General features: G+C 37.8%; 1 pseudogene; it reads right to left on the minus strand.

Annotated features, from left to right (window-relative positions):
- Positions 1-15326: 15326 nt before the first annotated feature.
- On the minus strand, positions 15327-16243 carry LOC123939146 (annotated as a pseudogene).
- Between the last annotated feature and the right edge of the window lie 55846 nt (positions 16244-72089).

Below are 72089 nucleotides of genomic sequence, written 5' to 3' on the forward strand. Positions count from 1 at the left end.
ACTAGAAAAATATAGATATTTTTGTTTTATTATTTTCTGAAAAGGGGAGTCATCTTTTCTTAACATGACACATAAAAGAAACCCTACAAAATCTACTTAAAGTATTTTGAAATTTAAGAAATGAACTTTTAGTTCTGGGTGCAATTGTAAATGGGATTGACTCCTTAATTTCTCTTTCTTCTGTCTTTTTGTTGGTGTACAGAAATGCAACTGGTTTCTGTGCATTGATTTAATATCCTGACACTTTACTGAATTCCTGTACAAGTTCTAACAGCTATAAGATACCTAGGAATAAACCTAACCAAAGAGGCTAAGAATCTATATGCAGAAAACTATAAAGTACTCATGAAAGAAATTGAGGAAGACACAAAGAAATGGAAAAATGTTCCATGATCCTGGATTGGAAGAATAAATATTGTGAAAATGTCCATGCTACCTAAAGCAATCTGCACATTTAAGGCAATCCCTATCAAAATACCATCCATTTTTTCCAAAGAAATGGAACAAATAATCCTCAAATTTATATGGAACCAGAAAAGACCTCAAATAGCCAAAGGAATATTGAAAAAGAAAGCCAAAGTTGGTGGCATCACAATTCCGGACTTCAAGCTCTATTACAAAGCTGTCATCATCAAGACAGCATGGTACTGGCACAAAAACAGACATATAGATCAATGGAACAGAATAGAGAGCCCAGAAATCGACCCTCAACTCTAGGGTCAACTAATCTTCGACAAAGCAGGAAAGAATGTCCAATGGAAAAAAGACAGCCTCTTCAATAAATGGTGCTGGGAAAATTGGACAGCCACATGCAGAAAAATGAAATTGGACCATTTCCTTACACCACACACGAAAATAGACTCCAAATGGATGAAGGACCTCAATGTGAGAAAGGAATCCATCCAAATCCTTGAGGAGAATGCAGGCAGCAACCTCTTCGACCTCAGCCGCAGCAACATCTTCCTAGGAACAACGGCAAAGGCAAGGGAAGCAAGGGCAAAAATGAACTGTTGGGATTTCATCAAGATCAAAAGCTTTTGCACAGCAAAGGAAACAGTTAACAAAACCAAAGACAACTGACAGAATGGGAGAAGATATTTGCAAACGACATATCAGATAAAGGACTAGTATCCAAATTCTATAAGGAACTTAGTAAACTGAACACCCAAAGAACAAACAATCCAATCAAGAAATGGGCAGAGGACATGAACAGACATTTCTGCAAAGAAGACATCCAGATGGCCAATAGACACATGAAAAAGTGCTCCACATCACTCGGCATCAGGGAAATAGAAATCAAAACCACAATGAGATATCACCTCACACCAGTCAGAATGGCTAAAATGAACAAGTCAGGAAATGACAGATGCTGGCGAGGATGCGGAGAAAGGGGAACCCTCCTCCACTGTTGGTGGGAATGCAAGCTGGTGCAACCACTCTGGAAAACAGCATGGAGGTTCCTCAAAATATTGAAAATAGAACTACCCTATGACCCAGCAATTGCACTACTGGGTATTTACCCTAAAGATACAAACGTAGTGATCCGAAGGGGCACGTGCACCCGAATGTTTATAGCAGCAATGTCGATAATAGCTAAACTATGGAAAGAACCTAGATGTCCATCAACAGATGAATGGATAAAGAAGAGGTGGTATATATACACAATGGAATACTATGCAGTCATCAAAAGAAATGAAATTTTGCCATTTGCAATTACGTGGATGGAACTAGAGGGTATCATGCTTAGTGAAATAAGTCAATCAGAGAAAGACAACCATCATATGATCTCCCTGATATGAGGACATGGAGATGCAACATGGGGGGTTAGGGAGATAGGAGAAGAATAAATGGCACTCAATGGGATTGGGAGGGAGACAAATCATCAGTGACTCTTAATCTCACAAAACAAACTGAGGGTTTCTGGGGGGAGGGGGTGTTGGGATAGGGGGAGTGGGGTCATTGACATTGGGGAGGGTATGTTCTGTGGTGAGTGCTGTGAAGTGTGCAAACCTGGCGATCCACAGACCTGTACCCCTGGGGATAAAAATACATTATATGTTTATAAAAAATAAGAAATAAATAAAAAATTAAAAAAATTAATGACAATTGATATGTCTCATCATCTAGAAGAAAAGAATATTTTATGTGAATATCTTTTTCTTTAGTTTCATAGGCATGACTTGGTGAAAGAATTCTTCACAGTCTAAAACACACACTTCAAATGGTTGCTTAGTCTGCTGAGTCCTCTGAGGTCAAAAGAAATTATAGTGACTTCATGAGTTTAATTCAACTTACATTTAAAAAAGAAAACATGGGATTAGTCTCAAACATATTATTTAAGGAAATACATTTCATTTTGATGATTATGTAGATTGAATTCTCTTATGCTTCTGATTTGTGCATAACTCAGTTGGGACTATTTCAGAGATAGCTTTACAATTAATATATTTCTTTTTTTTTAAAGATTTTATTTATTTATTTGACAGATAGAGATCACAAGTAGGGAGAGAGGCAGGCAGAGAGAGAGAGAGAGGAGGAAGCAGGCTCCCTGCCAAGCAGAGAGCCCAATGCGGGGCTCAATCCCAGGACCCTGGGATCATGACCTGAGTGAAAGGCAGAGGCTTTAACCCACTGAGCCACCCAGGTGCCCCACAATTAACATATTTCTTAAATGATCTATAAAAAGAGCATGGGTGTAAGTATTTGAGATTTTTTTGGTCATATTAAATTTGAATCATCACAGGTTTACAAGGACAATGGGTGTGGAAGTCATCTTGCCATAGTGTTATAGGATCTGAGTTTGATAGCAATATATACCTCCTTCTTAAAAAAGCATAACCTTGGAATAACCTTGTGTTCTTAATTGGGCTAGTGAACATGTATATTATTTCTTATTTAAATCTTAATATTTTACATTATGGTTATCACTAATTTTTACCCCAAAATATTTTTGAAATGATAAATGTGTGTAATATAGGTAAAGGATTTCAGAAAATAAAAATACATGGTGAGAATTTTATGCAGTTCTATTACAATAAAGTATTAAGTAAGTTGTATGGTTTCAAACAAGTCCTGGTTTTTATTAATAATATCATTCTGATATTTACTTTATCACTGCCTAGTATTATGAAGTAGGGAGCAGAGTTTCTATATGCTTGGCTTTAATTCTTACTCATTTCTTTAGTTTCTATCTGCTGACATGATTTATCTGAGAATTTTAATTAAACAAATGGACATTAAATATTTTAATAAAGTAGAATTTAATATTCAGGGAACATTGGAGAACGGTATGGAAATACATGTCAGGAGAGATAAAGATCAGAAGTTATAATGATATTAACTACAAATATGCTTCTATGTTTGATAAAGATGTTTAGTTATGAACTTTTAATTTTCCGTTTATGGATCTCATATTTCGTTCTCAAATATTTTATGATGTATCTAATATTAATATTGAAACTTTACACTTTCTAAAGGTTCTGATTTGGATCAAACACACTTTGTTTATTTATTTATTATTCATTAATGTATTCATTCCCCAGTGCCTTTGTCCTGATAGCTCTGGGATGATTCAAAGTCAATGTAATGCCAAATAAATCTCAAATGTGTACATCTATATGATATTTCCAGAAATCCTTTACATAATATCTGCACGACTCAGGCAGGTCAGAACTATCTGAAGTAAAATACACGGGCATATAAGAAAAAATACATATAATTCAGTCTGCATAATCATTGATATAAAACACTTTCATTAAAATATAGTTTCTGAGACTACTGGAAGGTTTTACTTGTAAACATGAATACATGGATCAAGGCACTGCAATTATCTTCTAACTCATTTCAGTGGAATCAGTAGGCTAAACACTTATTTGATGGCTCAGAGTTTTTTACTGTGAATGATAGTTCTTTGCCATCACCATGCCATGTCTGAGAGTGGGAAGAAAAAAAAAAAAAACAGATCTAACCTTGAAAGCAATTTTCCCACTAGATCCACAGACACATAAATTGTATTTCACCAGGACCGGGGCAGCTCAGTAAGTTAAATGCCTGCTTTCGGGTCAGGCCATGATCCCAAGACCCTGGCATTGATCCCCAAGTCTGGCTCTCTGCTCAGTGGGGAGTCAGCTTCTCCCTCCCCCTCTGCTCTCCACACCCACCCCTCATGCTCGCTCTCACTCTCTCATAAATAAATGAATAAAATCTTAAATAAAATAGAACTGGGTTGCACTACGACAACTATTGAAGGGTTTGAGCAATGAAGGGCATGCCTCCGTTCCGAATCCACCTTCATTTATGCAGAAGGGTAATCAGGAAAAGAGAATAATAACAGTAAAAACAACACCAAAAGGAAGTATTTTTTAAATTTTTTTATTTGTTTATTTACAGCATAACAGTGTTCATTGTTTTGGCATAACACCCAGTGCTCCATGCAGTACGTGCCCTCGCTATTACCCACCACCTGGTTCCTCAACCTCCCACCCCTCCCCCCGCCCCTTCAAAACCCTCTGGTTGTTTTTCAGAGTCCATAGTCTCTCATGGTTCATCTCCCCTTCCAGTTTCCCTCAACTCCCTCTCCTCTCCATCTCCCCATGTCCTCCGTGTTATTTGTTATGCTCCACAAATAAGTGAAACCATATGATACTTGACTCTCTCTGCTTGACTTACTTCGCTCAGCATAATCTCCTCCAGTCCCGTCCATGTTGCTACAAAAGCTGGGTATTCATCCTTTCTGATGGAGGCATAATACTCCATCGTGTATATGTACCACATCTTCCTTATCCATTCATCCGTTGAAGGGCATCTTGGTTCTTTCCACAGTTTGGCGACCGTAGCCATTGCTGCAATAAACATCGGGGTACAGATGGCCCTTCTTTTCACTACATCTGTACCTTTGGGGTAAATACCCATCAGTGCAATTGCAGGGTCATAGGGAAGCTCTATTCTTAATTTCTTCAGGAGTCTCCACACTGTTCTCCAAAGTGGCTGCACTAACTTGCAGTCCCACAAACAGTGGAAGAGGGTTCCCCTTTCTCCACATCCTCTCCAACACACGTTGTTTCCTGTCTTGCTAATTTTGGCCATTCTAACTGGTGTCAGGTGGTATCTCAATGTGGTTTTAATTTGAATCTCCCTGATGGCTAGTGATGATGAACATTTTTTCACGTGTCTGATAGTCATTTGTATGTCTTCATTGGAGAAGTGTCTGTTCATATCTTCTGCCCATTTTTCGATATGATTATCTGTTTTGTGTGTGTTGAGTTTGAGAAGTTCTTTATAGATCCTGGATATCAACCTTTTGTCTGTACTGTCATTTGCAAATATCAAAAAGAAGTATTTTTTGGGTGTTCTGTGCCAGGCAATATTGTGAATTGCTTGCCTACACTTATTAATTTAATTATCCAAAATCATCCTCAGCTCTATGTACCATCACCATTCACAATAGAAAAGTGGGAGCAAACCTCAGAAAAAAAAGAAAACAAACAATTCTGATTATCCTATTTATGTTGGTAAGCCATTCTTCCTTAGTCCCATTCCATCAGCACATTCCACTTTGACTCTCTTGCTAAATGTTGGAAAACGGAGGACACACACCCATTTTTATAACACGGGAAGGTTTTGTTTTGTCTGTTTTGTTTTGTTTTCTTTTGAGCCAGACTCTGAGCTTTTCATAACAATCCTAAGTAGTTTACATTTGTTACTTATAATACATTTAAAATAGTTTTTGTGAACAATATCAAGTTCAAATAAAAAAAAAACAAATACCATCATTACTAAAAGTATTTGATCTAAATTTAGATGTTGAATTATCTTTTTTATTGTGTTATGTTAGTCACCATACAATACATCATTAGTCTTTATTTTTTTTAAGACTTTATTTATTTGTTTGACGGACAGAGAGAGAGAGAGAGAGATCACAAGTAGGCAGAGAGCAAGCAGAGGGGGAGGGGGAAGCAGCCTCCCTGCTTAGCAGAGAGCTCAATGCAGGGCTTAATCCCAGGACCCTGAGATCATCACTTGAGCCTAAGGCAGAGGTTTAACCCAGTGAGCACCAGGTGCCCCACATCATCAGTTTCCGATGTAGTGTTCATGAGTCATTGTTTGTGTATAGCACCTATTGCTCCGTGCAATATGTGCCCTCCTTTTTTTTTTTTTTTTTTTAGATTTATTTATTTGACAGACAGAGATTACAAGTAGGCAGAGAGGCAGGCAGAGAGAGAGAGAGGAGGAAGCAGGCTCCCAGCCAAGCAGAGAGCCCGATGCGGGGCTCGATCCCAGGACCCTGGGATCATGACCTGAGCTGAAGGCAGAGGCTTTAACCTGCTGAGCCACCCAGGCGCCCCCAATATGTGCCCTCCTTAATAGCCACCACTAGACTCACCCACCCTCCCACCCTCCTCCCTTCTAACACTCTGAGTTTGTCTTTTGGAGGGGGATAGGAACCATGAGAGACTGTGGACTCCAGGAATGATCTTAAAGGTAGTAAAGACATCAGCTTTAGGGACGTTGGCTTGTACAGACCCTTCCAAAGATCCTATCTTAACTGAACGTTGTATTTTTTTTTTCTTAAAGAAAGCACCAAAGACTGTCCATTTCAGGATTCTGAAATTATAGTTTTGTCCCATGATAGTCTTAAGTTATTTCCAGCAATGACTAACCTTGATGTAAGTGTTGATGACTTATGGGATTCAAACTTTATTTAAAAGCTGAGATCTGAATTACATAATTCCTTTTTGTCCCCTCTGAGGACAAGCAGGTGTGATTTATTGCTGACATTTTCTTTGGGGAGAAAGCCTTTTCACAACTAAGTCATTTTATAGGAAAGTAAGAGTCACTAAATTTTTTTTTTCCATTTTATTTATTTTTTCAGCGTAACAGTATTCATTCTTTTTGCACAACACCCATTGCTCCATGCAAAACGTGCCCTCCCCATTACCCACCACCTGTTCCCCCAACCTCCCACCCCTGACCCTTCAAAACCCTCAGGTTGTTTTTCAGAGTCCATAGTCTCTTATGGTTCGCCTCCCCTTCCAAATTTTTTTTTTAATAAACATATAATGTATTTTTATCCCAGGGGTACAGGTCTGTGAATACAATAAAGTGTTTTATAAGTTCTATGTTTTCAGATGAGTCCTGGTTATTATTAATACTTTCATTTTGATATTTACCTTCTCACTGCCTAATAATATTTAAGGAGATGACATAGTTTCTATACGTTAGGCTTTCATTCCTACTCATTTCTTTATTTTCTATCTGTGGATATGATTATCTGACACTTTTGAATTAAAAAATGGATATTAAATATTTTAATAAAGTAGAATTTAAAATTCAGGGGAAGTTGGGGGATGATAATGTGGGAATATGTGTCAGCTGTGATAAAAATTAGAAGAGGTTTTATTATGATGAAAATAACTACAAATATAATTGCTTATTAGTTAAATTTGTTTTGGTGTAAGTGTTCAACTTTCAGTTTATGGATCTCCTATTTAATTTGTTCTTAAATCTTCCATGATGATTCTAAATTTTAATATTGGTACTTCTTTCTTACCAAAATTTCTGGTTTTGGATTACACATACTTAATATAGTATTGTTCTTAGAAGTGTTTAAGATAGTGCTATCCGTAATTACTTTGCTCATATTGGATTTCCAAGCCATTGCTTAATACACCAGTGGTATATTGTAATTATATTTATTTAGGATTGAGAATTGTAAGTTTTAAATTAGTGAACATAATATCATACAAGCTGTCATTCCTCAATGTTTACTTTTTATTAAAGGGAATTGAGCCACTCATTAGGAATTTTAACTGTATGTAGAAATTTATCCTGGAAGTTGTAGTAGGATTCTGGGAGTAATGTTTTTTTTTTCTTTTGGGGAAAGAAGATGCATGATATATTTTACGTGCCTCTAATTGCAACTCCAACTTTGGCACACATTCCTCATCTATCAGGAGAAATATTTTCTTGATGTATAACACATTAAATGTTGCATAGCTTAAAATTAACTTCTTCATATTTATGGAAATGTTTTTACAGCATTCAATGTTTTTAGTATTTAGCATAGTATTATTTTTTGGAAACAGAACTGGCAAAAAACCTGATTAGAAAATATGTATATGTTTTACAAAGGCCTAAGTATTCTGTAATTATTGAAATGTTTTGTATTCATACTTTATTACTGCTGTTATAGACTAAAGTTGAGTGATTTAACATTGGGGAGAACTTCTTACAGCATTCAATGGTTCACGTGCATACCACAGTATTATCCTTGGATTCAGAGATGGAAGGAAGCTGGAATAAAGAACTCTTTTTATGCTTAACAAATGGCCTAAGCATTCTGTACTTTTCCAAAAGAAAGTAAGACGAGGAAACATGTATTTTTCAAACTGGACAGAAATTTAAATTACTTTTAGGATGCCCATAAAAACACTGGGAAATTGGGACAAATTGGACAATCTGGAAGAAATGGATGCATTCCTAGAGACATATAAACTACCACAACTGAACCAGGAAGAAATAGAAAACCTGAACAGGCCCATAACCAGTAAGGAGATTGAAACAGTCATCAAAAATCTCCAAACAAACAAAAGCCCAGGGCCAGACGGCTTCCCAGGGGAATTCTACCAAACATTTAAAGAAGAACTCATTCCTATTCTCCTGAAACTGTTCCAAAAAATAGAAATGGAAGGAAAACTTCCAAACTCATTTTATGAGGCCAGCATCACCTTGATCCCAAAACCAGACAAGGATCCCACCAAAAAAGAGAACTACAGACCAATATCCTTGATGAACACAGACGCAAAAATTCTCGCCAAAATACTAGCCAATAGGATTCAACAGTACATTAAAAGGATTATTCACCACGATCAAGTGGGATTTATTCCAGGGCTGCAGGGTTGGTTCAACATCCGCAAATCAATCAATGTGATAGAACACATTAATAAAAGAAAGAACAAGAACCATATGATACTCTCAATAGATGCTGAAAAAGCATTTGACAAAGTACAGCATCCCTTCCTGATCAAAACTCTTCAAAGTGTAGGGATAGAGGGCACATACCTCAATATTATCAAAGCCATCTATGAAAAACCCACCGCAAATATCATTCTCAATGGAGAAAAACTGAAAGCTTTTCCGTTAAGGTCAGGAACACGGCAGGGATGTCCATTATCACCACTGCTATTCAACATAGTACTAGAAGTCCTAGCCTCAGCAATCAGACAACAAAAAGAAATTAAAGGCATCCAAATTGGTAAAGAAGAAGTCAAACTATCACTCTTCACAGATGATATGATACTATATGTGGAAAACCCAAAAGACTCCACTCCAAAACTGCTAGAACTTGTTCAGGAATTCAGTAAAGTGTCAGGATATAAAATCAATGCACAGAAATCAGTTGCATTTCTGTACACCAACAACAAGACTGAAGAAAGAGAAATTAAGGAGTCAATCCCATTTACAATTGTACCCAAAACTATAAGATACCTAGGAATAAACCTAACCAAAGAGACTAAGAATCTATACACAGAAAATTATAAAGTACTCATGAAAGAAATTGAGGAAGACACAAAAAAATGGAAAAATGTTCCATGCTCCTGGATTGGAAGAATAAATATTGTGAAAATGTCTATGCTACCTAAAGCAATCTACACATTTAATGCAATCCCTATCAAAATACCATCCATTTTTTTCAAAGAAATGGAACAAATAATCCTAAAATTTATATGGAACCAGAAAAGACCTCGAATAGCCAAAGGAATATTGAAGAACAAAGCCAAAGTTGGTGGCATCACAATTCCGGACTTCAAGCTCTATTACAAAGCTGTCATCATCAAGACAGCATGGTACTGGCACAAAAACAGACACATAGATCAGTGGAACAGAATAGAGAGCCCAGAAATCGACCCTCAGCTCTATGGTCAACTAATCTTCGACAAAGCAGGAAAGAATGTCCAATGGAAAAAAGACAGCCTCTTCAATAAATGGTGCTGGGAAAATTGGACAGCCACATGCAGAAAAATGAAATTGGACCACTTCCTTACACCACACACAAAAATAGACTCCAAATGGATGAAGGACCTCAATGTGAGAAAGGAATCCATCAAAATCCTTGAGGAGAATGCAGGCAGCAACCTCTTCGACCTCAGCCGTAGCAACATCTTCCTAGAAACAACGGCAAAGGCAAGGGAAGCAAGGGCAAAAATGAACTGTTGGGATTTCATCAAGATCAAAAGCTTTTGCACAGCAAAGGAAACAGTTAACAAAACCAAAAGACAACTGACAGAATGGGAGAAGATATTTGCAAATGACATATCAGATAAAGGGCTAGTATCCAAAATCTATAAGGAACTTAGCAAACTCAACACCCAAAGAACAAACAATCCAATCAAGAAATGGGCAGAGGACATGAACAGACATTTCTGCAAAGAAGACATCCAGATGGCCAACAGACACATGAAAAAGTGCTCCACATCACTCGGCATCAGGGAAATACAAATCACAACCACAATGAGATATCACCTCACACCAGTCAGAATGGCTAAAATGAACAAGTCAGGAAATGACAGATCCTGGCGAGGATGTGGAGAAAGGGGAACCCTCCTCCACTGTTGGTGGGAATGCAAGCTGGTGCAACCACTCTGGAAAACAGCATGGAGGTTCCTCAAAATGTTGAAAATAGAACTACCCTATGACCCAGCAATTGCACTACTGGGTATTTACCCTAAAGATACAAACATAGTGATCCGAAGGGGCACGTGTACCCGAATGTTTATAGCAGCAATGTCTACAATAGCCAGACTATGGAAAGAACCTAGATGTCCATCAACAGATGAATGGATAAAGAAGAGGTGGTATATATACACAATGGAATACTATGCAGCCATCAAAAGAAATGAAATCTTGCCATTTGTGACGACGTGGATGGAACTAGAGCGTATCATGCTTAGTGAAATAAGTCAATCGGAGAAAGACAACTATCATATGATCTCCCTGATATGAGGACATGGAGAAGCAACATGGGGGGGTAGGAGATAGGAGAAGAATAAATGAAACAAGATGGGATTGGGAGGGAGACAAACCATAAATGACTCTTAATCTCACAAAACAAACTGGGGGTTGCTGCGGGGAGGTGGGATTGGGGGAGGGGGAGCGGGCTATGGACATTGGGGAGGGGAAGCGAACCATAAGAGACTATGGACTCTGAAAAACAACCTGAGGGTTTTGAAGGGTCAGGGGTGGGAGGTTGGGGCAACCTGAGGGTTTTGAAGGGTCAGGGGTGGGAGGTTGGGGGAACAGGTGGTGGGTAATGGAGAGGGCACGTTTTGCATGGAGCACTGGGTGTTGTGCAAAAAGAATGAATACTGTTACGCTGAAAAAATAAATAAAATGAAACTCAAAAAAAATAAAAAATAAAAAAAAATAAAAACAAAAACAAAAAAACAAAAAAAAAACCACTGGGAAATTGATTGGGATTAATTCATCTAGTGATCAAAAGAGAAAAAAAAAGTGAAGGCTAAGGGAAATTGAGCAACCTTACATTCTCTAAAATGTGCCCTGTGTGTAACGATTTTGACTAAACTCTGATTTTGACTAAACTCTGATCATACAGGACTTACTCTCTGAAAGTTACTGTAATAAGATAATTTGTTTTCCCCTCATCTAAGGAAGAAAATAGAAGTGGCGTACGGTCTTGAAATTTCATTTGGCTGAGAAAATGCTATGGAGGCAATAAAAGCATGTAGTAATAATCACTTTCTTTTTCCTTAAAGGATTTTCATGGAATCTCGGGATATGATCTGTTCTGATGTGTTTCAGTTTAAACTATGAAGACGGGAAACCAATGTGTAGAAACAGATTTTATACTTTCTGGTCTATATATTTATCTTACAAATGAAAATTGTTACAGCCACTTTGGAAAAAATGTTGCCCAATTCTAAACCCATGATCTTTTTCATATCCCACAAACCAGCAATTCCAGTAATATACATATGCCCTGTATAAGTTATTGTCTATGGGAAGCAGGGGTCATATACATAAATATCCATAAATACACCATACATAATAGCACAAAACTGAAAGTTATCCATCTTAAGTCAATCAAAATATAAACAGATATGTGATAAAATTATAAAACAGAATTTTATCTGAGTAGGAATATATATTTATATATATTACATATAATATAATTAATATATAATATATAATATATATTATAATATATTATATTTATATATATAAATATATATTTATATATAATATATATTATATATACAATAAAATAAAATATATAAAATATATATAGTAAAATAATGTCAAATGAAGAGAGGCTCTGAAAAATGTGATGTAACACATAAGATGGTTTTTATAGAGTTCAAAGCTCCCATGGATGATAAGCATTCCATAGTTGTCCATGAATATATATTTGGTAATACTATAAGATAACAAGACAATCGTAGTCTAGAAACTCAGAGCAATGGAGGAAACAAAAAGACAGAGTAGACATTCTGAAGAGATCTAACAATTTCTTTTTTTTTTGACATTTTAACTTTATTTTATTTTTTCAGTGTTCCAAGATTCATTGTTTATGCATCACACCCAGTGCTCCATGCAATGCATGCCCTCCTTAAAACCCACCACCAGGCTCACTCCCCTCACCTCCAAAACCCTCAGTTTGTTTCTCAGGGTCCACAGTCTCTCATGGTTCATCTCCCCCTCTGATTTCACCCAACTCCCTTCTCCTCTCCTTCTCCCAATGTCCTCCATGTTATTCATTATGCTCCACAATTTCTAAAACATTTAACAATGTTTTAATTATTGGATTGGTGGTTGACTTACAGATGCATAGTATATTCTAAACAAATAAGCTACATTAAGAAAAATATTTATGGGCCAAATACAGTAACTTATCTTGAACCAAGAATGAGTGGTCCTAACAAAATTTAAATTCTTATAGAATTTATTAATAGCAAACACACAGTTGATATCAATGTGTCTCTAAAGTATTTCACAAAAATATGTATTTAAATTTAGCATCAAACCATTACTTTCCCAACCCTTAAGCACCAAGAAGTTTCAATATTTTGATTAGAATATTTGATATTAATACAACTGTTTATTTTTTTATTAAACATATATCTTACCTATGACCAAACAGTTTTATGCCTAGGAATACAATAAAATAATTGAGTGAATGTTTCCCAAAGAATATTTTTGTGTAGAGAGGGATATAACATTTTTATTCATAATAGATGAAAATATCAAATGATCCTATGAAGGCAATCATAATATATTTGTACAATGGAGTTCAACTCAGCAATAAAAACAATAGCATTATTCCTTGTATTACCAAGGTATATATATATATAGCTTCTGTTAACATTGAAAAAAAAAAAAAGAACCTGGAAGCTCCAGAGAAGTTGTTGTTTGATTATATTAGTAAGGGTTTCCATTTAATGTTGATGGGAGTCAGAATAATGACCACTGCATAGTTGAGGTGCTAGTAGTGAAGGAGCACTAAGGAAGTGGGTGATGGAAATGTTGTTCCTGTGTTTTTCCTCAATGGTGATAATAATGATTTCTTACTTCCAGTTGTTTATTACAGTCTCTTAGCCCGATTATCTGCTATACTTTTTTTTTAACATTTTATTTTTAAGTAATCTCTAAACCCAACCCGGGGCTAAAATTCACAATCCCAAGATGAGAGGTTTCATGCTCTACTGACTGAGCCAGTCAGGTTCCCCTCAATTCTCTGCTTTTCTAATTACCTCACACTTCACATCATAATCTCACCATAAGTCTCAAATGTCTGCTTTCCACTATTTCCAGAGACTGGCCAGTTCTTGCTACTCTACCATTACCACTTTTATCCAAGGCAGTATCTTTTAACAACTGTGCTCCTGTAATGGAAACACAATTGTGATTTTCAGTTTTCTGTAGAACCACACCAATGCCTGCCAATTTTCTTGGATTAAAGCCCAAATGCTTACCATGGTCAACCTAACATTTTAAATCCTCCATTATCGTCATTCATTTCTACAATTTCTGTCTTTTTTCCATTAGCTTTGATGTTATACTTTGATTTTCATTTACTTGCCATGCTTGTTTACTCTTTAAGACATTTTCATTGGCTTCCTCCTATGCCTAGAGCATTCCTAATGAGAAATCTGTATGAATTATTAACTCATTTCCATTCAATTTTTGACCAACTATCATTCTCTTGGTTGTCCCTACATTGGACTATTATATATAAAACCAGAAAATTCTCTCACTTTCTCTAAGCCAATTTTTTTTTTTTTTTTTCCCCTTTTTATTTATTTATTTCTTTTTCAGCGTAACAGTATTCATTCTTTTTGCACAACACCCAGTGCTCCATGCAAAACGTGCCCTCCCCATCACCCACCACCTGTTCCCCCAACCTCCCACCCCTGACCCTTCAAAACCCTCAGGTTGTTTTTCAGAGTCCATAGTCTCTTATGGTTCGCCTCCCCTCCCCAATGTCCATAGCCCGCACCCCCTCTCCCAATCCCACCTCCTCCCAGCAACCCCCAGTTTGTTTTGTGAGATTAAGAGTCATTTATGGTTTGTCTCCCTCCCAATCCCATCTTGTTTCATTTATTCTTCTTTTAACTTTTTTTTTTTTTGCCCCTAATAGTTACTACTGGTTGGTGTACTCCAGATTTTTCAAGTCTGTTTTGTTTTATCTTATTTTATCCTATCTTACTTTATGTTGTTTTATTTTATTTTGTTTTATTTTATTTTATTTTATTTTATTATGTCCCCCTGCAATGGAATGAAATCTTAATGAGATCAGAGCATTCTGTCAGTTTTTATCATTGTTTACTGCCACATCACCAGTGTCTATACTAGCACAACAGACATAACCGTACATCACTTTTGAATGAATGTAGACATGAGTGAACTACTTACAGTGACATATATTACAGTTTCCTTATTATACTTTTAATATCACGTGCTTGAGTATAGTATATTTCCTACTCACTACATTCAGACATTAAGGAGGACATTACAAAATACATGATTCAAGATGCAAACATTGAGTTAACAGTTGAAATGTATTCCCAGAAGCCAAATACTGTTGACAATAACACCATTTTTTCGAGGTTTCAATTTGGAAAAGCATGTAGCTTCAATAACTATGATTAAGCCATCCTGAAATGAGCAAGAATCAATATATTTATCAATTTATTGCATAAATATCCTTTAGATTAACATATTCCAAACAGTATTCTAGGTAAAGTGATCTATATTGGTCAATCTCAATCAATAAGGGGTTCCTAAAGTGACATATCCTGTACAAATATCAATTATGCCAACAGTCTTTTCAGGGCACCAGTAACCTCTTTATTTCTCAGGCTGTAGATGAATGGATTCAGAAGAGGTGTGATGATGGTGTAAAACACTGCCACTGCCTTATCCTGTTCTGGAGAATGCAAGGAGTGTGGCCTTGCATAGGTGGAGAGGGTAGTCATATAAAATAGGCTTGCCACAATTAGGTGAGAGGAACAAGTGGAGATAGCTTTTGTCTGTCCTTTACCTGAGCTCACCTGGAACACCACAGTAAGTATACGGACATAGGAAGCTAGAATGGCCATGAATGGTAGCAGCAGAATGATAAACCCACTTAGGAGGATTGTATGCTCATACTGGGAAGTATCCTGACACACCAGTGGTACCAGAGATGGAACTTCACAGAAAAGGTGGTTAACAATTCGAGACCTACAAAATGGAAGTTGAAAAGCATACAACGTATGCACTAAAGCATTGATAGAGCTACTGCCCCATGTGCATGTGACCATGAACCAACAGATATTCTTGCTCATAAGTACAGGATAGTGTAAAGGGTGACAGATGGCTACATATCAATCATAGGACATGAAACCAAGGAGAAGGGCTTCAGTTCCACCAAGTGTCAAGAATACAAATGCTTGAATTTCACAACCTAAAAATGTAATGATCTTACTCTTTGTCAGGAAGTCAGTGGTCATCTTGGGCACGGTGGTGGAGATGTACATCATGTCAATAAAGGAGAGCTGACTGAGTAGGACATTGGAGTGTGGAGTATGATGTCCAACTGAATGAGAAGGACCAGTATGATATTCCCCACCAGAGCCACTGAAAAGAGGGTTACAATGGCAACAAAGAGGAAAGTGTCCATTTGACCATATTGGAAAAGACCAGAAAGTATAAAATCTGTTTCTACACATTGGTTTCCCGTCTTCATAGTTTAAACTGAAACACATCAGAACAGATCATATCCCGAGATTCCATGAAAATCCTTTAAGGAAAAAGAAAGTGATTATTACTACATGCTTTTATTGCCTCCATAGCATTTTCTCAGCCAAATGAAATTTCAAGACCGTACGCCACTTCTATTTTCTTCCTTAGATGAGGGGAAAACAAATTATCTTATTACAGTAACTTTCAGAGAGTAAGTCCTGTATGATCAGAGTTTAGTCAAAATCAGAGTTTAGTCAAAATCGTTACACACAGGGCACATTTTAGAGAATGTAAGGTTGCTCAATTTCCCTTAGCCTTCACTTTTTTTTTCTCTTTTGATCACTAGATGAATTAATCCCAATCAATTTCCCAGTGGTTTTTTTTTTGTTTTTTTGTTTTTGTTTTTATTTTTTTTTATTTTTTATTTTTTTTGAGTTTCATTTTATTTATTTTTTCAGCGTAACAGTATTCATTCTTTTTGCACAACACCCAGTGCTCCATGCAAAACGTGCCCTCTCCATTACCCACCACCTGTTCCCCCAACCTCCCACCCCTGACCCTTCAAAACCCTCAGGTTGCCCCAACCTCCCACCCCTGACCCTTCAAAACCCTCAGGTTGTTTTTCAGAGTCCATAGTCTCTTATGGTTCGCTTCCCCTCCCCAATGTCCATAGCCCGCTCCCCCTCCCCCAATCCCACCTCCCCGCAGCAACCCCCAGTTTGTTTTGTGAGATTAAGAGTCATTTATGGTTTGTCTCCCTCCCAATCCCATCTTGTTTCATTTATTCTTCTCCTATCTCCTACCCCCCCATGTTGCTTCTCCATGTCCTCATATCAGGGAGATCATATGATAGTTGTCTTTCTCCGATTGACTTATTTCACTAAGCATGATACGCTCTAGTTCCATCCACGTCGTCACAAATGGCAAGATTTCATTTCTTTTGATGGCTGCATAGTATTCCATTGTGTATATATACCACCTCTTCTTTATCCATTCATCTGTTGATGGACATCTAGGTTCTTTCCATAGTCTGGCTATTGTAGACATTGCTGCTATAAACATTCGGGTACACGTGCCCCTTCGGATCACTATGTTTGTATCTTTAGGGTAAATACCCAGTAGTGCAATTGCTGGGTCATAGGGTAGTTCTATTTTCAACATTTTGAGGAACCTCCATGCTGTTTTCCAGAGTGGTTGCACCAGCTTGCATTCCCACCAACAGTGGAGGAGGGTTCCCCTTTCTCCACATCCTCGCCAGGATCTGTCATTTCCTGACTTGTTCATTTTAGCCATTCTGACTGGTGTGAGGTGATATCTCATTGTGGTTGTGATTTGTATTTCCCTGATGCCGAGTGATGTGGAGCACTTTTTCATGTGTCTGTTGGCCATCTGGATGTCTTCTTTGCAGAAATGTCTGTTCATGTCCTCTGCCCATTTCTTGATTGGATTGTTTGTTCTTTGGGTGTTGAGTTTGCTAAGTTCCTTATAGATTTTGGATACTAGCCCTTTATCTGATATGTCATTTGCAAATATCTTCTCCCATTCTGTCAGTTGTCTTTTGGTTTTGTTAACTGTTTCCTTTGCTGTGCAAAAGCTTTTGATCTTGATGAAATCCCAACAGTTCATTTTTGCCCTTGCTTCCCTTGCCTTTGCCGTTGTTTCTAGGAAGATGTTGCTACGGCTGAGGTCGAAGAGGTTGCTGCCTGCATTCTCCTCAAGGATTTTGATGGATTCCTTTCTCACATTGAGGTCCTTCATCCATTTGGAGTCTATTTTTGTGTGTGGTGTAAGGAAGTGGTCCAATTTCATTTTTCTGCATGTGGCTGTCCAATTTTCCCAGCACCATTTATTGAAGAGGCTGTCTTTTTTCCATTGGACATTCTTTCCTGCTTTGTCGAAGATTAGTTGACCATAGAGCTGAGGGTCGATTTCTGGGCTCTCTATTCTGTTCCACTGATCTATGTGTCTGTTTTTGTGCCAGTACCATGCTGTCTTGATGATGACAGCTTTGTAATAGAGCTTGAAGTCCGGAATTGTGATGCCACCAACTTTGGCTTTGTTCTTCAATATTCCTTTGGCTATTCGAGGTCTTTTCTGGTTCCATATAAATTTTAGGATTATTTGTTCCATTTCTTTGAAAAAAATGGATGGTATTTTGATAGGGATTGCATTAAATGTGTAGATTGCTTTAGGTAGCATAGACATTTTCACAATATTTATTCTTCCAATCCAGGAGCATGGAACATTTTTCCATTTTTTTGTGTCTTCCTCAATTTCTTTCATGAGTACTTTATAATTTTCTGTGTATAGATTCTTAGTCTCTTTGGTTAGGTTTATTCCTAGGTATCTTATAGTTTTGGGTACAATTGTAAATGGGATTGACTCCTTAATTTCTCTTTCTTCAGTCTTGTTGTTGGTGTACAGAAATGCAACTGATTTCTGTGCATTGATTTTATATCCTGACACTTTACTGAATTCCTGAACAAGTTCTAGCAGTTTTGGAGTGGAGTCTTTTGGGTTTTCCACATATAGTATCATATCATCTGTGAAGAGTGATAGTTTGACTTCTTCTTTACCAATTTGGATGCCTTTAATTTCTTTTTGTTGTCTGATTGCTGAGGCTAGGACTTCTAGTACTATGTTGAATAGCAGTGGTGATAATGGACATCCCTGCCGTGTTCCTGACCTTAACGGAAAAGCTTTCAGTTTTTCTCCATTGAGAATGATATTTGCGGTGGGTTTTTCATAGATGGCTTTGATAATATTGAGGTATGTGCCCTCTATCCCTACACTTTGAAGAGTTTTGATCAGGAAGGGATGCTGTACTTTGTCAAATGCTTTTTCAGCATCTATTGAGAGTATCATATGGTTCTTGTTCTTTCTTTTATTAATGTGTTCTATCACATTGATTGATTTGCGGATGTTGAACCAACCCTGCAGCCCTGGAATAAATCCCACTTGATCGTGGTGAATAATCCTTTTAATGTACTGTTGAATCCTATTGGCTAGTATTTTGGCGAGAATTTTTGCGTCTGTGTTCATCAAGGATATTGGTCTGTAGTTCTCTTTTTTGGTGGGATCCTTGTCTGGTTTTGGGATCAAGGTGATGCTGGCCTCATAAAATGAGTTTGGAAGTTTTCCTTCCATTTCTATTTTTTGGAACAGTTTCAGGAGAATAGGAATGAGTTCTTCTTTAAATGTTTGGTAGAATTCCCCTGGGAAGCCGTCTGGCCCTGGGCTTTTGTTTGTTTGGAGATTTTTGATGACTGTTTCAATCTCCTTACTGGTTATGGGCCTGTTCAGGTTTTCTATTTCTTCCTGGTTCAGTTGTGGTAGTTTATATGTCTCTAGGAATGCATCCATTTCTTCCAGATTGTCCAATTTGTGGCCAATTTCCCAGTGTTTTTATGGGCATCCTAAAAGTAATTTAAATTTCTGTCCAGTTTGAAAAATACATGTTTCCTCGTCTTACTTTCTTTTGGAAAAGTACAGAATGCTTAGGCCATTTGTTAAGCATAAAAAGAGTTCTTTATTCCAGCTTCCTTCCATCTCTGAATCCAAGGATAATACTGTGGTATGCACGTGAACCATTGAATGCTGTAAGAAGTTCTCCCCAATGTTAAATCACTCAACTTTAGTCTATAACAGCAGTAATAAAGTATGAATACAAAACATTTCAATAATTACAGAATACTTAGGCCTTTGTAAAACATATACATATTTTCTAATCAGGTTTTTTGCCAGTTCTGTTTCCAAAAAATAATACTATGCTAAATACTAAAAACATTGAATGCTGTAAAAACATTTCCATAAATATGAAGAAGTTAATTTTAAGCTATGCAACATTTAATGTGTTATACATCAAGAAAATATTTCTCCTGATAGATGAGGAATGTGTGCCAAAGTTGGAGTTGCAATTAGAGGCACGTAAAATATATCATGCATCTTCTTTCCCCAAAAGAAAAAAAAAACATTACTCCCAGAATCCTACTACAACTTCCAGGATAAATTTCTACATACAGTTAAAATTCCTAATGAGTGGCTCAATTCCCTTTAATAAAAAGTAAACATTGAGGAATGACAGCTTGTATGATATTATGTTCACTAATTTAAAACTTACAATTCTCAATCCTAAATAAATATAATTACAATATACCACTGGTGTATTAAGCAATGGCTTGGAAATCCAATATGAGCAAAGTAATTACGGATAGCACTATCTTAAACACTTCTAAGAACAATACTATATTAAGTATGTGTAATCCAAAACCAGAAATTTTGGTAAGAAAGAAGTACCAATATTAAAATTTAGAATCATCATGGAAGATTTAAGAACAAATTAAATAGGAGATCCATAAACTGAAAGTTGAACACTTACACCAAAACAAATTTAACTAATAAGCAATTATATTTGTAGTTATTTTCATCATAATAAAACCTCTTCTAATTTTTATCACAGCTGACACATATTCCCACATTATCATCCCCCAACTTCCCCTGAATTTTAAATTCTACTTTATTAAAATATTTAATATCCATTTTTTAATTCAAAAGTGTCAGATAATCATATCCACAGATAGAAAATAAAGAAATGAGTAGGAATGAAAGCCTAACGTATAGAAACTATGTCATCTCCTTAAATATTATTAGGCAGTGAGAAGGTAAATATCAAAATGAAAGTATTAATAATAACCAGGACTCATCTGAAAACATAGAACTTATAAAACACTTTATTGTATTCACAGACCTGTACCCCTGGGATAAAAATACATTATATGTTTATTAAAAAAAAAATTTGGAAGGGGAGGCGAACCATAAGAGACTATGGACTCTGAAAAACAACCTGAGGGTTTTGAAGGGTCAGGGGTGGGAGGTTGGGGGAACAGGTGGTGGGTAATGGGGAGGGCACGTTTTGCATGGAGCAATGGGTGTTGTGCAAAAAGAATGAATACTGTTACGCTGAAAAAATAAATAAAATGGAAAAAAAAAATTTAGTGACTCTTACTTTCCTATAAAATGACTTAGTTGTGAAAAGGCTTTCTCCCCAAAGAAAATGTCAGCAATAAATCACACCTGCTTGTCCTCAGAGGGGACAAAAAGGAATTATGTAATTCAGATCTCAGCTTTTAAATAAAGTTTGAATCCCATAAGTCATCAACACTTACATCAAGGTTAGTCATTGCTGGAAATAACTTAAGACTATCATGGGACAAAACTATAATTTCAGAATCCTGAAATGGACAGTCTTTGGTGCTTTCTTTAAGAAAAAAAAAAATACAACGTTCAGTTAAGATAGGATCTTTGGAAGGGTCTGTACAAGCCAACGTCCCTAAAGCTGATGTCTTTACTACCTTTAAGATCATTCCTGGAGTCCACAGTCTCTCATGGTTCCTATCCCCCTCCAAAAGACAAACTCAGAGTGTTAGAAGGGAGGAGGGTGGGAGGGTGGGTGAGTCTAGTGGTGGCTATTAAGGAGGGCACATATTGGGGGCGCCTGGGTGGCTCAGCAGGTTAAAGCCTCTGCCTTCAGCTCAGGTCATGATCCCAGGGTCCTGGGATCGAGCCCCGCATCGGGCTCTCTGCTTGGCTGGGAGCCTGCTTCCTCCTCTCTCTCTCTCTGCCTGCCTCTCTGCCTACTTGTAATCTCTGTCTGTCAAATAAATAAATCTAAAAAAAAAAAAAAAAAAGGAGGGCACATATTGCATGGAGCAATAGGTGCTATACACAAACAATGACTCATGAACACTACATCGGAAACTGATGATGTGGGGCACCTGGTGCTCACTGGGTTAAACCTCTGCCTTAGGCTCAAGTGATGATCTCAGGGTCCTGGGATTAAGCCCTGCATTGAGCTCTCTGCTAAGCAGGGAGGCTGCTTCCCCCTCCCCCTCTGCTTGCTCTCTGCCTACTTGTGATCTCTCTCTCTCTCTCTCTGTCCGTCAAACAAATAAATAAAGTCTTAAAAAAAATAAAGACTAATGATGTATTGTATGGTGACTAACATAACACAATAAAAAAGATAATTCAACATCTAAATTTAGATCAAATACTTTTAGTAATGATGGTATTTGTTTTTTTTTTATTTGAACTTGATATTGTTCACAAAAACTATTTTAAATGTATTATAAGTAACAAATGTAAACTACTTAGGATTGTTATGAAAAGCTCAGAGTCTGGCTCAAAAGAAAACAAAACAAAACAGACAAAACAAAACCTTCCCGTGTTATAAAAATGGGTGTGTGTCCTCCGTTTTCCAACATTTAGCAAGAGAGTCAAAGTGGAATGTGCTGATGGAATGGGACTAAGGAAGAATGGCTTACCAACATAAATAGGATAATCAGAATTGTTTGTTTTCTTTTTTTTCTGAGGTTTGCTCCCACTTTTCTATTGTGAATGGTGATGGTACATAGAGCTGAGGATGATTTTGGATAATTAAATTAATAAGTGTAGGCAAGCAATTCACAATATTGCCTGGCACAGAACACCCAAAAAATACTTCTTTTTGATATTTGCAAATGACAGTACAGACAAAAGGTTGATATCCAGGATCTATAAAGAACTTCTCAAACTCAACACACACAAAACAGATAATCATATCGAAAAATGGGCAGAAGATATGAACAGACACTTCTCCAATGAAGACATACAAATGACTATCAGACACGTGAAAAAATGTTCATCATCACTAGCCATCAGGGAGATTCAAATTAAAACCACATTGAGATACCACCTGACACCAGTTAGAATGGCCAAAATTAGCAAGACAGGAAACAACGTGTGTTGGAGAGGATGTGGAGAAAGGGGAACCCTCTTCCACTGTTTGTGGGACTGCAAGTTAGTGCAGCCACTTTGGAGAACAGTGTGGAGACTCCTGAAGAAATTAAGAATAGAGCTTCCCTATGACCCTGCAATTGCACTGATGGGTATTTACCCCAAAGGTACAGATGTAGTGAAAAGAAGGGCCATCTGTACCCCGATGTTTATTGCAGCAATGGCTACGGTCGCCAAACTGTGGAAAGAACCAAGATGCCCTTCAACGGATGAATGGATAAGGAAGATGTGGTACATATACACGATGGAGTATTATGCCTCCATCAGAAAGGATGAATACCCAGCTTTTGTAGCAACATGGACGGGACTGGAGGAGATTATGCTGAGCGAAGTAAGTCAAGCAGAGAGAGTCAAGTATCATATGGTTTCACTTATTTGTGGAGCATAACAAATAACACGGAGGACATGGGGAGATGGAGAGGAGAGGGAGTTGAGGGAAACTGGAAGGGGAGATGAACCATGAGAGACTATGGACTCTGAAAAACAACCAGAGGGTTTTGAAGGGGCGGGGGGAGGGGTGGGAGGTTGAGGAACCAGGTGGTGGGTAATAGCGAGGGCACGTACTGCATGGAGCACTGGGTGTTATGCCAAAACAATGAACACTGTTATGCTGTAAATAAACAAATAAAAAAATTTAAAAAATACTTCCTTTTGGTGTTGTTTTTACTGTTATTATTCTCTTTTCCTGATTACCCTTCTGCATAAATGAAGGTGGATTCGGAACGGAGGCATGCCCTTCATTGCTCAAACCCTTCAATAGTTGTCGTAGTGCAACCCAGTTCTATTTTATTTAAGATTTTATTCATTTATTTATGAGAGAGTGAGAGCGAGCATGAGGGGTGGGTGTGGAGAGCAGAGGGGGAGGGAGAAGCTGACTCCCCACTGAGCAGAGAGCCAGACTTGGGGATCAATGCCAGGGTCTTGGGATCATGGCCTGACCCGAAAGCAGGCATTTAACTTACTGAGCTGCCCCGGTCCTGGTGAAATACAATTTATGTGTCTGTGGATCTAGTGGGAAAATTGCTTTCAAGGTTAGATCTGTTTTTTTTTTTTTTCTTCCCACTCTCAGACATGGCATGGTGATGGCAAAGAACTATCATTCACAGTAAAAAACTCTGAGCCATCAAATAAGTGTTTAGCCTACTGATTCCACTGAAATGAGTTAGAAGATAATTGCAGTGCCTTGATCCATGTATTCATGTTTACAAGTAAAACCTTCCAGTAGTCTCAGAAACTATATTTTAATGAAAGTGTTTTATATCAATGATTATGCAGACTGAATTATATGTATTTTTTCTTATATGCCCGTGTATTTTACTTCAGATAGTTCTGACCTGCCTGAGTCGTGCAGATATTATGTAAAGGATTTCTGGAAATATCATATAGATGTACACATTTGAGATTTATTTGGCATTACATTGACTTTGAATCATCCCAGAGCTATCAGGACAAAGGCACTGGGGAATGAATACATTAATGAATAATAAATAAATAAACAAAGTGTGTTTGATCCAAATCAGAACCTTTAGAAAGTGTAAAGTTTCAATATTAATATTAGATACATCATAAAATATTTGAGAACGAAATATGAGATCCATAAACGGAAAATTAAAAGTTCATAACTAAACATCTTTATCAAACATAGAAGCATATTTGTAGTTAATATCATTATAACTTCTGATCTTTATCTCTCCTGACATGTATTTCCATACCGTTCTCCAATGTTCCCTGAATATTAAATTCTACTTTATTAAAATATTTAATGTCCATTTGTTTAATTAAAATTCTCAGATAAATCATGTCAGCAGATAGAAACTAAAGAAATGAGTAAGAATTAAAGCCAAGCATATAGAAACTCTGCTCCCTACTTCATAATACTAGGCAGTGATAAAGTAAATATCAGAATGATATTATTAATAAAAACCAGGACTTGTTTGAAACCATACAACTTACTTAATACTTTATTGTAATAGAACTGCATAAAATTCTCACCATGTATTTTTATTTTCTGAAATCCTTTACCTATATTACACACATTTATCATTTCAAAAATATTTTGGGGTAAAAATTAGTGATAACCATAATGTAAAATATTAAGATTTAAATAAGAAATAATATACATGTTCACTAGCCCAATTAAGAACACAAGGTTATTCCAAGGTTATGCTTTTTTAAGAAGGAGGTATATATTGCTATCAAACTCAGATCCTATAACACTATGGCAAGATGACTTCCACACCCATTGTCCTTGTAAACCTGTGATGATTCAAATTTAATATGACCAAAAAAATCTCAAATACTTACACCCATGCTCTTTTTATAGATCATTTAAGAAATATGTTAATTGTGGGGCACCTGGGTGGCTCAGTGGGTTAAAGCCTCTGCCTTTCACTCAGGTCATGATCCCAGGGTCCTGGGATTGAGCCCCGCATTGGGCTCTCTGCTTGGCAGGGAGCCTGCTTCCTCCTCTCTCTCTCTCTCTGCCTGCCTCTCTCCCTACTTGTGATCTCTATCTGTCAAATAAATAAATAAAATCTTTAAAAAAAAAGAAATATATTAATTGTAAAGCTATCTCTGAAATAGTCCCAACTGAGTTATGCACAAATCAGAAGCATAAGAGAATTCAATCTACATAATCATCAAAATGAAATGTATTTCCTTAAATAATATGTTTGAGACTAATCCCATGTTTTCTTTTTTAAATGTAAGTTGAATTAAACTCATGAAGTCACTATAATTTCTTTTGACCTCAGAGGACTCAGCAGACTAAGCAACCATTTGAAGTGTGTGTTTTAGACTGTGAAGAATTCTTTCACCAAGTCATGCCTATGAAACTAAAGAAAAAGATATTCACATAAAATATTCTTTTCTTCTAGATGATGAGACATATCAATTGTCATTAATTTTTTTAATTTTTTATTTATTTCTTATTTTTTATAAACATATAATGTATTTTTATCCCCAGGGGTACAGGTCTGTGGATCGCCAGGTTTGCACACTTCACAGCACTCACCACAGAACATACCCTCCCCAATGTCAATGACCCCACTCCCCCTATCCCAACACCCCCTCCCCCCAGAAACCCTCAGTTTGTTTTGTGAGATTAAGAGTCACTGATGATTTGTCTCCCTCCCAATCCCATTGAGTGCCATTTATTCTTCTCCTATCTCCCTAACCCCCCATGTTGCATCTCCATGTCCTCATATCAGGGAGATCATATGATGGTTGTCTTTCTCTGATTGACTTATTTCACTAAGCATGATACCCTCTAGTTCCATCCACGTAATTGCAAATGGCAAAATTTCATTTCTTTTGATGACTGCATAGTATTCCATTGTGTATATATACCACCTCTTCTTTATCCATTCATCTGTTGATGGACATCTAGGTTCTTTCCATAGTTTAGCTATTATCGACATTGCTGCTATAAACATTCGGGTGCACGTGCCCCTTCGGATCACTACGTTTGTATCTTTAGGGTAAATACCCAGTAGTGCAATTGCTGGGTCATAGGGTAGTTCTATTTTCAATATTTTGAGGAACCTCCATGCTGTTTTCCAGAGTGGTTGCACCAGCTTGCATTCCCACCAACAGTGGAGGAGGGTTCCCCTTTCTCCGCATCCTCGCCAGCATCTGTCATTTCCTGACTTGTTCATTTTAGCCATTCTGACTGGTGTGAGGTGATATCTCATTGTGGTTTTGATTTCTATTTCCCTGATGCCGAGTGATGTGGAGCACTTTTTCATGTGTCTATTGGCCATCTGGATGTCTTCTTTGCAGAAATGTCTGTTCATGTCCTCTGCCCATTTCTTGATTGGATTGTTTGTTCTTTGGGTGTTCAGTTTACTAAGTTCCTTATAGAATTTGGATACTAGTCCTTTATCTGATATGTCGTTTGCAAATATCTTCTCCCATTCTGTCAGTTGTCTTTGGTTTTGTTAACTGTTTCCTTTGCTGTGCAAAAGCTTTTGATCTTGATGAAATCCCAACAGTTCATTTTTGCCCTTGCTTCCCTTGCCTTTGCCGTTGTTCCTAGGAAGATGTTGCTGCGGCTGAGGTCGAAGAGGTTGCTGCCTGCATTCTCCTCAAGGATTTGGATGGATTCCTTTCTCACATTGAGGTCCTTCATCCATTTGGAGTCTATTTTCGTGTGTGGTGTAAGGAAATGGTCCAATTTCATTTTTCTGCATGTGGCTGTCCAATTTTCCCAGCACCATTTATTGAAGAGGCTGTCTTTTTTCCATTGGACATTCTTTCCTGCTTTGTCGAAGATTAGTTGACCCTAGAGTTGAGGGTCGATTTCTGGGCTCTCTATTCTGTTCCATTGATCTATATGTCTGTTTTTGTGCCAGTACCATGCTGTCTTGATGATGACAGCTTTGTAATAGAGCTTGAAGTCCGGAATTGTGATGCCACCAACTTTGGCTTTCTTTTTCAATATTCCTTTGGCTATTTGAGGTCTTTTCTGGTTCCATATAAATTTGAGGATTATTTGTTCCATTTCTTTGGAAAAAATGGATGGTATTTTGATAGGGATTGCCTTAAATGTGCAGATTGCTTTAGGTAGCATGGACATTTTCACAATATTTATTCTTCCAATCCAGGATCATGGAACATTTTTCCATTTCTTTGTGTCTTCCTCAATTTCTTTCATGAGTACTTTATAGTTTTCTGCATATAGATTCTTAGCCTCTTTGGTTAGGTTTATTCCTAGGTATCTTATAGCTGTTAGAACTTGTACAGGAATTCAGTAAAGTGTCAGGATATTAAATCAATGCACAGAAACCAGTTGCATTTCTGTACACCAACAAAAAGACAGAAGAAAGAGAAATTAAGGAGTCAATCCCATTTACAATTGCACCCAGAACTAAAAGTTCATTTCTTAAATTTCAAAATACTTTAAGTAGATTTTGTAGGGTTTCTTTTATGTGTCATGTTAAGAAAAGATGACTCCCCTTTTCAGAAAATAATAAAACAAAAATATCTATATTTTTCTAGTACTTTTATGATTTCAGAGTGAAAATTTTGAAGTTTAACCTATTTGAAGTTAATTTGGGAATTTGGTGTTAATTGTAGAATCTGAATTTTTTTTTATTCCAGATTGACTCACCAATTTTCCTGGTTATGCTTTTCAATAACACACTGTTATCATCATTTTTTTGTGTAGCCTTCCCTTCTTTTGTGTTAAATTCATTTGTGTTATCTTCAGGGCTTTGAATTCTGATCCTCTGTACTGTTTGTTTATTTATTACATGAGAACTATACTCTTCACTTATAACAGCATTTTACAATATATTCTGCTAACTAACAGTAAGTTCATGTTGCTGATTTCTCTCTTATATTACTTGGAATAATCCACAAGCAATAAACAAAGTTCTTGCTCCTTAACAATATGGATATTAAACCAGAAAAATCTAGGGTGAATGTTATTCTATAGAATAAATAACTCAGCTTCTTTAACAGATAATACTATTTTTAAATGAGGAGGATAATGTATATACTAAAAGAGACTTAAAATGTATTAAATTAACTAGATGCATTTCTTCTGGATTATGATTTGTACATATATGTACACGAATCATTGAACTTTTAGCATTGAGTATTTTATTAAATTAAGAAATTGTCGTTAAATGTTTAAGACTATATTATGGAATAATACACATATTGAAAGAGGCCTACATTTTAAAGAAAGAAGAAAAGAAAGAAAGAGAGAAAGCAAGCAAGCAAACTCATATTGTTAGAGACAGGTATTCAAGGATGTGATGTAGCAGATTTTAAAAATGTGCACTGGGTAGTGGGTTAAGGGTGCATATTAGAACATGATAATTATTCATGGAAACGTGTTATTTGTGTATGTAGCTTCATCATGATAACCCTGCACTTCAAGTTCAAATGAATACCCCCAAAAGGACCCTAGAAAAATTATAATTTGAATTAGAATTCCACAACTTTTATGGAGTCCATTGGAATGGAGTTACAATTGTATGTTCTATCCTATACTCTATAATCGTCCTTAACTTGTAGAAACATAATACATTTACTTACCTCCTCCTTCACAAAGTTCCAGGGAAAAATTGACCATATATAAATACTACAAATTTCTTGACGAATTTATGTTCAAGACGTGTAAGTTTTGGTACGTTTGTAACCATAAAGTAGAATTTCTAACTCTCTAGGGTCTGTCATTTTTCTATATTAATTGGGTGTCTCCTACACTTTCTAATCATTCTTACGGTTTCCCAGTAAAATCCAACTATATTCTAGATAATTTATATCATACACAATGATTGATTTTGCTTGTTTTGGAAAAGCTAATATTTTTGTTCATTTGTTTTCAGAGATAATTACTACCCCTATGCATGGTCGCTGCTTCTAGGATAATGTTGAGATAAATGCATGTTACCTTTTGGGCTTCTGGGTGGCTTATTCAGTTAGGCGGCTGCCTTTGGCTCACGTCATGATCCCAGGATCCTGGAATTGAGCCTGCACTGGACTCCCTGCTCAGTGGAGGACCTGCTTCTCCCTCTCCTTCTGCCTGTCACTCTGTTTACTTATGCTCTCTATCTCTCTGTCTAATCAATAAATAAAATCTTTTTAAAAATGCATGTTATCTGGTATTTAATGCCCTGATACTATTAAGTGTTTTATTTTTTCGTACAATATAACTATGGCTTTTACTATACTATAGACTCTTTTTGGACTGCAATACAAAAAATGTGTGTGTGTGTGTGTGTGTGTGTGTGTGTGTGTTGTTTTTAGTTTTCTTTTTTTTAAGATTTTATTTATTTATTTGACAGAGAGAGGTCACAAGTAGACAGAGAGGCAGGCAGAGAGAGAGACAGGGAAGCAGGCTCCCTGCTGAGCAGAGAGCCTGATGCTGGACTCGATCCCAGGACCCTGAGATCATGACCTGAGCCGAAGGCAGCGGCTTAACCCACTGAGCCACCCAGGCGCCCTGCTTTTAGTTTTCTATGGGAATTTGTATTCCTGTTTAACAAAAATTTTATCCCCATTTGTGTGATGTCATAGTTTTTCTCTAATTTAAAAACATTATTGACTCTTCTCTTTCTCTAACATATTTTTTTAATTTAAATTCAATTAGCCAACATACACTACATTATTAGGTTTTGATATAATATTCAATGATTCATTAGTTGCAAATGACATCCAGGGCTTATCACACCATGTGCCTGCATTAATGCCCATCACAATATTACCCAATCCCCTACCTTCCCCTCTATCTCCAAATCTCGATTTGTTTCCCAGAGTCAAGAGTTTTTCATGGTTTGTCCATTCAGTTTTCCCTCCTTTCCTGTATTGTCTTCAGAACTATACCTTATATTCCACATATGAGTGAAAGTGTATAATAATTTTCTTTCTCTGGTTAACTTATTTCACTTAGTATAATACTCTCATTTCATCCACGTCAATGTCAATGGTAGGAATTCATTCTTTCTGATGACTGAGTAATATATATACACTGTATATATATATACACTGTATATATGACCCACATCTTACCTTATATCTAATTTGCCAGCATAGCTGTTCACTGTATCTTTAGAAAAGGTTCCATACATTCACTTCTTAGCATCTCCCCTGCAGATTCTTAGACTCAGACACCATTGTCCCTTGCCTTGGTACCGAGGCATATATTACTGAGTAATATATATACACTGTATATATATATACACTGTATATATGACCCACATCTTACCTTATATCTAATTTGCCAGCATAGCTGTTCACTGCATCTTTAGAACAGGTTCCATACATTCACTTCTTAGCATCTCCCCTGCAGATTCTTAGACTCAGACACCATTGTCCCTTGCCTTGGTACCGTGAAGAACTTTTAACCATTCTTCTGATTTTCATCTTTTTTTTTTTTCTTCTAAGATATCTCCATGACACATCCAGAAGTATTCTCTAGAAAAATTAGCCAGGTGACACATTTCTCTACTGAAATTTATCCAATAGATTTTAAATAAAACCAAATCGTATAAACTTCCATAAATTGCTTATCTCAGAACTTACCCATAGTATGCCCCTCCCTCACTGGATTTGTACTGCTGTCCTGTTTGTTTTTCCTCATGGTCTCAAGGTCTTTGCACTGCTGTTCCCTCTCTTAAAACTTCTTTTCTGCATAAATGGCCTTCAGTTAGCTCCCTCAGCACATTCAGATATTTTTCAAATATTACTGATAAAAGAACTTCGGTTGACCAAACAACTTAAGAGTGCCATAGCATTCCTTTTTTTTTTTTTTAGAAAAAGAGGGAGAGAGCAGCACGAGTGAGCACAGGCAGACAGAGTGTGTCATAACATTCTATCCATTGTCTTGCTGTTTTTAAGTACATAACTGTTGCCATTGTTTGAATTGTATTATCTGTACATTTATATATGCATTCGTGGCACAGTCCCTCATTAGAATGCAGGCTTCTGAACATTAAAATAAGATGTCGTTTACTCTTCTAATGGTAAAACCTAAATTAGGAGCTGACAACATGAATGACATAATTTTCAATGAAAAAAAAATTGAATTAATCCTAAAACTGGTACATCTTTGGAATCTGCAATTATTAAAGTATGTTTAAATATAGCATTCACTTGTCTACTGATAGATTCAATTTTCTGGTATTTTATTTATCATAATGAATTATATTTATGAGTAACATTTGTCCAAATGTATACACTTGTATTCTTTTTATTTTTGTAAACTTTATTTTTAGAGTAGTTTCAGATTCACAACAAAATTGCAAGGAAGATACAAAGATTTTCATATACCTCTTCCCCACACATCCCTGGTCTCACTCATTATAAACATCCCTCACCATGGTGTTACATTTGTTACATTTGATAAGCCCACACTGATTCATCTCAGTTACCAAAAAGCATGGTTAACCTAAGAGTTATGCCTGGTATTATACATTCTATAGGTTTGAACAAATGTATAATGACTTGGATTCATTACTATAGTATAATAGAGGATAGATTCATCATCCCAAAAAACTTCTGTTTTCCACTTTTTAACCCCTATCCCTCCCCAATCCCTGTCTCCATGGTTTTGTCCTTTTGACAAGAAATATTATATAGCTGGAATCATACATTATGTGGCCTTTTCAGTTTGGGTTCTTTCATTTCTTAGTATGTGTTTAAGGTTCTTCCATGTCTTTTTATGTCTTGATAAGTGCTGTTTACTTTTAGTGTAGAACAATATTTCATTTTCTGGATACACAATGGTTTACTTAACCATTCACTTACTGGAGGACTTGAGGGTTGCTACTGAGTTTTATCAATTATGAATAATATCCACATGAGGTTTTTGTGTGAACAATGAATTTTCAATTATTTTGGATAATTGCTAGATTGTGTGGTGAGAGTTTGTTGAGTTTAATGAGAAACTGACAAGCTATTTTTGAAAATGGCTGTAGAATTTTGCTTTCCTACCAGCAGTGAATGAGAGTCACTGTTGCTTCACATCCTGGTCCACATTTGTTGTTGTTAGTGTTCTGGATTTTGGATACTCTGATAGATGTGCAATGTATGTTAATGTATTTTCATGCAACATAATATGTGAAGCATCTTATCACATGCTTATTTTCCATCTATATTTATTTATTTATTTTTATTTAATTTGGGGGGTATAGTGTCTCTTATGGTATTTGGTCCATTTTTTTTTTAAATCAAGGTGTTTCCTTATTGTTGACTTTAAGAATTCTTTGAGTAGGGGATCCTGGGTGGTTCAGTGGGTTAAAGTCCCTGCCTTTGGCTCAGGTCATGATCCCAGGGTCCTGGGATTGAGCACCACTTCAGATTCTCTGCTCAGCAGGGAGTCTGCTTCCCTTCCTCTTTCATTCTGCCTGCCTTCCTGCCTACTTGTGATCTCTGTCAGTCAAATAAATAAATAAAATCTTAAAAAAAATTATTTGAATATTTTGGATAACAGATGTGGTTTTGTTAGTAAGATCTCAAAATGTGCTTCTTACATCCTTACGCTCTAGACATAGTCTTTCACATGGCAAAAGTTTTCAATTCTAATGAAATTCACCTACCTCATTATGGAGAAATGAAGAATTAATTCTTATGTACAAGCAGTTCTTCCAGCAGCTTTATTGAAAAGACTACATTTCTCCATTTGTTTTGTTTTTGCTTATTTGTCGAAGATCAAGTTATTATATTAGTGTGTGTCTATCTCTGGGTTCTATTCTTTTCTGATGATCTACATGTCTACTATTTTGCCAACATCACACTGCCTTGATTACTGCAGCTTTATCACAATTCTTGCTATTCTGTTTTATCGGACCAACTTTGTTCTTCCCTTTAATATATTGTTGGTTATTCTGGGTCTTTTACTTACCCATGCAAATTCTAGAATAAATATACATTTTATTATATTCCATAATATTTTCCTAATTTTCATTTTTTGGACATTCTTACAAGGTTCCTGCTTTAGGAAATTAGTTCAATTCCTTTGAACACTTTATTATCAGGCATATGCATATTCACTTTTAATTTCCTTAGTTCTGTACTGAGAGGTCTCTATAAAAGACAATCTCTCCCTGTTCCTCCAATTTAAATACACCAACATTTTTCTACATGTTGTACTTTTGGGTTATTAGAGTTTTTGTGTTTTTTTGTTGTTGTTGTTGTTGTTTAATTTTTGATTTTGCTTTACTTTTTCCTCTCATAGAGTGGCATTATCTGTGTTTGTGTCTGTTTCTGCCTCTCTGTACTCAAATGAATATACATTAAAAACTGACTTCTATATCTGACAAATAGCTGATCCCATATAATATGTATTGAAAAACTGAACAGAATTTGCATAGATTAAATTATTAGTTAAGAAATATTAACTCACTCTCAAACACACACCTCTTCCAAATATATGGGATAAGTATGTTTTCTTGATTACTCACACAAGCAATAGCTGTGTGACTTAGCTGATAAAATGTGGATACTTATATCATACTTAAAGGGTCTGTCTAACAAAAAGATCTAACAATTTTAAATAACTATGCCCTAACATGGGAGCAGGCAACTATATAAATCAATTAATAACAAAACCAAAGAAACACATGCAGAATAAAACAATAATGGTAGGGGACTTGGACATATCCCTCACTGAAATGGACAGATCATCTAAGCAAAAGATCAACAAGGAAAGAAAGGGTTTAAATGACACATTGGACCAGATGGACACCACAGATATATTCAGAACATTCCATCCCAAAACAATAGAATGCACAGCATTCGCTAGTGCACATGGAACATTCCCCAGAATATATCAAATCCTAGGTCATAAATCAGGTTTCAAATGGTACCAAAATATAGGGATCATTCCCTGCAATTTTTCAGACAACAATGCTTTGAAACTAGAGCTCAAGCACAAGAGGAAAGTTGGAAAGAACTCAAATACATAGAAGCTAAAGAACAGTCTACTAAGGAATGAGTGTGTCAACCAGGAAATTAATGAAGAAATAAGGAAAATCCATTGAAACAAGTGAAAATGAAAACACAACTATCCCAAACCTTTGGGACACAGCCAAGGCCATCCTAAGAGGAAAGTATATGGCACTACAAGATTTTCTCAAGAAACAGGAAAGTTCTCAAATACACAATCTAAACCTACACCTGGAGGAGTAGGAAAAAGAACAACAAATGTAGCCTGAGCCCAGTGGGAGAAGAGAAATAATAAAGATCAGAGCAGAAATCAATGAAATAAAAACCAAAAGAACAGATCAGGGCAACTAGGAGCTTGTTCTTTGGAAGAATTAATAAGATTGATAAACACCTGGCCAGACTTATCAAAAAGAAAAGAGAAATGACCTAAAATAATAAAATCATGAATGAAAGAGGAGAGATCACATCAAACATCCAAAGAAATGCAAATAATTAGAAGGACATATTATGAGTAAATTACGCCAGCAAATTTGACATTCTGGAAGAAATGGATACATTCATAGTGAATGTATATAAATATATATGTATATAAATGTATAGTGAATGTATATAGTGAATGTACATAAATATATATATTTATATGTATATATATAATATATAAAAATATATTAAATTTATAAAAATATATAAAAATAAATGTATATATAAATGTATATAGTGAATGTATATAAATATAAGCTATCACAACTGAACCAGGAAGAAATAGAAAACCTGAACAGACCCATAACTACTAAGGAGATTGAAACAGTCACCAAAATATCCCAACAAACAAGAGCCCAGATCCAGACAGTTTCAGAGGGGAATTCTACCAAACATTGAAAGAATAAGGGGGAGTCAAGATGGCGGGGATGTAGGAGGAGGCGCCGTTTCAACCTGTACCCTAAAGTGAGCTGATTACCTACCAAAGAACTCCGACCACCCATGAAATCAGCCTGAGATCAGAATTATACACGTCTGGATCTCTACAGGAGAAGAAGACGCCAGTGGCAGGTAAAGCAGAGTGGGGACATCAGACTGATATCGGAAGATAAACAAAAGGGGGAGGGAGCCACCAGAGGTGACCGATTGGAAAGTAATACCCCAATATGTGAGTGCCCTGCATCTGGGGACCGTCATTAACTTGGAGTCTGGTTGAAAGCACTCAAAAAACAAGAAGAGCAAAGGATCCCAGGGGGAAATAGTGGGAATCGGGGGCGGTTAGGGACAGGGACCTAAGTCCCCCCGACCCAGGACAGCCTCCCCTGGCACTGAGCCAGAGAGAGTGCGGCGGAGAAATTGGGTCACGGTCCCTGAGCTGCCACCGCACCTGAGCTGCCAGCACGCCTGAGAACAAGTGGGTTCCAGCTCCTGTGAGGGGCTGGGAGCCTGGCCAGATGGTAATCCTGAAAGGCTCGCCTCCCACACACTCCCCTGGGAGAGGTGCTCATAGGTGCTAGCCTGGAGCTCTGACATCCGGAAATACCAGACATTCCCAGCCCGGGACAGTGGGAAAATCTCAGTGTGCAATCTCTGCTTGGAATCTCTCTGGCGGTCTGAAGCTGCCCAGACAGCCGCCACTGCCCTGGTATTGGGTACAACGAGGAGCTCCTGCATCCCCAGGGAACATGACTCAGAACCGACTCTGCAAGCAGCTCTGCAGAGCATTCTGAGGCTTCTCTCTTAGAGGAAGGTCGGGGTGCAGTTTGCTCCACGTGGCAGGCCCTCCCCCAGAAAACCAAGCAGGAAAGAAGAAAAAAAAAAAAAGAAAGAAAGAAAACTACAAGAGAACAACCACCACTACTTCATAAATACAACTTTTATTTTTATCTCTTTACCAATATTCTGGTTCTTTTTTTTAATACATACAGATAATTTTTAACTTATTTGCCATCACACTGAGATGTCCAGTACATCAAATTCCTTAATAACCTTCTAACCTGAACTTTTTGATACATACACCCGTGTTTTTCTTTTTCTTTTCTATTTATTAATTTTTTTAAAATTTTAACTTAGCTTAGTCTAGTTTATTCTTTTTAAATTTTTATTTTCTAATATACATATAGAGTTAAACTTCAAGGTAATCCCCTTTCCCCAATCAATGCTACACCTATAGGCAAACCAGTTTCTAATCCCCCTGTAACTTAGGAAAGTTGAGTCCCTTAAAAAAAAATCAACATACATCCAGGAAGAATCAAAAAAACTTCCTCGCCCACACTGAGAATTTATAACCACTCTCCCAATTTTTCCTTCTGCCAGTGTTTCTGTGAATTTGTGTTTGTCCTGATAATATATAAATCTTATACTTGGGGTTCTTTCTGATGAGGTTCTTCCCTTTTTTTGCATATATATCTTGTCATATACTTTTATCAGGCTCTTTGTTTGTCTGTTTTTGTTTAGATATTTCATGAATCTTACCTTGGGGCCCATTTGGGCTGAGCCTTCTCTTTTATCTTCTATTTTTTCCCTGTCTCTCTCTCTCTCTCTCTCTTTTTTTTTTTCCTTTTTTCATTTCCTTTTTTTTTTCTTTCTTCTACTCTATTTCTTTTTCTTTTCTGTTTTTCTCTCATTTGGATGGGGAATCCTGATTGCACAGAAGCATTCCAGGGTGCATCTTGACTGCACCACAATCGATAAATCCAGCTGCATCTGTTCAGTAAACTCTTAGCAAAATGAATAGGAGGAGGAATACCCAACAGAAGAAAAATACAGAGGATGGACCTTCTCCAACAGAGCTAATGGCTACCAACATAGACAATAAGTCAGAAAGGGAATTCAGACTAACAATTCTCCAGGCAAAAGCTAGGTTGGAGAAAGCCATGGATGACCAAACAGAATTGATTAGGGCAGAACTGAAAGTCACCAGGGATGATGTTCAAAATACTCTCAATGAGTTCCAATCTAATCTAAATTCTCTAAAAGCTAGGGTAACTGAGACAGAAGATAGAATTAGTGATCTGGAGGACAAACAGAGAGAAAGGGTCAGGAGGAAGCCTGGAACAAACAGCTCAGAAGCCACGAAAACAGAATCAGGGAAATAAATGATGCCATGAAACGTTCCAACATCAGAATTATTGGAGTCCCTGAAGGGGAGGTTAAAGAAAGAATTCTAGAAGATATAGTGGAAGAAGATGTCTATGAAAATTCCCAGTCTCACGAATGGAAACAACGTTCATGAACTATTGGCAGAGAGATTTCCCCCCAAGATTTTAGATTCTTAAAGGTTCTCACAACACCTTATATTTAAAATGAGGAATTATGTTTCAAGACAGACCCTCTTAAAAGCAGCTAGGACAAAGAAGCTCCTTACATACATAGGAAAGCCCATTAGAATAATATCAGACCTCTCCACAGAGACCTGGCAAGCCAAGAAGGGCTGGCAAAATATATTCAGAGTACTAAATGAGAAGAACATGCAGCCAATAATACTCTATCCAGCAAGACTGACATTTAAAATGAATGGAGAGATAAAGAGTTTCCAAGAAAGCCAAGGCTTAAAAAATTATGCAACCACCAAGCTGACACTGCAGGAAATATTAAGGGAGGTTATTTTAAAGAGAAAAAATCCTAAGTATATCATTGAACAGAAAAATAGAAACAATCTACAGACAGAAAGACTTCAAAGGTAACACGATGTCAATAAAAACCTATATCTCAATAATCACTCTCAATGTGAATGGCCTAAATGCGCCCATAAAATGACACAGGGTTGCAGATTAGATAAAACGACAGGACTCATCCATATGTTGTCAACAAGAGACCCATTTTGAACATAAGGATACACCCAGACTGAAAGTGAAGGGATGGAGAAGCACCTTTCATGCCAATGGGCCTCAAAAGAAGGCTGGGTTAGCGATTCTCAAATCAGATAAATTAGATTTTAAACTAAAGACTGTACTCAGAGATACAGAAGGACACTACATCATTCTTAAAGGGACCAAGATGATCTAACAATTATAAATATCTACGCCCCCAATATGGGAGCACCCAATTACATAAGAAAACTATTAATCAAGATAGTCATATTGATATGAATACATTGATAGCAGGAGATCGTAATACGCCTCTATCAGAAATAGACAGATCATTGAAGCAGAAAATCAATAAAGAAATAAGAGCATTGAATGAATCTTTGGACCAGATGGACCTCATAGACATATACAGAACATTCCACCCTAAAACAACAGAATACTCATTCTTCCCAAGTGCACATGGAACCTTCTCCAGAATAGACCACATACTGGGTCACAAAGCAGGACTCAACCAATACCAAAAGACTGACATTATTCCCTGCATATTCTCAGATAACAATGCTTTGAAACTGGAACTCAATCACAAGGGAAAGTTCAGAAGGAACTCAAACACATGGAAGCTAAAGACCACCTTGCTTAAGAATGCTTGGATCAACCAGGAGATCAAAGAAGAACTTAAAAAATTCATGGAAATCAATGAGAATTAAGACACTTCATTGACAACCTGAATATACCAATGGCTAGTAACAAGATTGAAGCAATGATCAAAAAACTCCCCAAAAAACAAGAGCCCAGGCCATGACAGATTCCCTGGTGAATTCTACCAAACTTTCAAAGAAGAAATAACACCAATTCTCCTGAAGCTGTTCCAAAAAATTGAAGCAGAAGGGAAACTTCCAGACTCTTTTTATGAAGCCAGCATTACCCTGATCCCCAAACCAGGCAAAGACCCTACCAAAAAGGAGAATTTCAGACCTATATCACTGATGAATGTGGATGCTAAGATTCTCAACAAGATCCAAGCAAACAGGATCCAGCAGCACATTAAAAAGATTATCCACCATGACCAGGTGGGATTCATCCCTGTGTTACAAGGTTGGTTCAACATTCGCAAATCAATCAGTGTGATAGAACAAATCAATAAGAGAGGAGAGAAGAACCACATGGTCCTCTCAATTGATGCAGAAATAGCATTTGACAAAATCCAGCATCCGATCCTGATTAAAACGCTTCAAAGTATAGGGATAGAGGGAACATTCATGAACTTCATATAATCTATCTATGAAAGACCCACAGCAAATATCATCCTCAATGGGAAAAAGCTTGCAGCCTTCCCGTGGAGATCAGGAACACGACAAGGGTGCCCACTCTCACCACTCTTGTTCAACATAGTATTAGAATTCCTAGCAATGGCAATCAGACAACAAAGAGAAATAAAAGGTATGCAAATTGGCAAGGAAGAATCAAACTCTCTCTTTTCACTGATGACATCATTCTTTATATGGAAAACCCCAAAGACTCCACCCCCAAACTACTAGAACTCATACAGCAATTCAGTAACGTGGCAGGATACAATGTCAATGTACAGAAATCAGTGGCTTTCTTATACACTAACAATGAAAATACAGAAAGGGAAATTAGAGAATCAATTCCATTTACTATAGCACCAAGAATCATAAGATACCTGGGAATAAACCTAACCAAAGAGGTAAAGGATCTGTACTTGAGGAACTAGAGAACACTCATGAAAGAAATTAAAGAGGACACAAAAAATGGAAGACCATTCCATGCTCTTGGATTGGAAGAATAAACATTGTTAAAAAGTCTATAGTGCCTAGAGCAATCTTTACTTTTAATGCCATTCTGATCAAAATTCCACCGGTATTTTTCAAAGAGCTGGAGCAAAGAATCCTAAAATTTGTACAGAATCAGAAAAGACCCCAGGGGCGCCTGGGTGGCTCAATGGGTTAAAGCCTCTGCCTTCGGCTCAGGTCATGATCCCAGGGTCCTGGGATCGAGCCCCGCATCGGGCTCTCTGCTTGGCAGGGAGCCTGCTTCCTCCTCTCTCTCTCTCTCTGCCTGCCTCTCTCCCTACTTGTGATCTCTATCTGTCAAAGAAATAAATAAAATCTTTAAAAAAAAAAAAAGAAAAGACCCCAAATTTCTAAGGAAATGTTGAAAAACAAAACAAAACTGGCGGCATCACGTTACCCGATTTCAAGCTTTCCTACAGAGCTGTGATCACCAAGACAGCATGGTACTGGCATAAAAACAGACACACTGAGCAGTGGAACAGAGTGGAGAGCCCAGATATGGACTCTCAACTCTATGGTGAAATAATCTTCGACAAAACAGGAAAAAATATTCAATGGAAAAAAGACAGTCTCTTCAATAAATTGTGCTGGGAAAACTGGACAGCAATATGGAGAAGAATGAAACTTGACCATTCTCTTACACTGTACACAAGATAAACTTGAAATGGATAAAAGACCTCATTGTGAGACAGGAATCCATCAGAATCCTAGAGGAGAACATAGGAAGTAACCTCTTCGGTATCAGCCACAGCAAATTCTTTCAAGATATGTCTCCAAAGGCCAAGGAAACAAAAGCAAAAATGAACTTCTGGGAATTCATCAAAATCAAAATCTTCAGCACAGCAAAGGAAACAGTCAACAAAACAAAAAGGCAACCCACGGAATGGGAGAAGATATTTGCAAATGACAGTACAGACAAAAGTTGATATCCAGGATCTATAAAGAACTCCTCAAACTCAACACACACACAACAGATAATCATATCAAAAAATGGGCAGAAGATATGAACAGACACTCCAAAGAAGACATACAAATGGCTATCAGACACATGAAAAAATGTTCATCATCACTAGCCATCAGGGAGATTCAAATTAAAACTACATTGAGATACCACCTGACACCAGTTAGAATGCCCAAAATTAGCAAGACAAGAAACCACGTGTTATGGACAGGATGTGGAGAAAGGGGAACCCTCTTACACTGTTGGTGGGAATGCAATTTGGTGCAGCCACTTTGGAGAACAGTGTGGAGATTCCTCAAGAAATTAAGAATAGAGCTTCCCTATGACCCTGCAATTGCACTGCTGGGTATTTACCCCAAGGATACAGATGTAGTGAAAAGAACAGTCATCTGTACCCCAATGTTTATAGCAGCAATGGCCACGGTCGCCCAACTGTGGAAAGAACCAAGATGCCCTTCAACGGATGAATGGATAAGGAAGATGTGGTACATACCCATAATGGAATATTATGCCTCCATCAGAAAGGATGAATACCCAACTTTTGTAGAACATGGAAGGGAATGGAAGAGATTATGCTGAGCGAAATAAGTCAAGCAGAGAGAGTCAAATATCATTTGGTCTCACTTATTTGTGGAGCATAACAAAGATCACGGAGGACATGGGGAGTTGGAGAGAAGAGGGAGTTGAGGGAAACTGGAAGGGGAGATGAACCATGAGAGACTATGGACTCTGAAAAACAACCAGAGGGTTTTGAAGGGGCGGGGGGGGTGGGAGGTTGAGGAACCAGGTGGTGGGTAATAGGGAGGGCACGTACTTCATGGAGCACTGGGTGTGGTGCAAAAACAATGAACACTGTTATGCTGAAAATAAACAAATAAAAAAATGCTCTAAAAACAAAACAGAAAAAAAGAATAATTAATACTCATTCTCTTGAAACTAATCCAAAAAACAGAAATGGAAGGAAAACTTTCAAATTCACTTCATGAGGTCAGCATTACCTTAATCTTAAAACCAAGCAAAGACCCATCTAAAAGGAGAATTACAGACCAATGTCCCTGATGAACATGGACATAAAAATTCTCACCAAAATACTAACCAATAGGATCCAACAGTACACTAAAATTATTATTTACCATGACCAAGTGGGTTTTATTTCTGGGCTGCAAGGTTGGTTCAACATCAGCAAATCAATAAATGTGATACAACACAGTAATAAAAGAAAGATTAAGAACCATATGAAACTCTCAATAGATGCTGAAAGAGCATTTCACAAAAAAAAAAACCAGAATCCTTTCTTGATAAAAACTCTTCAAAGCATAGGGATAGAGGGTTCATACCTCAATATATTCAAGGCCATGTATGAAAAACCCACAACAAATATCATTCTCAATTTGGAAAAACTGAGAGCTTTTCCCCTAAGGACAGAACCATAGAAGAGCTGTCCACTGTCGCCATTGCCATTCAACATAGTACTGATGTCCTATCCTCAACAATCAGATCACCAAAACAAATACAAGGCATCTTAATTAGCAAATAAGAAGTAAAACTCTCACTCGTTGTAGACGATATGACACTTTATGTGGAAAACCCAAAGGACTCCACTCCAAAACTGCTAGACCTCGTATAGAAATTCAGTGAAATATCAAGATATAAAGCCAATGCATGGAAATCAGTTGTATTTCTATACAACAAGACAGAAGAAATAGAAATTAAAGAGTTGAACCCATTTACAATTATTCCCCAAACCATAAGATACAGAGGAATAAATCTAACCAAAGAGGCAAAGAATTTGCACTCAGAAAACTATAGAGCATTCATGAAAGAAATTGAGGAAGACACAAAGAAATGAGAAAAAAAAAATGTTCCATGCTCACGGATTGGAAGAACAAATATTGTGAAAATGTCTATGCTATTTAGAGAAATCAGCAGTTTAATGAAATCCATATCAGAATACCACTACTTTTTTTCAAAGAAGTGGATCAAATAATCTTAAAATTTATATGGAACAAGAAAAGACCCTGAATAGCAAGAGGAATGTTGAAAAAGAAAGCCAAAGTTGATGGCATCACAATTCCGACTTCAAGCTCTATTACAAAGCTGTAACCATCAAGACAGTATGGTACTGCCTTCCTTCACCTCCACAACCACTGGGTCAGAGCACTTTTGCGTGGGCCTGGACTCTACACAGCAGTCCCGGCAGGGCAGTTACCAGAAGCAGCCTCCCTGGACCAAAATCGCTCCCAATTTTAGTGTCATGGGGGGTGCAGAGACAAGTGGAGGGCTCAGCTGACCACTGGGAGGGTGGCTGGCAATGCACACCGCCTGTGGGAAGTTGCACTGTTCAGCAGAGTTTTGCAGAGGGGGAGTCTGTGTTCTGGTCTACCCAGAGGGGAAAAGCCTGAGACTTCTCTCTCAGGCGAAGTTCTGGGTGCAGACAGATATTTTCTTTGCTCTGACCCTCTAAAAGCCACAAAAAGCCTCCAAAGAACAAAAACCTACAGAGAATAAAACCCTGAAAAACCAGTTTCTACAGAGCCCAGAGCCTTCATAACCTGCAGGACAACTCAACCCAAGCAAGATTGAAGGTAGAATAACTCAATAGGCCCCTCCTCCAAAAGGCAAGCCGAAAGAACAAGAGGACAACCACAGGGTCCCCATCAAACTGCAAAACCCTAGCATCAGTGGAATACAAAATATTAAGCTCATGGTATTACCCAACAACCCATATATTTCATAGATACAACTTTGTTTTGTTTTTAATTCATTTTCATAATTGTTCTGTTAATTTTTTTTAAAGATTTTTATTTATTTATTTGACAGAGAGAGATCACAGGTAGATAGAGAGGCAGGCAGAGAGAGAGAGGGAAGCAGGCTCCCCGCTGAGCAGAGAGCCAGATGCGGGGCTCGATCCCAGGACCCTGGGATCATGACCAGAGCCGAAGGCAGCGGCTTAACCCACTGAGCCACCCAGGCGCCCCTGTTCTGTTAATTTTTTAACCTACTTATTTTTGCAACTAAAGTTTGAATACAACATAATTCATAATAAGTGTTTAACTTGAACTTTTTTCATATATATATACCTGTGTTTCTTTTTCTTTCGTTTTCTTTTTTTTTTTCATATTTTAATAGACATATAGATATTAGCCTTAAGGTAATCCTTTTTCCCTATTTGATACTACCCCTATATATAAAACAGTTTTAATTTCCCTTTATCTTTGGAAAGTTGAGTCCCTTAACAAAGATATAAAGATGCACCCAGGAAGAACTGAAATAAGCTTTCTCTCCCACATCGAGGATTTGTAACCACTCTCCCATCTTATTTTCCTGTCAGTGTTTCTAGGTATTTGATTTTGTTCAGGTGTTATATAAATCTTGGTCTTGGGGTTCATTTAGGCTGGCTTCTTTTTTATTCTAGTCATTTACTTTGTTGATCTTTTTGTTTGTTTGTTTCTTGTTTATATACCTCATAAATCTTACTTTGGGGGCTCATTTTTGCTGGGTTTTCTTCTCTCTCTTTCTCTCTCGCAATCTCTCTCTTTTTCTTTCTCGTTCTTTCTTTTTGGTGGTGACTTCTGATTGCCCCCAAACTTTCCAGGGTGCAGTTGGCTTGGATCGTGGTTGATATATTCAGCTATACATCCCCTCAACCACCTCTCACCAAAATGAGTAGGAGGAGGGACATCCAACAGAGGAAAAATCCAGAGATAGTGCCTCTCCCACAGAACTATTGCACATAGACATAAACAGTATGTCAGGAAGGGAATTCAGGGTAACAATTATCCATCAATCGCTAGGTTGGAGAAAACAATTAGTGACAACATAGAATCTCTAAAGGCAGAAGTGAAAACCAACCTAGCAGAATTTTAAAAGGGTATCAAAGAGATCTAGTATAATCTAAATAGTCTAATAGCTAGGCTAATCAATTCAGAAGTTGGAATTTGTGATTGAGAGGACAAATTGATAGAGAAGAAGGACTAGGAGGAAGCCTGGAACAAACAGCTTAAAAGCCATGAAAGCAGAATTAGTTTGGGGGGAAATGACGTCATGAAACGTCCCAATGTTAGAATTACTGTGATGCCTGAGGGAGGTGGAGGAAGAGAGAAGACTAGAATATATACTTGAACAAATTCTGGATGAAAATTTTCCCAATCAGGGGAATGGAACTAGTGTTCAGGTCCTCGAGGCAGAAAGGTCACCTCCCAAGATCAACAAATCTAGAAAAACCACCAGACACTTGATTGTGAAATTCATGAATCAAAATTGTAGACATGAGTTCCTAAGGACAGCTAGTTGAAAGAGATTCCTTACATACAGAGGAAGGCCCATCAGAATAACGTCAGACCTGTCCACAGAAACCTGGCAAGCCAGAAAGGGCTGGCAAGACATATTCAAGGCAATATATAAGAAGAACATGCAGGCAAGAATACTTTATCCAGCAAGGCTGACATTCAGAATGGATAGAGAAATAAAGATCTTCCAAGACTGATAAGGCTTAAAAGAGTATATGATCACCAAGCCAACACTACAAGAAATATTAAGGGTTCTATAAAAGAAGAAAGAACCCAAGTGACATAGAAAGACATTTGCAATCTATAGAAACAAGGACTTCACAGTCAACATGAGGTCAATAAAAACTTATCTTTCCATAATTACTCTCAATGTGAAGAGCCTAAATGCTCCTATAAAACAGAAAAGGGTTGCAGACTGGATGAGAAGACAGGAGCCATCCATATACTGTCTACAAGAGACACATTTGGAACCTAAAGATACAGCCAAACTGACATGAAGGGATGGAGAAGCATCATTCATGCCAGCAGGCCTCAAAGGAAAGCTGGGGTAATGATTCTCATATCAGATAAATTAGACTTTAACCTGAAGACTGTATACAGAGAGACAGAAAGATACTACATCATTCTTAAAGGATCCATCCACCAATAAGATCAAATAATCATAAATATTTATGTTCCCACTATGAGAGCAGCCAATTATATAAGCCAACTGTCAATTAAAATAAAGTCATGTTGATGTGAACACATTAATTCCAGGGGATCTTAACACGCCATTCTCAGTAAGAGACAGATCAAACAATTAAAAAATCAAAAAAAGAAACAGGAGCTTTGGGCACCTGCATGGCTCAGTGGGTTAAAGCCTCTGCCTCCGGCTCAAGTCGTGATCCCAGGTCCTGGGATCTGGCCCCGCATCGGACTCTCTGCTCAGCTGGAAGCCTTCTTCCTCCTCTCTCTGTCTGCCTCTCTGCCTACTTGTGATCTCTGTCAAATAAATAAATAAAATATTAAAATAAAAAGGAAACAGGAGCTTTGAATGACACCTTTGACCAGATGGGCCGCAAAATTATATACAGAGCATTCCACCCTAAAACAGCAGACTACTCATTCTTCTCAAGTGCAAATGGAAATTTTTTGAGAGTAAACCACATACTGGATCACAAATCAGGGCTCAATGGATAACAAAAGATTGAGATTATTTCCTGCATATCCTCAAACCACAATTCTTTGAAACTGGAACTCAAATATAAGAAAAAACTTGGAAGGAATTCAAACACTTGGAAACTAAAGACCATCCTGTTCAAGAATGTTTGGATCAACCAGGAAATCAAAGCAGAACTTAAAAAATTCATGGAAACCAATGAGAATGAAGACACATTGGTCCAAAACCTATAGGATACATCAAAGGTGGTTCTAAGGGGGAAATACATAGCCATCCAAGCCTCACTCAAAAAAATTGAAAAATCCCAAATACATCAGCTCTGTTATGCCTTAAGGAACTGAAAATCAACAACAAATTAAGCCAACTCCATGCACAAGAAGGGAAATAATCAAGATTTGAACAGAGATCAATGAGTTAGAAACTAGAGATACAGTAGAACACATCACGGAAACTAGAAGCTGATTCTTTAAAAGAATTAATAAGATCAATAAATCACTGGCCAAGTCAATCCAAAAGAAAAGAGAGAATACTCAGATTAATTAAATTATGAATGAAATGGGAGAGGTCATGACTAACAACAAGGAAATAGATACAATCATCAGAAATTATTATCAACAGCTATACACCTATAAATCTAGCAACCTAGAAGAAATGAATGCATTATTGGAAACCTATAACCTTCAAAGACTAAAATAGGAAGAAATTGACAACCTGAATTGACCAATATCTAGTAAGGAGATTAAAGCAGTGACCTAAAACCTCCCACAAAGCAAGAGCCAAGGACCTGATGGATTCCCTAGGGAATTCAACCAAACATTCAAGGAAGGAAAAAATACCCATTCTCCTGAAGCTTTTCCCAAAAATAGAAATAGAAGGAAACTTCCAGACTCTTTCTATGAAGTCAGCATTACCCTGATCCCCAAATAAGGCAAAGACCCCATCAAAAGGGAGAGTTTTAGACCAATATCCATGATCAGTGTACATGTCAAGATTCTCAATGAGATCCTAGGTAACAGGATCCAACTGTGCATTAAAAATATTATCTACTGTGACAAGGTGGGATTTATCCCTGGGATGGAGGTGTGGTTCAACATTCCCAAATTAACCAATGTGATCGAACAAATCAATAAGAGAAGAACAAAGAACCACGTGGTCCTCTAAATTGAAGCAGAAAAAGCATTTGACAAAATACAACATCCTTTCCTGAAACAGCAAAAACAAAAACAACAAAAAACTCTTCAAAGGATAGGATTAAAAGGAACATTCCAAAACTTCATAAAATCTTTCTATGAAAAACCCACAGAGAATATCATTCTCAAAGGGGAAATGCTAACATCCTTAATTTTGAGGTCAAAAACACAAGAATGATGACTCCTGCCTCTGTTGTTCACCATAGTCTAGGAGTCATAGCAACAGCAATCAGACACCTAAAAGAAAATAAAAGTCATTCAGATTGGCAAAGAAGAAGTCAAACTCTCTCTTTGCAGATGACATGATACATTACACAGAAAACTCAAAAGACTCCATTTCCAAACTACTAGAACTCATACAGCAATTGCATAATGTGGCAGGATACAAAATCAATGCACAGAAATCAGTTTCTTTCTTTTACACTAATAATCAAAATACAGAAAGGGAAATTAAAGAATTGATTCCACTTACTACAGCACTGTGAAACATAAGATACCTGGGAATAAACCTAACCAAAGAGGTAAAGTATCTGTACTCAACGAACTACAGAACACTTATGAAAGAAATTAAAGAAGAAACAAAAAGATGGAAAAGCATTCCATGATCTTTGATTGGAAGAATAAATGTTGTTAAAATGTCTATACTGGCCAGAGCAATCTATACTTTCAATGCCATCCCAGCCAAATTTCCACTAGTATTTTCCATAATGCTGAACCAAACAATCCTAAAATTTGTATGGACCTGAAAATGACCCCTAATTGCTAAGTAAATGTTGAAAAAGAAAAGCAAACATGGGCGCATCATGTTGTCTGATTTCAAGCATTATTATAAAGCTATGGTCACCAAGACAGCATAGTACTGGCACAAAAACAGAAGGATAGACCAGTGGAACAGAGTAGAGAGTCTGCATATGGACCCACAACTCTATGATCAACTAATCTTTGACAAGGTGGCAAAAATACCAAGTGGAAAAAAGATAGTGTCTTCAATAAATGGTGTTGGCAAAATTGGGCAGCTATATATAGAAGGAAACACGACAATCTCTTATACCATACACAAAGATAAACTCAAAATGGACAAAAACAAAAACAAAAACAAAACAAAAACCTCAATGTAGGCAGGAATCTATCAAAATCCCTTTGGAGAACAAAGGCAGTAAACTCTTCCACATCGGCCACAGCAACTTCTCTCAATACAAGTTTCCAAACATAAAGGAAACAGAAGCAAAAATGAACTTTTGGGACTTCACCAAGATCTAAAGCTTCTGACCTTCAAAGAAAACAGTCAACAAAACAAAGAGGCAATCCAAGGAATGGGAGAAGATATTCGCAAATGACAGTACAGACAAAGGGCTGATATCCAAGATCTATAAAGAACTCTTCAAACTCAACACTCAAAAAACAGATAATCATGCAAAAAAAAAAATGGGCAGAAGACATGAACAGATACTTTTCCAAAGAAGACGTACAAGTGGCTAACAGTAACATGAAAAATGTGCATCAGTATTAGCCATTAGGAAGATTGAAATCAGAACCACATTGCGATTCCACCTTGCATCAGTTAGAATGACCAAAATTAACAAGACAGTAAACAACAAGTGTTGGAGAGGATGTGGAGAAATGGCAACCCTCTTACACTGTTGATGGGAATGAAAGTTGGTGCAGCTACTTTGGAAAACAGTGTTGAGATTCCTTAAGGAATTAAAAATAGAGCTACGGGGTGCCTGGGTGGCTCAGTGGATTAAACCGCTGCCTTTGGCTCAGGTCATGATCTCAGGGTCCTGGGATTGAGCCCCGCATTGGGCTCTCTGCTCCGCGGGGAGCCTGCTTCCTCCTCTCTCTCTGCCTGCCTCTCTGCCTGCTTGTGATCTCTGTCAAATAAATAAATAAAATCTTAAAAAAAATTTAAAAATAGAGCTACACCATGACTCTGCAATTGCACTACTGGGTATTTGCTCAAAAGATTCAGATGTAGTGAAAAGAAGCTCTGTATATACCCCAGTGCTCATAGAATCAATGGCCACATTTGATGAACTGTGAAAAGAGCCAAGATGCCCTTCAAGAGATGAATGGATAAAGAAGATATGGTCCATATATACAGTGGAATATTATGCATTAATACCCAACTTTGATATCAACATGAATGGGACTGGAGGAGCTTATGCTGAGTGAAATAAGTCAAGTAGAGAGAGTCAATTGTCATATTGTTTCACTTACTTGGGGAGCATAAGGAATAACATGGAGGACATGGGGAGATGGAGAGGAGAGGGGAGTTGGGGAAATTGGAGGTGGAGATAAAGCATGAGAGACTGTGTACTCTGAGAAACAAAGTTACAGTTTTGGGGGGAGGAATTGTGGTGTTAGGTGAGCCTGGTGGTGTGTATTAAGGAAGGCACGTATTGCATGGACCACTGGTGTGGTGCATAAACAACGAATCTTGGAACACTGAAAAAATTAAGTAAATTTAAAATAAATTCTCTATAGACAAGGGGTAAAAGACATCTGAGTGAAATAAAAGGGGGAGGGAACAGAGCCCCCCTATGACCCACCAACTTCCCTACTGGATATTTACCGTAAGGAAACAAATGTGGTGATCTGAAGGGGCATATGCACATGAATGTTTATAAAAGCCATGTCCACAATAGCCAAACTATGGACGGAGCCTATATGTCCAGCTTCAGAGGAATGGATAAAGAATATATGCTATATATATATATATACAACAGAATACTATGCGGCCAACAAAAATGAATTTTTTTCCTTTTGCAATGATGTGGATGGAACTAGAGGGTATTATGATATGCAAATAAGTTAATCAGAGAAAGACAATTATATAATCTCACCAATATGATGAATTTGAGAATCAAGACAGAGGATCATAGTAGAAAGGTGAGAAAAATGAAAAAAGATGAAACCAGAAAGGGAGACAAACCATAACAGACTCTTAATCTCAGAAAACAAGCTGAGGGTTGCTGGAAGGGAAGGGGGTAGGTGGGATGCGGTGGCTGGGTGATAAACATTGAGAAGGGTATGTGTACTATGGTGAGTTCTGTGAATCATATAAGACTGATGAATCACAGGCTTCTATCCCTGAAATAAATAATACATTATATGTTAATAAAAATGTGGATAAAAGTTGGAGTCTGCTTATTTTATAAGCAGCTTTCCCTTGAAAACTTGAACTTCCACCACAAGGGAAGTATGCCCTGAGTAGCTGCTGTCCATTGAGCTGGTTTGGGAGGATTAAGAGACACATGGAACCATTCTGAACTCAAAAACCAGCCATCAAATCTGTAAGGTTGTGTGAAATAAATGCTTATTTTATTTTTTATCTCACTGAGATTTTGTAGTTGTCCTTTGTGCATTATAATAGGTTTCAAAGGAAAATCTTGACTAGTGATGGGAACATAATAAGTCAAATGGAAAGCTAAGCATATCAAAGTATACCATTAAAGCAATACAAGCACTACCCCCTGGGAACAAGTTTGGGGATTTGTTTGGGGATTAGCACATCCAGAGAAATGGAATATTCCCTCTCAATTTAATGTAAGTTTCACTGTGTGACTTGTTCTGACAAATAAAATATGAATAAAAGTGAAACATTTGAGATCCAAAGAGAAGGTTTAAGATCTGTTACATAGCCTCACCATTGCTCTTATTTTGTTGCTGTAATAGTTGTGGCATAATAGGAATGAGTGAGAATTCAACACAGAAAACAGGAATAAAGACATGGACCTGAGCTGCATTTGATTCACAGACAAAAAGTCATATCAATAAAAATTGGTGTCCTGCATTGAGAACCATTGACAGTCGAAAGTTATAAACTAATATAGGCTTCAAAGTCAGTCCTAGGGATGTGTACCAACCATCAAATGAATAATAGCAAGCCCATTCTTCATGATTATTTCAGGAACATGGATGCTACAAAATATCAATTTTGTCAGGAGTTAATTGAGGGATGCTTTTGATAAAGGATTTTCCTTACTATTCTGACAGCTATATGAGTAGCATATTGTAGACACATGTGAATTATATATATGAATCCTGATGATGCTGTTTTCCTATTTTTCCAGCCATAAGAACTATATGTACAATGAAACTGATGTTAATAAAAGCAGAGAGAAAAAAAGAAATTTAATTAATTATATTTATTAATCCACTGCATATATTCTATGTCTTGTACATCTGAAATTAGACTCTAATCATTATATAAATCTGAATTGTTTTTTAATTATTTATAAAAGAAGGAAATTTTAATTGAGTTTATAATAGTGAGATTATATGCTACGCTGCTAGTGGTGGTAATTATATACACCCATTCCAACACATTTGTATTCAATAGAATTCTTATTTAAGAATACTTAAAGTGTTGATTTATTTTATAGGGTATGACAGTAGATCAAACAGATATCATAGATGTGTCCTATGAATAACAGGCTTTTACTTTTGAAAAACTCTCCAAATATATATTACTTGTTTTTATACTCATAAGTTTAAATATACCTCTATAATATTATATATATCCAATATTTATTCTCTTTAAGTAAACAAATTATGGAATATCAGGGACAATTATTTGTCTTACTGATAATAAACAAGGAAAAGTGGATAGATTTTAAATTATCCCTTCAATTATTATTTATTACATTTTAATTAAACACCCTAATATTATGGGTGAATCATAGTTGGCACATAGTTTGCTGACTTTTAATCAGTGTCGTTGAAATGATCCAACTAAATGATTTTTTGGTAACATTTTTACAGAGTTTCCATTCACCTAATTGTACTGTAAAGCAAAGCACTATTTGAACTTTACTTAAGGTTATTTATTCCAACTTCATTTCTTAAAAAAAAAAAAAAAAGCTCCAGTTGGTATCTAAAAGCATTTGCAAATAACTGTCTTGATATTTGTAAATATATTCCATTGTCTCATGTTTTAACCAAATCATATTAAACTTCTTTCATTTGTCTTCTTCCCCTTGGGAACATAAGAATTTTGAAGGACTTAAAAATATTTCACAGTTCTATCCAATTACGCAGTCCCACTGCCTGACTCATTTCTCCATAATGAAAATCCCACTGGAGATGATTAAGAAGGATGCAATGATTGGAAAAGAATAAAATTCTCATGTTTACACAGGATCAGGTTTAAATTAATTTCTTTAGGGTTTATTTTCTGGTGCCATATGAAAACAAATGTACACAGAAGATATTCTTTATTTAAAGGTCTTTCTAGGGGTGCCTGGGTGACTCAGTGGGTTAAGCCTTTGCCTTCAACTCAGACCATGAACTCAGGTTCATGGGGTCAAGCCATGTATCTTGCTGTCTGAACAGTGGGGAGACTGCTTCCCCTCTCTTTCTGCCTGCCTCTCTGCCTACCTGTGATCTCTATCTCTGTGTCAAATAAATAAATAAAATCTTCAAAGGTCTTTCTATAACTATTTTCACTTTGCCTGTCTTTAAATCCTCATTCGTATTAATAAGCATTTGTATGTTGGAAAAATAAATATAAAAAATAAAGGCCTTTCTATTTATTCAGCTTAAACATTCATGTTGTGACCCGGTTCAGGGAATGATGAGTACATGTGTTTGGTTTCCTAGGATTTGTGAACAGACCATTAATTATCTGGAAAGTAAGTAGGTATAAGAATTGATATTTCTGGGGCACCTGGGTGTTGCAGTGGGTTGGTTGTCCTAATCTTAGGTTTTGGCTTAGGTCCTGGTTTTGCAGTTGTATGATGAGCCCAGCAGCAGACTCTATACTGCTTAGATGTCTCTTTCCCAATGCCCCTCTCCACCCTACTGTTTCTCTCAAATAAATAAATCAGTCTTTAAAAAGATGCAAATTTCTGCACATATGATTTCAAACTGCAAAATCCCACTTAAAATTTAGATATAGAGAGGTCAAGATGGCCGGGAAGTAGGAGGAGGCGCCGTTTCAACCTGTACCCTAAAGTGAGCTGACTCGCTACCAAAGAACTCCGATCACCCATGAAATCAGCCTGAGATCAGAATTATACACGTCTGGATCTCTACAAGAGCAGAAGACTCCAGTGGACAGGTAAAGCGGAGTGGGAAATTTGGACTGATATCGGAAGATAAACAAAAGGGGGAGGGAACCACCAGAGGTGACCAATTGGAAAGCAATACCCCAATACGAGAATGCCCTGCATCTGGGGACCAGCATTAACTTGGAGTCTGGTTGAAAGCACTCAAAAAAGAGCAAAGGATCATGGGGGAAATTGTGGGAATTGGGGCGGTTAGGGACAGGGGCTTAAGTCACCAGACCCAGGACAGCCTCCCCTGGTGCTGAGCCAGAGAGAGTGCGGCAGAGAAACCAGGTCTTGGTCCCTGAGCCGCCAGTATGCCTGAGCTACCAGCACACCCGATAACACGTGGGGTCTGGCTCCCATGAGGGGCTGGGAGCCTGACCAGATGGCATTCCTGAGACACGCATGCCCCACACCCTCCCTTGGGAGAGGTGCTCAGAGGCGTTAGCCAGGAGCACTTGGACCCGGAAAAACCAGGCACTCCCAGCCCGGGCCAGTGGGAAAATCCAAGTGTGCAATCGCTGCTTGGAACATCTCTGGATGTCTGGATGTCTGGAGCTTCCCAGACATCCACCGCGGCTGTGGTTTGGGGTACAAGGAGGAGATCCTGCATGCCCAAGGACTGTGACTCAGAACCTACTCTGCCAGGAGCTCTGCAGAGCTTTCTGAGGCTTCTTTCTGAGAGGGAGGTTGTGGTGCAGTTTGCTCTCCTCTAAACCTCTAAAAACCATCAAAAGCTGTCAAGGAGAGAGAAAACAGATGAACAAACATAAAAACCTCCAGAGAACAAAAGCCTGAAAAAAAAAACAGTTTCTTCAGAGCCCACCCCCTTGAAGGTGGTGGTGAGGTGAAAGGGTGAGGACTTAACTCAGGGAACATCATTGACTGAAAACCCACGTGGCAGGTCCCTCCCCCAGAAAACCAAACAGAAAAGAAAAAAAAAAGAGAGAGAGAGAAAAAAACCACTACTACTTCATAAATACAACTTTTATTTTTAGCTCATTACCATTATTCTTGTTCTTTTTTTATACATATAGATAATTTTTAACATATTTCCCATCACAGTGAGATGTCCAGTACATCAAATTCCTTAATAACCATCTAACCTGAACTTTTTGATATATACACCCGTGTTTTTCTTTTGCTTTTCTATTTTTTTATTTTTTAATTTTAGTTTAGTTTAGTCTAGTTTATTCTTTTTTAATCTTTATTTTCTAATATACATATGGCGCTAACTTCAAGGTAATCCCCTTTCCCCAACGAATGCTACCCCATAGGTAAAACAATTTTTAATCCCTCTTTATCTTAGGAAAGTTGAGTCCTTTCACAAAGACATCAAGATACATCCAGGAAGAATCAAAATAATGTTCCTTGCCTACACTGAGAATTTATAACCACTCTCCCAACTTTTCTTTCCGCCAGTGTTTCTGTGTATTTGTGTTTATCCTGATAGTATATAAATCTTATACTTGAGGTTCTTTTTGACGAGGTTCTTCCTTTTTTTGCTTTCATATATTTTTTTTCTGTTGTCATATATTTTTTTTCTTTTTTTTAAATTTATTTATTTTTCAGCATAACAGTATTCATTGTTTTTGCACAACACCCAGTGCTTCATGCAATACGTGCCCTCCCTATTACCCACCACCTGGTTTCCCCAACCTCCCACCCCGCCCCTTCAAAACCCTCAGGTTGTTTTTCAGAGTCCATAGTCTCTTATGGTTCATATCCCCTTCCAATTTCCCTCAACTTCCTTCTCCTCTCCATCTCCCAATGTCCTTCATGTCATGTGTTATGCTCCACAAATAAGTGAAACCTTGTGATACTTGACTCTCTCTGCTTGACTTGTTTCACTCAGCATAATCACATCCAGTCCCGTCCATGTTGCAACAAAAGTTGGGTATTCATCCATTCTTTTCTTTTCTTTTATAAACATATAACATATTTTTATCCCCAGGGGTACAGGTCGGTGTATCACCAGGTTTACACACTTCACAGCACTCACCATAGCACATACCCTCCAAAATGTCCATAACCCCCTCCCACTCTCCCAACCCCACCTCCCTCCAGCAACACCCAGTTTGTTTTGTGAGATTAAGAGTCATTTAGGTTTGTCTCGCTCCCAATCCCATCTTGTTTCATTTATTCTTCTCCTATCCTCCTAAACCCCATGTTGCATCTCCATGTCCTCATATCAGGGAGATCATATGATGGTTGTCTTTCTCAGATTGACTTATTTCACTAAGCATGATACCCTCTAGTTCCATCCACGTAATTGCAAATGGCAAAATTTCATTTCTTTTGATGACTGCATAATATTCCATTGTATATATATACCACATCTTCTTTATCCATTCATCTGTTGATGGACATCTAGGTTCTTTCCATAGTTTGGCTATTGTAGATATTGCTGCTATAAACATTCAGGTACATGTGCCCCTTCGGATCACTATGTTTGTATCTTTAGGGTAAATACCCAGTAGTGCAATTGCTGGGTCAAAGGGTAGTTCTATTTTCAACATTCTGAGGAAACTCCATGCTGTTTTCCAGAGTGGTTGCACCAGCTTGCATTCCCACCAACAGTGGAGGAGGGTTCCCCTTTCTCCACATCCTCGCCAGGATCTGTCATTTCCTGACTTGTTCATTTTAGCCATTCTGACTGGTGTGAGGTGATATCTCATTGTGGTTGTGATTTGTATTTCCCTGATGCCGAGTGATGTGGAGCACTTTTTCATGTGTCTGTTGGCCATCTGGGTGTCTTCTTTGCAGAAATATCTGTTCATGTCCTCTGCCCATTTCTTGATTGGATTATTTGTTCTTTGGGTGTTGAGTTTGCTAAGTTCCTTATAGATTTTGGATACTAGCCCTTTATCTGATATGTCGTTTGCAAATATCTTCTCCCATTTTGTCAGTTGACTTTTGGTTTTGTTAACTGTTTCCTTTGCTGTGCAAAAGCTTTTGATCTTGATGAAATCCCAATAGTTCATTTTGCCCTTGCTTCCCTTGCCTTTGCCGATGTTCCTAGGAAGATGTTGCTGCGGCTGAGGTTGAAGAGGTTGCTGCCTGCATTCTCCTCAAGGATTTTGATGGATTCCTTTCTCACATTGAGGTCCTTCATCCATTTTGAGTCTATTTTCGTGTGTGGTGTAAGGAAATGGTCCAATTTCATTTTTCTGCATGTGGCTGTCCAATTTTCCCAGCACCATTTATTGAAGAGGCTGTCTTTAAATGTTTGGTAGAATTCCCCTGAGAAGCCATCTGGCCCTGGGCTTTTTTTCTGGAGATTTTTGAAGACTGTTTCAAACTCCTTACTGGTTATGGGCCTGTTCAGGTTTTCTATTTCTTCATGGGTCAGTTGTGGTAGTTTATATGTCTCTAGGAATGCCTCCATTTCTTCCAGATTGCCAAATTTGTTGGCGTAGAATTGCTCATAGTATATTCTTATAATTGTCTGTATTTCTTTGGTGTTAGTTGTGATCTCTCCTCTTTCATTCATGGTTTTATTTATTTGGGTCCTTTCTCTTTTCTTTTTGATGAGTCTGGCCAGGGGTTTATCAATCTTATTGATTCTTTCCAAAAACCAGCTCCTAGTTTCATTGATTTTTTCTATTTTTTTTTTTTTTTTTTTTTGGTTTCTATTTCATTGATTTCTTCTCTGATCTTTATGATTTCTCTTCTGCTGGGTTTACAGTTTCTTTCTTGTTCTTTCTCCAGCTTCTTTAAGTGTAGGGTTAGGTTATGTAATTGAGACCTTTCTTTTTTCTTGAGAAAGGCTTGTACCGCTATATATTTTCCTCTCAGGACTGCCTTTGCTGTGTCCCACAGATTTTGAACCGTTGTGTTTTCATTATCATTTGTTTCCATGAATTTTTTCAATTCATCTTTAATTTCCTGGTTGACCCATTCATTCTTTAGAAGGATGCTGTTTAGTCTCCATGTATTTGGGTTCTTTCCAGCTTTCCTCTTGTGATTGAGTTCTAGCTTCAGAGCATTGTGGTCTGAAAATATGCAGGGAATGATCCTAATATTTTGATACCGGTTGAGACCTGATTTGTGACCCAGGATGTGATCTATTCTAGAGAAGGTTCCATGTGCACTAGAGAAGAATGTGTATTCTGTTGCTTTGGGATGAAATGTTCTGAATATATTTGTGATGTCCATCTGGTCCAGTGTGTCATTTAAGGCCTTTATTTCCTTGTTGAACTTTTGCTTGGATGATCTGTCCATTTCAGTGAGGGGAGTGTTCAAGTCCCCTACTATTATTGTATTTATTATTGATGTGTTTCTTTGATTTTGTTATTAATTGATTGATATAGTTGGCTGCTCCCACGTTAGGGGCATAGATATTTAAAATTGTTAGATCTTCTTGTTGGACAGACCCTTTGAGTATGATATAGTGTCCTTCCTCTTCTCTTATTATAGTCTTTGGCTTAAAATCTAATTGATTTGATATAAGGATTGCCACCCCAGCTTTCTTCTGATGCCCATTAGCATGGTAAATTGTTTTCCACCCCCTCACTTTAAATCTGGAGGTGTCTTCGCATCTAAAATGAGTTTCTTGTAGGCAACATATTGATGTTTTTTTTTTTTTTTAATCCATTCTGATACCCTGTGTCTTTTGATTGGGGCATTTAGCCCATTAACATTCAGGGTAACTATTGAGAGATATGAATTTAGTGCCATTATTAGCCTGTAAGGTGACTGTTACTGTATATTGTCTCTGTATCTTTCTGATCTACTATTTTTAGGCTCTCTCTTTGCTTAGAGGACCCCTTTCAATATTTCCTGCAGAGCTGGTTTGGTGTTTGCAAATTCTTTCAGTTTTTGTTTACCCTGGAATCTTTTTATCCCTCCTTCTATTTTCAATGATAGCCTAGCTGGACAGGGTATTCTTGGCTGCATGTTTTTCTCGTTTAGTGCTCTGAATATATCATGCCAGCTCTTTCTGGCCTGCCAGGTCTCTGTGGATAAGTCTGCTGCCAATCTAGTATTTTTACCATTTTATGTTACAGACTTCTTTTCCCGGGCTGCTTTCAGGTTTTTCTCTTTGTCACTAAGACTTTTAAATTTTACTATTAGGTGACGGGGTGTGGACCTATTCTTGCTGACTTTGAGAGGGGTTCTCTGCCCCTCCTGGATTTTGATGCTTGTTCCCTTTGCCATATAAGGAAAATTCTCTACAATAATTATCTCCAATAGACTTTCTGCTCCCCTCTCTCTTTCTTCTTCTTCTGGAATCCCAATTATTTAATGTTTTTTTTGTCTTATGGTGTCACTTATCTCTCAAATTCTCCCCTCATGGTCCAGTAGCTATTTGTCCCTCTTTTGCTCGGCTTCTTTATTCTCTGTCATTTGGTCTTCTAGATCACTAATTCTTTCTTCTGCCTCATTTATCCTAGCAGTGAGAGCCTCCATTTTTTATTGCACCTCATTAATAGCTTTTTTGATTTCAAGTTGGTTAGATTTTAGTTCTTTAATTTCTCCAGAAAGGGCTTTTATCTCTCCAGAGATGGTTTCTCTAATAACTTCCATGCCTTTTTCGAGCCTGGCTAGACCTTCAGAATCATCATTCTGAACTCTTGATCTAACATATTACCAATGTCTGTGTTGATTAGATCCCTAGCCTTCGGTACTGTCTCTTGTTCTTTCATTTGTGGTGATTTTTTCCGCCTTGTCATTTTGTCCAGATAAGAGGATATGAAGGATCAAATAAAATACTAAAAGGGTGGCAACGACCCCAGAAAAATGCACTTAACCAAATCAGAAGAGACCCCAAATTGTGGGGAGGGGGAATAAAAAGAGGTTCAGAAAAAAAAGAAAAAAATTAAAAAAATAAAACAAATCAAGAAAAAATATAAAAAAGGAAAGAAAAAATATATTTTTTAGATAAACTAGTCAAAAAATGTTAAAAAAGAAAAGGGTAAAAGTTTTAAAAAATTTAGCAGAAGAAGAAAAAAGAAAGAAAAAAATTGAAAAAAAAATTGAATTAACCACAAGACTAAAGAATCATGGGGAGAAAGCCATGAGTTCCCTGCTTTGCTTTCTCCTCCTCTGGAATTCCACTGCTGTCTTAGGTATTGAACCTGCTTTCCTTGATAGATGAACTTCGACCTGGCTGGATATTTTGTTGATCATCTGGGGGAGGGGCCTGTTGTAGTGACTCTCAAGTGTCTTTGCCCAAGGCGGAATTGTACCACCCTTACCGGGGCCGGACTAAGTAATCGGCTCGGGTTCGCTTTTTGGAGCTTCTGTTCCCTGAATGTTTTCCGTCGAGTTCCAGAGGATGGGAATAAAAATGGTGTCCTCCTAGTCTCTGGCCCGGAGGAGCCAAGAGCCCGGGGCCCCACTCCTCGGTGAGCCCCCAGAGGACAGCGCCCAATCACTCCCGTATCCTCAGCCTCCAGCCGCGCTCCGAGCTCACCCAGCCCGTGACCAGTTCAAGGTAACCCCGAGCTGAGAGTTCAGTCCTAGGCTCTGTCTCTGTAGCCGGCTTCTCTGTTCTAACACCTGCAAGCTCTGCGACACTCCGACACCCCCGATCCTTCTGTGACCCTGCAGGATCTGGGGCCATGCTGACCCCACGTGGGCTTCACCCCGGTTTAGCCTCTGGAGCAAAGTCCCTCAGTGCAACAGACTTTTAAAAGTCCTGATTTTGTGCTCCATTGCTCTGCTGCTTGTCGGGAGCCGGCCCCTCCCCCCGTGGTCTATCTTCCCGTCATTTTAGATTCACTTCTCCGCCAGTCCTACCTTTCCAAAAGTGGTTGATTTTCTGTTTCTAGAATTGCTGTTCTTCTTCTCTTTGATCTCCCATTGGATTTGTAGGTGTTTGCAATGTTTAGATAAGCTATCGAGCTGATCTCCTGCTACCTGATGTAGTCTCAGCCTGCTACTTGTCCGCCATATTGACTACTCCCCTCTCTTGTACTATACTTTTTTCAGTCTTTTTGTTTTTCTACTTTTGTTTGTATACTTCATAAATTTTACCTTGGGGCCCATTTGGGCTGAGTCTTCTCTTTTATCTTCCTTTTTTTGCTGTCTCTCTCTCTCACTCTCTCTCTACCTTCATTTTTTTTCTCCTTTCTTTTTTATATCGATTGGGTGGGGAATCCTGATTGCTCAGAAGCATTTCAGGGTGAACCTTGACTGCACCACATTTGATACATCCAGCGACATATGTTCAGTCATCTCTCACCAAAATGACTAGGAGGAGGAATGCCCAACAGAAGAAAAATACAGAGGATGGATCTTCTGCAACAGAGCTAATGGCTATCGACATAGACAATATGTCAGAAAAGGAATTCAGACTAACAATTCTCCAGGCAATAGCTCAGTTGGAGAAATACATGGATGACCAAACGGAATTGATTAGGGCAGAACTCCAAGCCACCAGGGATGATGTTCACAAAGTTAGGGCAGAACTGAAAGCCACCAAGGATGATGTTCAAAATGCTCTCAATGAGTTCCAATCCAATCTAAATTCTCTGAAAGCTAGGGTAACCAAGACAGAAGATAAAAATAGTGATCTGGAGGACAAACAAATAGAGAGAAAGGATCAGGAGGAAGCCTGGAACAAACAGCTCAGAAGCCACAAAAACAGAATCAGGGGAATAAATGATGCCATGAAATGTTCTAATGTCAGAATTATTGGAATCCCTGAAGGGGAGGAGAAAGAAAGAAGTCTAGAAGATGTAGTGGAAGAATTTGTCTATGAAATTTTTCCCAATCTCATGAATGGAAAGAGCATTCATGTACTAGAGGCAGAACGGTTTCCCCCCAAGATTTTAGATTCTGGAAAGTCCTCACGACCCTTTAGAATGAAGAATTATAACTCTAGGCAGACCCTCTTGAAAGCAGCTAGGACAAAGAAGCTCCTTACATACAGAGGAAAGCCCATCAGATTAATGTCAGACCTGTCCACAGAGACCTGGCAAGCCAGGAAGGGCTGGCAAAATATATTCAGAGCACTAAATGAGAATAACATGCAGCCAAGAACACTTTATCCAGCAAAACTGTCATTCAAAATGGATGAAGAGATAAAGAGTTTCCAAGACCTGCAAGGCTTAAAGACTATGTAACCACCAAGGCGACACTGCAGGAAATACTAAGGGGGGGTCCTATAAAAGAGAAAAAAATCCTAAGAATATCATTGAACAGAAATATAGAGACAATCTACAGACAGAAAGATTTCAAAGGTAACACAATGTCAATAGAAACTTATCTATCAATAATCACTCTCAATGTGAATGGCCTAAATGCACCCCATAAAATGACACAAGTTTGCAGATTGGATAAAACGCAGGACCCATCCATATGTTGTCTACAAGAAACCCATTTTGAACCTAAAGATACACCCAGACTGAAAGTGAAGAGAAGGAGAAGCATCTTTCATGCCAATGGGCCTCAAAAGAAGGCTATGGTAGCGATTCTCATATCAGATAAATTAGATTTTAAACTAAAGACTGTAGTCAGAGATACAGAAGGACACTACATCATTCTTAAAGGGAATATCCACCAAGTTGATCTAACAATTGTAAATACCTATACCTACAATATGGGAGCATCCAATTAGATAAGAAAACTATTAATCAAGAAAAAGAGTCATATTGATATGAATACATTAATAGTAGGAGATCTTAACATGCCTCTCTCAGTAGTAGACAGATCATTGAAGCAGAAAATCAATAAAGAAATAAGAGAATTGAATGAAACTTTGCTTAAGAATGCTTGGATCAACCAGGAGATCGGGGAGGGGCACGGGGCTGTGGTGTCTCTGGATCAACCAGGAGATCAAAGATGAACTTAAACATTCATGGCAACCAATGAGAATGAAGACACCTCGGTCCAAAACCTATGGGATACAGCAAAGGCAGTTCTAAGGGGGAAATACATAGCCATTTTAGCCTCCCTCAAAAAATTGAAAAATCCAGAATACACCAGCTGTCTCTACAACTTAAAGTACTGGAGAATCAACAACAAATCAAACCAACTCCAAACACATGAAGGGAAGTAATCAAGAATAAATGAAACAAGATGGGATTGGGAGGGAGACAAACCATAAATGACTCTTAATCTCACAAAACAAACTGGGGGTTGCTGGGGGGAGGTGGGATTGGGAGAGGGGGAGCGGGCTATGGACATTGGGGACGGGAGGCGAACCATAAGAGACTATGGACTCTGAAAAACAACCTGAGGGTTTTGAAGGGTCAGGGGTGGGAGGTTGGGGGAACAGGTGGTGGGTAATGGGGAGGGCACGTTTTGCATGGAGCACTGGGTGTTGTGCAAAAAGAATGAATACTGTTACGCTGAAAAAATAAATAAAATGGAAAAAAAAAAGAAACGAAAGAAAAAAAAAAAGATTAGAGCAGAGATCAATGAGGTAGGAACTAGAGATGTAATAGACCATATCTATGAAACTAGAAGCTGGTTTTCGGAAAGAATCAATAAGATTGATAAACAATTGGCCACACTAATCCAAAAGAGAGAAAGCACAAATTAATAAAATTACGAATGAAAAGGGACAGATCACAACTAACACCAAGGAAGTAGAAACAATCATCAGAAGTTATTATCAACAGTTATATGCCAATAAGCTAAGCAACCTAGATGAAATGGATGCATTCCTGGAAAACTATAAACTCCCAAAATCGAACCAGGATGAAACTGACAACCTGAGTAGACCGATATCTAGTAACAAGATTGAAGCAGCGATCAAAAATCTCCCAAAACAGAATAGCCCAGTACTTGATGGATTCCCTGGGGTATTCTATCAAACTTGCAAAGAAGAAATAACACCAATTCTCCTGAAGCTGTTCCAAAAAAATTGAAGCAGAAGGAAAACTTCCAGACTCTTTTTATTAAGCCAGCATTACCCAGATCCCCAAACCAGGCAAAGACCCTACCAAAAAGGAGAATTTCAGACCCATATCACTGATGAATATGGATGCTAAGATTCTCAACAAGATCCTAGCAAACAGGATCCAGCAGCACGTTAAAAAGATTATCCACCATGACCAGGTGGGATTCATCCCTGGGTTACAAGGATGGTTCAACATTCGCATATCAATCAATGTGATAGAACAAATCAATAAGAGAAGAAAGAGGAACCACATGGTCTTCTCAATTGATGCAGATAAAGCACTTGACAAAATCCAGCGTCCATTCCTGATAAAAACTTCTCAAAGTATAGGGATAGAGGGAACATTCCTGAACTTCATAAAACCTATCTATGAAAGACCCACAGCAAATATCATCCTCATTGGGAAAAGGATCACAGCCTTCCCGTTGAGATCACGACTATGATAAGGATGCCCACACTCAACACCCTTGTTCAACATAGTATTAAAAGTCCTAGCAACTGCAATCAGACAACAAAGAGAAATAAAAGTATCCAAATTGGCAATGAAGAAGTCAAACTCTCTCTCTTCACAGATGAAATCATTCTTTATATGGAACACACAAAAAACTCGACCCCAAAACTACTAGAACTAATTCAGTAACATGGCAGGATACAAAGTCAATGTACATAAATCAGTGTCTTTCTTATACACTAACAATGAAAATACAGAAAGGGACATTAGAGAATCGATTCCATTTACTCTATCACCAAGAACCATAAGATACATGGGAATAAACCTAACGAACGAGGTAAAGGATCTGTACTCGAGGAACTACAGAACACTCATGAAAAGAATTGAAGAAGACACAAAAAGATGGAAGACTGTTCCATGCTCTTGGATCAGAAGAGTAAACATTGTTAAAATGTCTATACTGCTTAGAACAATCTACACTTTTAATGCCATTCCAATCAAAATTACTCTGGTCTTTTTCAAAGAGCTGGAGCAATTAATCCTAAAATTTGTATGGAATCAGAAGAGACCCTGAATCAACTAAGGGAATGTTGAAAAACAAAAATAAAACTGGCGGCATCATGCTACCTGATTTTAAGCTTTACTACAAAGTTGTGATCACCAAGACAGCATGGTACTGGCATAAAAACAGACACATAAACCAGTGGGACTCAGTAGAGAGCCCAGATATGGACCCTCAACTCTATGGTCAAATAATCTTCGACAAAACAGGAAAAAATATACAGTGGAAAAAAGACAGTATCTTCAATCAGTGGTGCTGGGAAAACTGGACAGCTACATGTAGAAGAATGATACTCGACCATTCTCTTCCACCATACAGAGAGATAAACTCGAAATGGATAAAAGACCTCCACGTGAGACAGGAATCCATCAGAATCTTAGAGGAGAACATAGGAAGTAACCTTTTTGATATCAGCCACAGCAACTTCTTTCAAGATATGTCTCCAAAGGCAAAGGAAACAAAAGTGAAAATGAACTTTTGGGACTTCCTCAAGATCAAAAGCTTCTGCTCATCAAAGGAAACAGTGAAGAAAACAAAGATGCAGCCCACGGAATGGGAGAAGATATTTGAAAATGACAGTACAGAGAAAAGATTCATATCCAGGATCTATAAAGAGCTCCTCAATCTCAGCACGCATGAAACAGATAATCGTATCAGATAATGGGAAGATGATATGAACAGATACTTCTCCAATGAAGACATACAGATGGCTATCAGACACATGAAAAAATGTTCATCATCATTAGCCCTCAGGGAGATTCAAATTAAAATCACTTTGAGACACCACCTTATACCAGTTAGAATGGCCCAAATTAGCAAGACAGGAAATAACATGTGTTGGAGAGGATGTGGAGAAAGGGGAACCCTCTTCCACTGTGGGTGGGAATGCAAGTTGGTGCAGCCACTTTGGAGAACAGTGTGGAGATTCCTCAAGAAATTAAAAATGGAGCTTCCCTATGACCCTGCCATTGCACTGCTGGGTATTTACCCAAAGATACAGATGTAGTGAAAAGAAGGGCCATTTGTACCCCAATATTTATAGCAGCAATGGTCACAATCGCCAAACTGTTGAAAGAACATAGATGCCCATCAATGGACGAATGGATAAGGAAGATGTGGTCCATATACACGATGGAGTATTATGCCTCCATCAGAAAGGATGAATACCCAACTTTTGTAGCAACATGGGTGGGACTGGAAGAGATTATGCTGAGTGAAATAAGTCAAGCAGAGAGAGTCAAGTATCATATGGTTTCACTTATTTGTGGAGCATAACAAATAACATGGAGGCCATGGGGAGATGGAGAGGAGAAGGGAGCTGAGGGAAATTGGAAGGGGAGATGATCCATGAGAGACTATGGACTCTGAAAAACAACCTGAGGGTCTTGAAGGGGGCGGGAGGTTGGGTGAACAAAGAGGTGGGTATTAAGGAGAGCACGTATTGCATGGAGCACTGGGTGTGGTACTAAAACAATGAATACTGTTACGCTGAAACAAAATAAAAGAAAATAAATAAAATAAATAAAAACAAAAACAAAAACAACATTATCCACCATGACCCCTTGGGATTTAACCCTGGGACACAAGGGCAGTTCCACATTTTCAAATAAATCAATATTATAGACAAATCATTAAGAGAAGAGCAAAGAATCACAAGGTCCTGTCAACTGATGCAGTAAGTTCATCTCACAAGATCTATTGGCATTCTTTAGTGCTTTTTTTATATTTAAACTTTTTAATATTTTTCATGTTTATTTTTACCAATAAGTTATGTACATGTATATTTTTTCTACCCCTTTTCATTAAATTGTTTTATATTTGTAAGATTTTTTTTTCTTCCTTCTTTTTTTTTTCTTTTCTCTTTATTTTGGCATCTTGGTTCTTTTAATGAACAGTTCCAAACACATACTGAGTCTTGTTTTTTGTATTCTTTTGTTGTTTGTTTTTGTTTCCATTTTTTTTTATTCTTGATTTTTCTGCTCCCTTCCATCTTTAAGGCTGCTTTTGCTTTCATAATTACTTTCTGGGCAAAATGAGGAGATGGAGAATTCACCTCAAAATAATGAACTCACTCACAGGGATTGAAACAATATGAATATATATAAAGTCTCTGCACTAGAATTGAAAACAATGATTATAAAGATAGTAACTGGGCTGGATACAAGCATACTAGGCCCTAGAGCATCCCTTACTATAGACATAAAAGAACGAATACTCAGGTCCATTTTGAAAGTGCTATTACTGAGATATAATTCAAGTGGAGGCTATCCAAAGGCGATGAATGAGGGAGAAGTATGTATCAGTGACATAGAAGATTAAAGGATGGAAAAATTAAAATGCTGAAAAAATGAGAGAAACAAAGCTATTGGATCATGAAGGGAGACTTTGAGTGCTTGGGAATTCCATGAAAGGAAATGATATCCGTATTAGAGGGATCCCAGAAGCTGAGGGCCAGGAGAAAGGGGTAGAAGGTTTAATTCAACAAATTATAGATATCTGAGAAATTCCCTAATCTGGGGAAGGATACTGGCATTCAAGTCGAGGAGGCACAGAGAATACCCCTCAAAATCAGTAAAAATTAGTCAACACATAGAAATATAATCCTGAAGTTTGAAAATCAAAGACAAATAGAAAATCCTCAAAGAAGCTTGGAACAAGACGTCCTTCACCTCCAAGGGTAGGTACATGAGGCTGGCAGCAGACCGGTCCACAGAGACTTATCAGGGCAGGAAGGACAGGTAGGATATACTCAATGTGCTATATGAGGATAAAGAATATGCAGTCACAAATAGTGTATACCCCAAGGCTATCATTCGGAGTGAAGGGAGAGGTAGAGAGTGTCTAGGACAAACAAAAAAAGAAAGGAATTTCTGAACAATAAACTCTCCCTGCAAGAAATATTAAAGGGGATCCTTTGAGTAGAGAGAGAGGGAGCCCAAATTCAAAAAAAAAAAAAAAGGAAAGAAAGAAAAGTAAAAAGAGTACACAGATGAGGTAAAGAAACAGTGACATTTCACGTTCTAAATGGCACTAACATAATAGCTTTCAATAATTATTCAGAAGGTAAAAAGACAAAATGCTTCTACCAGAAGCATAGGGTATCAGAATGGAATGAAACAAACCAAAAGGAAACAAGAAGACCCTTCAATGTGGTCTGTACAAGAGACTAATTTTAGAAAAAATACTCTTCCATATTCAAGATGAGGGTTGGAGAACCATTTATTCTTTTTATTTATTTATTTTTATTTGTTTATTTACAGCATAACAGTGTTCATTGTTTTGGCATCACACCCAGTGCTCCATGCAGTACGTGCCGTCCCTATTACCCACCACCTGGTTCCTCAACCTCCCACCCCACCCCACCCCCCTGCTGCCCCTTCATAACCCTCTGGTTGTTTTTCAGAGTCCATAGTCTCTCACGGTTCATCTCCCCTTCCAGTTTCCCTCAACTCCCTCTACTCTCCATCTCCCCATGTCCTCCATGTTATTTGTTATGCTCCACAAATAAGTGAGACCATATGATACTTGACTCTCTCTGCTTGACTTATTTCACTCAGCATAATTTCTTCCAGTCCCGTCCATATTGCTACAAAAGTTGGGTATTCGTCCTTTCTGATAGAGGCATAATACTCCATCGTGTATATGGACCACATCTTCCTTATCCATTCATCCATTGAAGGGCATCTTGGTTCTTTCCACAGTTTGGCGACCGTAGCCATTGCTGCAATAAATATTGGGGTACAAATGGCCCTTTTTTCACTACATCTGTATCTTTGGGGTAAATACCCAGCAGTGCAATTGCAGGGTCATAGGGAAGCTCCATTTTTAATTTCTTGAGGAATCTCCACACTGTTCTCCAAAGTGGCTGCACTAACTTCCATTCCCACCAACAGTGTAAGAGGGTTCCCCTTTCTCCACATCCTGTCCAACACACGTGGTTTCCTGTCTTGCTAATTTTGGCCATTCTAACTGGTGTCAGGAAGTATCTCAATGTGGTTTTAATTTGAATCTCCCTGATGGCTAGTGATGATGAACATTTTTTCATGTGTCTGATAGCCATTTGTATGTTTTCATTGGAGAATTGTCTGTTCATATCTTCTGCCCATTTTTTGATATGATTATCTGTTGTGTGTGTGTTGAGTTTGAGAAGTTCTTTATAGATCCTGGATATCAACCTTTTGTCTGTACTGTCATTTGCAAATATCTTCTCCCATTCCGTGGGTTGCCTCTTTGTTTTGTTGACTGTTTCCTTTGCTGTGCAGAAGCTTTTGATCTTGATGAGGTCCCAAAAGTTCATTTTTGCTTTTGTTTCCTTGGCCTTTGGAGACATATCTTGAAAGAAGTTGCTGTGGCTGATATCGAAGAGGTTCCTGCCTATGTTCTCCTCTAGGATTCTGATAGATTCCTGTCTCACGTTGAGGTCTTTTATCCATTTCGAGTTTATCTTTGTGTACGGTGTAAGAGAATGGTCGAGTTTCATTCTTCTACATATCGCTGTCCAGTTTTCCCAGCACCATTTATTGAAGAGACTGTCTTTTTTCCATTGAATATTTTTTCCTGTTTTGTCGAAGATTATTTGACCATAGAGTTGAGGGTCCATATCTGGGCTCTCCACTCTGTTCCACTGGTCTATGTGTCTGTTTTTATGCCAGTACCATGCTGTCTTGGTGATCACAGCTTTGTAGTAAAGCTTGAAATCGGGTAACGTGATGCCGCCAGGTTTGTTTTCGTTTTTCAACATTTCCTTAGCAATTCGGGGTCTCTTCTGACTCCATACAAATTTTAGGATTCTTTGCTCTAGCTCTTTGAAAAATATCGGTGGAATTTTGCTCGGAATGGCATTAAAAGTATAGATTGCTCTAGGCAGTATAGACATTTTAACAATGTTTATTCTTCCAATCCAAGAGCATGGAACAGTCTTCCATCTTTTTGTGTCTTCTTCAATTTCTTTCATGAGTGTTCTGTAGTTCCTCGAGTACAGGTCCTTTACTTCTTTGGTTAGGTTTATGCCCAGGTATCTTATGGTTCTTGGTGCTATAGAAAATGGAATCGATTCTCTAATTTCCCTTTCTGTATTTTCATTGTTAGTGTATAAGAAAGCCACTGATTTCTGTACATTGACTTTGTATCCTGCCACGTTACTGAATTGCTGTATGAGTTCTAGTAGTTTTGGGGTGGAGTCTTTGGGTTTTCCATATAAAGAATCATGTCATCTGCGAAGAGAGAGAGTTTGACATCTTCCTTGCCAATTTGGATACTTTTATTTCTCTTTGTTGTCTGATTGCCATTGCTAGAACTTCTAATACTATGTTGAACAAGTGTGGTGAGAGTGGGCATCCTTGTCGTGCTCCTGATCTCAACGGGAAGCCTGCAAGCTTTTTCCCATTGAGGATGATATTTGCTGTGGGTCTTTCATAGATAGATTTTATGAAGTTCAGGAATGTTCCCCCTATCCCTATACTTTGAAGCGTTTTCATCAGGAACGGATGCTGGATTTTGTCAAATGCTTTTTCTGCATCAATTGACCATGTGGTTCTTCTCTCTTCTCTTATTGATGTGTTCTATCACACTGATTGATTTGCGAATGTTGAACCAACCTTGCAACCCAGGGATGAATCCCACCTGGTCATGGTGGATAATGTTTTTAATGTGCTGCTGGATCCTGTTTGCTAGGATCTTGTTGAGAATCTTTGCATCCATAGTCATCAGTGATATGGGTCTGAAATTCTCCTTTTTGGTAGGGTCTTTGCCTGGTTTGGGGATCAGGGTAATGCTGGCTTCATAAAAAGAGTCTGGAAGTTTTCCTTCTGCTTCCATTTTTTGGAACAGCTTCAGGAGAATTGGTGTGATTTCTTCTTTGAAAGTTTGGTAGAATTCCCCAGGGAATCCGTCAGGTCCTGGGCTCTTGTTTTTTGGGAGGTTTTTGATCACTGCTTCAATCTCATTACTAGATATCGGTCTATTCAGGTTGTCAATTTCTTCCTGGTTCAATTTTGGGAGTTTGTAGCTTTCCAGGAATGCATCCATTTCATCTAGGTTGCTTAGCTTATTGGCATATAACTGTTGGTAATAATTTCTGATGATTGTTTCTATTTCCTTGGTGCTCGTTGTGATCTCTCCCTTTTCATTCATAATTTTATTAATTTGGGCTTTCTCTCTTTTCTTTTGGATTAGTGTGGCCAATGGTTTATCGATCTTATTGATTCTTTCAAAAAATCAGCTTCTAGTTTCATTGATACGTTCTACTGTATCTCTCATTTCTACCTCATTGATCTCTGCTCTAATCTTGATTATTTCTCTTCTTGCATGTGGAGTTGGTTTCATTTGTTGTTGATTCTCCAGTTCTTTAAAGTGTAGAGACAGCTGGTGTATTCTGGATTTTTCAATGTTTTTGAGGGAGGCTTGGATGGCTATGTATTTCCCCCTTAGAACCGCCTTTGCTGTATCCCATAGGTTTTGGACCGAGGTGTCTTCATTCTCATTGGTTTCCATGAATTGTTTAAGTTCATCTTTGATCACCTGGTTGATCCAAGCATTCTTAAGCAAGGTGGTCTTTAGCTTCCAGGTGTTTGAGTTCCTTCTGAACTTTACCTTGTGATTGAGCTCCAGTTTCAAAGCATTGTGATCGGAGAATATGCAGGGAATAATGTCAGTCTTTTGGTATCGGTTGAGTCCTGCTTTGTGACCCAGTATGTGGTCTATTCTGGAGAAGGTTCCATGTGCACTTGAGAAGAATGAGTACTCTGTTGTTTTAGGGTGGAATGTTCTGTATGTCTATGAGGTCCATCTGGTCCAATGTTTCATTCAATGCTCTTATTTCTTTATTAATCTTCTGCTTCATGATCTGTGTATTACTGAGAGAGGAGTATTAAGGTCTCCTACTATAACTGTATTCATATCAATATGACTCTTTATCTTGATTAATAGTTTTCTTATGTAATTCAGTGCTCCCATATTGGGGGCATAGATATTCACAATTGTTAGATCGTCTTGTCGGATAGTCCCTTTAAGAATTATGTAGTGTCCTTCTGTATCTCTGACTACAGTCTTTAGTTTAAAATCTAATTTATCTGATATGAGAATCGCTACCCTGCCCTTCTTTTGAGGCCCATTGGCATGAAAGATGCTTCTCCATCCCTTCACTTTCAGTCTGGGTGTATCCTTAGGTTCAAAATGGGTCTCTTGTAGACAACATATGGATGGGTCCTGTCGTTTTATCCAATCTGCAACCCTGTGTCATTTTATGGGCGCATTTAGGCCATTCACATTGAGAGTGATTATTGAGAGGTAGGTTTTTATTGACATCGTGTTGCCCTTGAAGTCTTTCTGTCTGTAGATTGTTTCTATATTTCCGTTCAATTATATTCTTAGGATTTTTTCTCTTTTATAGGACCCCCCTTAATATTTCCTGCAGTGTCGGCTTGGTGGTTGCATAGTCTTTTTTTTTTCCCCTTTTTATTTATTTTTTCAGCGTAACAGTATTCATTCTTTTTGCACAACACCCA

This window comes from Meles meles, chromosome 3 (assembly GCF_922984935.1).
Source record: "Meles meles chromosome 3, mMelMel3.1 paternal haplotype, whole genome shotgun sequence".
NCBI lineage: Eukaryota > Metazoa > Chordata > Mammalia > Carnivora > Mustelidae > Meles > Meles meles.